Genomic DNA, 71,112 nt, shown 5'->3' with positions numbered 1-71,112 from the left:
GCATTTGACATTTTGAATGTTCCAGTTGCTTGTCGACGCCCCTGTCGACGTCCCCAGACTTGTGCACATGTGCTCAGATACTCGTGCACGAATGCGTGCACAAATCAGGGAGATGCTCGTCACGACTGTCGTCACGACTGTCGTCACGACTGTCGTCACGACTGTCGTCACGACTGTCGTCACGACTGTCGTCACGACTGTCGCCTATCATGGGTCATCGCGACCGTCACGACTGCTGCTGTCAGGTCCGTTCGAGTGTCGTAGCTGAAACGTTTTGGCTGCTGAGCCCGCCTGTGTGTGGCCTGCAATCCTGTCACGGGGCCGTCTAATTCTAATAGCGTCCAGTCTCGACCTTTCAGCTTCTCCTGTAGTTAATCATAAAAGCTGGGCTCAAATCCCAGGAGTGTCTTATTTCAGGGTCACTTCCTAACGATCGACTTGAGAGGTCATGTCGCTGGTGGCTCAGTTAGATGCGTCAATAGATCAGCGTAACGGTTGTCCATGCTGTGGGGCGGGGTCCAACGTGCTTCCAGCGTACTCAGCAGGTGAACGAGGGGTGCCCATATCAGCAGGTGACCGTAGGGCGGGATCCAACGTGCTTCCAGCGTACTCAGCAGGTGAACGAGAGGTGCCATACCACGCCAGGAGATCGGTGTCGCTGGACCGGCTTCAGGAAACAGCTCTGTGGGGCCTCCACTTTGTAATGCAATGCGCCTTATTTTCAGGTTTTGATCCTGTTTAAGCCCCAACCTTGCATCCCGCAGATCTCTAATACGGACGCCCGTAATCATGATGGAAATGGAGGATTGTGTTTGATCACGCATCTCATGTGGTGGGACTAATGGTGTTCAGCTATCTATCAGCGGAAGTCCCCATTCTTAACTTAAAATTGTTCTCTGATTGCGCAGGCAGGGGCGAAGGGCTATACTGCCACTATTCGACACAATTAAGAGGAAAATTTCACATAATAAGATAACGAAGGAAGCATCAGATATGATGAAACAAGCTCACGGAAAGGGAACATTTTCAGTCTATTTGTGCTTTTGAACTGAAACAGCCATCTTGAAGATCATTGGATGCCGTTCAAATCCCGCCCTGAGGTACGCGCCCGCAAAAATGGGGAGAGTATTTCGGGGGGACTATTTCAAAGTTACCTCGGTATTCATGTAGTCACAAAAACGTCACTCAGTTCCTGCCATTCCATAAGCCAAGCCGTGCGTCGATCAAGACCAAGCAAAATGTAGTCATCGAGGCGTTCATATCAGGCGTTCGTCAGCACCATTTCCAGATACAGCGGCCGTCAATTGGCTCTCACATCAATGTCGTGCAAGGGAAGATGACATCAAACCACGACACGTTGAAGAGCATATTTAGTAAACAGAGATGGTGCTGTCCAGACAAGTCTTTTTCACCTAAAAAGTAAGCATTCCATTTAAAAGGAATGCCTCACTTTTGAAGATATTGAAGCAAGCACCATGTAAAATGAAACAAGCTGGCTTATAACTATTGGTATAGTTTGTATGTGACGCTTTTATGGAATAATGAACGCGAAGTTTGCCTTGAAATGTTCTCCTCGAAATACTCTCCTCACTTTCGTGGGTGTGCAACTCAGAAACTAGAGGGGCTTAGGTCTCAGAAATGGCGGGGCTGTGAACAGCACCGAAAGGTCTTCGGGATGGTTGTCAGCTCAAAGTCCCATATAAATGTGGGACCTTCCCTTTTACACGCGTTTGGGTGGGGAGAGGGATACATTGATCCCACTCAAAGGCTCTTCCAGAACTGTTTCCGAACGGCGTGGTTCATCCTGGTAAAATTTTGCATAGCTGTAGAAAATTGAGAAGCGGATTGTTTGATATAGAAAATTGAGATGTGCCTTATAAGGTCGCTGACTTATGACAGGTCAAATTTAGGCCATGGTTTCAGCGCAGGCAATTTCTAGGGAATCATTCAATCTGATCCAATAACGGGGTGTTAGACGAAACCATACATCTCTGAGATGCTTTCTTAGGAAGCATGACAATTGAATGAGCAAATTAAGTTGACCTTATGTCAGGTATGAAGGTCAGACCAATGTCAAAACCAGCCCGTTTTATTACTTCAGGGCTTGCTGTATGGAATAGTTTCCGGTGCTCATTTCGAATTTATTATTAGCAGGAACCGCATTATTCATCTTCCAATGACGTCTTAGAGGTCAGAATAGGTCATTGACCTAAGATGACCCAGGTCGGCATTTTGTTTTTAGAAACATGCTGTCTAGCGTAGTCTTTGTGACTTAGTCAAATGCAAAATTCAGAGCAGTCTTGTATGATTTTGGTGACCATAAGCTTCAAGAGGTCAAACAAGATCACTGACCTTAAATGACCTTGTGAAATTTTGCTTAGAAACAGTTATGTAGGTTCTAGGGGCACTTTAGATACCGACCTGGGCTTTGACTTTGTTGGACCCTATTTGACCTGAAGGTCATGACCTAGGAACCTCAAACGCCACAATAATTTAGTCCACATACGGGTCAACACACCCTGCAAATTTGGTTCCTCTAGCTTCCTCAGTCCCCGAGATCGCAGGGGGTCAAATTGACCCTCCCCATCTGAGCGAAGGCTATCTAGCCGGCCACCCGGGCGCGTGTTAAGCTATTGCTTTGCTTTTAAAAACAACAGACTGCCGTAGACAAAAGAACCTACTTCGTAAATATGCTCCTCGATGCGTCATTATTAAGCTGCACAATCTTACCTGGCACAACATTGATTGAGAGTCAACTGACAGACGTTACATCTGGGAATGGTGCCCACGAACGCCAGATACGAGAGACTCGACCGTTGTACTGATTTTAGTCTCGATCGCAGCATGGCTTATGGAATGGCAGGATTGGAATGACGCGATCAATGCCACGGTGACCCTTAAATATTCTTCCCGAAAAAGTCTCCCCATCTTCACGGCATGTAGCTCAGAAACCAGAGGGGTTTAGGTCTTACGAAGGGCAGTGCTGTGAACTGTACCGAATGATCTTCAAGATTGCTGTTGCAGTTTAAAACTCCCATAGAAATGTGCGACACTTCTTTTAAGTGCCGCCGTGCATCCGTGACCTTAGCCATTTTCGTAAGGTTTTTCACGTGCTGGACATCAACATTAGAAATCGTGATTTCAAGAAGCGTGACACAGCATGATTCACCCAACTACAACACATGAATCGCATAAGTACATAGATGTAAAGGCGAATTATGGACAGCATCCGGAGTTCTGACGGTAACATTCTTTGCGAAAAGCTGAGAAGAAAAAAACTAACGTAAAGCAGCCTGTTGTTGAGAACAGTTGAGCCCGCTGCAATGGAATCTGAATAGCAAGCTGTCCTCATACTTATGTTGTCACATGGCTTGTACTCCGGTTAGATGGATGCATCGTTTGGCATCACCAGAACACGATTATATTTGAGGTAAGACCAGATTAGGCCCAAGACGAGATCATCCAATCCTCATCTGATAGGGAGCGGTCGACCTCCCCTGAGCCATCGCATCGGCCGGGCCCACCAGGGCCAGCAATGATCCGGTCCCTCGAACGGATCCGGGCCCACCAGAGCCAGCAATGATCCGGTCCCTCGAACGCCGCCACATGACGGCTAGTCCTAGCAGTCAGAGCGTGACAGCAGACCCCGGCAGGACCAGTGCGGCTGCCCGTCTCAACAGAGCCAGCGCAGCGGCGAGTCCCGCCACAGGCAGTGCACCAGCCGGCCCGACTTACTATGCTGCTACAACGCCCGGTGCGAGCAGCATCAGTGCGATCCTGACGTCACCCCAGCCGGCTCCCGACGTCACCCCATCTGGCTCCCTACGTCATCTCATCCGGCTCCCGACGTCACCCCAGCCGGCTCCCGACGTCATCTCATCCGGCTCCCGACGTCACTCCAGCCGGCTCTCGACGTCACCCCAGCCGGCTCCCGACGTCACCCCATCTGGCTCCCTACGTCATCTCATCCGGCTCCCGACGTCACCCCAGCCGGCTCCCGACGTCATCTCATCCGGCTCCCGACGTCACCCTGGCCGGCGCAACAGCAGGCACCACCTAAGTGGGTGGTAGTCGGCCTCGCTAGAGTCCGTGCAGGGGCTGACCCCTCTAAAGACCGCCAAGTGTACAACTTCCTCTTGGCGAGCGTGACGACCGATCAGGACAAAAGGTCCTTGTGTGGCCGGCGTTATATTTTTCAGTAACACAACACTTAACACCTTTTGTCTGTCATGGGAGTTCAAGGGCTTTTCGGTGTGACTCTCCTTAACGCTCAGCAGGGGTAACTGAAGTCTCCGGGTATTGCCGTGTCCTCTATGACTCCATTGTGACCCTTGGGGGGAGGGGGGGGGGGGTTACAGGACTCTCACATGATAGTCTTGGGGTGTCGTGGGGAAATCCGGTAGGTATTTTTGGAAGACCAAGATTGGCTCCAGAAGCTTCAGAGTCAAATTTACTGATCCCTTTGCATAGTTAACATCGATAAGGGTGTAAAAGAGACGAAAGACTCCTCATGCATATTGTTTCTGCGATTGATGCGGCACGTAGCAGAGGGACTCATTCGGGGACGACCGGGCGAGTGTTTTTCCTCAGCTCACAGCAGGAGGTTATCAGCTTTGAGCTGCACATACAAAATAGATTAAAGTTCCGAGACGGATATCCTCAACACACATTTCATTATGCGGACGACTCCAGTCGCGACGCAGGCAAGCACTTAAGAGCTGGCAGGTCTCCATCACCCCGCCTGGCCGACTGCCGAACGATTTCCCCCGCCGAGCTCCCAGCGTTGAGTGGTGTCCCCCGAACACACGTGTCAAGAAGCATCAACAATCTGTCACACGCACAGACTCCCCTCACCCCCCCCCCCCCCCCAGGCGTTCTCCGTCGATGATAGCGTTTCCCGGCCAACAGTCGCTGAGAATCGTGAAGTGCTTTTCATGTTTCTCCAGCCGCCGAGACTGCTTTGCTTTAGATGCCTGGACATATGGCAATTTTTTGGAGATGATTGTGCAGACTCGATGGCGAAGGAGGTATCAACTTTCCTCCCGGAACTCATATTGTCTGCTCATTTACACACGCATTTGTTTAAGTTTTCTTCTCCTTCAGACTTTCTACAACGGGGAATCGTGTCTGACTCTGCACCCACGCGGCCCCTTCCTAAAAATCTAAACAGCCACGGGTGATCAAGATCATCAAGACGCTGGGTCATTGAAGAATAAAGACATGGTCCACTTCCACTCTGAAAACAGTACTGAAACGCATCCACACATGAGATAAACGCCAGTAACGTCTAGTCATTGGTGCAACAGAGGCTACATCATGCCAACACCCTTCTCGCCACCCCAAATACCATCATCATAATCGTCGTCAAGTACTGATCCTTTGCACAAACACCCATCGTCGTCCAGCTTTCTCGGCAAACGGACCGGTGACACACACATACATCGCTTTTTTTGCTTTGGTACACGACACCAGATACATTTTCATCCAATCAGAATTTCCCTTCATGCGGAGAACTATTCCTTTCCTGGCTGAAAGTAGCACCCGCGTTACCACTATGCATGGTCTCACAGGAGTCACATACCACGATCTCGTACCGAGGCCGCCCAGCCTCGGGGGGGGCGGGGGGCACTCCATCTGCTGCAGAGCTCAGCCTTGGGTGACCACTCCATCTGCGACAGAGTGGGCTCGACTCAACGCTTCTCATTTACAAACAAGGCCGGCCAGGGCTGTTGAGCTGGATGGAGGGCCTGTCGCTCCGCCGCCACAATGATACAGGTCTCACTGCAAGCACCCTTTTCTTTTTGCTGCCATTTTTGGCAGCCCCCGCTAAGCCGGGAGCTTTCTGTTGCCGCGACGACACTGAGCACGGCTCGTGACAGAGCCAGGGGATTCTCTGGCAGCGGGGAGGCCTAGAAGCTCGTTGATGGGGAACGCTAATGGTATTATAGGCATCGGACGTGCTTGCAAACGAATGCCTAAATGACGTCATGCCCATTCCCGCGTCCTTGCGCCCGCAAGAACTGGCCCACTTAACGCGCGCCCGGGCGGCCGGCTGAACACCGTTCGCTCGGGTCGGGTGGGGCATCACTTTGACCCACTGGGATTTCGCAAATTAAGAGAGCCAGAAACACCTAAAGCGAAGTGTGTTGAACTGAACGTAAACTCGCTTGTGTCAAAATTTGAGATTTATAGGTCAGGATCTTAGGTTCAAATAAGGTCATACAAGGTTTTCCCCCAATCCATGTCCAGAGTGCCACAAAAAGTTTCTCATATAATCACCGTGAACTTAGATAACTGTTCTAAGCAAAAAGTAATGTGTGCTCATTGTGTGTGGTCACAAGTTCATGATGACCGAAATCACACAAGACTACTTTGATCTTTGCAGTTGAATAACAGTCAAGGATTGCGCTACGCGATGTGCGGTAGGAATGCAGGCGTTAGGCGGCTAGGCGGTACGCTAAAAGCAACATGTTGACCTGGCTTATTTTGGTCAGTGATCTAACCCGACCTAAAAGAAATACCTTAAAGATGTATAATGTGGTTCATGCCACAAGGGAATTTAAAATGAGCGCCAAAAACTACCCTTTACCGCAAGCTTTCGAGTTAAAAACAGGCTGCTTTTGACCTTGGTCTAGCCATCATACTCGACCCTAGATCGGCGGAATTTGTTAATGAAACTGTTGTGTTGTCTACGAAACTATCCCAGAGATCATGCCGTCGTCTAAAACTCCGTTGTTGCAACAGATTAAACGATTCTCCAGAAATTGCTTTTGCTGAATCCATGGCCTGATTTTGACCTGGCATAGGTCAGTGACCTTACAAGGTGCACTCAAATTTTTAATGCTACAAGATTCGCTACCTCATTTGTGCAGCAATGTTTAGAAGCCTTTTTCTAAAAACTTTCAGTGGTCTAATTAACCCTCTCCCGACCGCGTATTAAGTAATAAAAACGGTCGAAAGCTAGCGTTGTTGACTCCCTCCTTCTGGCTGCATGTTTAACACTGGTACCAGTGAATTAGAGTGAGGATGCAAAAACACGTCTGTCATCTGTTCTTTACAGCGAATGTCACGCAGGACAGCCAACCGGACTGCGGGTATGGAAGCAGACTTGAATTCAACTTGAATTCATTAAAGCAATAGCCATCTGCTGAACTTAACATATATTTTATCCATCCTTCTTTTAAACACGACATCGCCTTCCATTTTTGTATCGTGCTAGTCGCAAGTCTTTTCTGATAAAACACCTAGATTTCTGTTTAAACCAGTGACCGTCCGTTTTACGTGTATGTATAGGTCCCACCAAATGTCTGCATTTTCCCACGAGCAGACGTCGTTGCAATGTGCTTATCGCAACTTTGTCTTATAGACATTTCGCATGCGTGTTTATGGATCTGACAACATTAAATACCGAGACTTGAAATAGCTGTCGTGACATATCCTCATCTTACAACACGAGGGCCGGTCATCGCGAACGCTCGAGCTCGCGCGCCGTGGCAGGTAGGGCGTTACTGCACATTGGGACTGACGTGCTCTCACCGGCGCCTATGATGATTCTGGGTGTGCAAACCCCAGGCCAGTGAGCACAACGATTCCGTACAAACAGCAGAGGACCAAAGTTTGCAGGCTGGTACTGTTAAGGGGCTACGCACTCGCCATATTGCACTCCGACGGATTATTTGTTTACTTGCTGGTCTGCGAGCGGCAGAGGCAGAAGGGCGATTTGAAATACTATATTGCGGTTGTGGAAGCTGGCTCTAAGGGACAGCTAGCGCTGGAGTGATACTGACGATAATGCTGTTGATGACAATTATGTGGACATCATTACCCCCAATGCTTCGAGGACAAATACCTATAGTATATGCTGTTGATCATGGTATGGATCATGATCATGTCATGGACTTGAAGCTTAAACCCAAACCCGACTGCAGAAATACAATCTCGGTTTTATTTCTTCGTCGGCGCACATCACCTTGACGCTATCACCGAAAATAACACAGGAAGGTTCGTGTCTCGTAGTAGTGCCAGCGTTTTAAAGGTCTATGTTAAAGTCCATAGTTTGCAGAAACATTTCTGTGTAGCGAGCGATGTGCTGGCACGAGGGCAATGCTACATGAAACTTGGAATGTTGTAACTTTCCAACCAAGTCGATTTGCGCAACCTCCCAAGTAATGCTTACGCTGTAATATCAAATCTTCTAGGCAACGTCATGCGAACAGAAAGAAACGTTTTGGGTCCCGCCCTTTCGAAAAGCTTGCTAGTTTGAACAAAGTATCTCGGAAAGATTGATGCCGTTACAATGCCAATGTGAGATTAGTCGGAACTTGCCAATTCTTATCCTTACCAAATGACGTGCGCTTAAGCCAGAGGAGTACTTTTATGAGGGGTACTGGGATCCTGGGAGGCTTTGTTGGCCTAACTTCTAGGAATATGACCAAGGAGAGGAGCCCTTCGGCATTGTGAAGCTGCCCGTCTTAAATTAGCGCTGGCGGTTGGCTCGATATGAGCTTTGTGACGCCCCTGACCAGTCCTGAGCCGTGCTTCGTGACGCCCCTGAACAGTCCTGAACCGTACTTTGTGACGCCCCTGACCAGTCCTGAGCCGTGCTTCGTGACGCCCCTGACCAGTCCTGAGCCGTGCTTCGTGGCGGCCCTGATAAGTTCTGAGCCGTTCTTCGTGGCGCCCTAGCAAGCCCTCAACCGTACTTCGTGACGCCTCTAATCAGTCCTGAGCAGTACTTCGTGACGCCCCTGTCAAGTCCTGAGCCGTACTTCGTGACGCCCCTGTCATGTCCTGCGACGTACTTCGTGTCGCCCGTAACAAGTCCTGATACGTACCAAAAACATCAGGCTCTCTCCAATTACGCGTTGAGCCTGAAGCCGATTCCGATAACTTTTCATCCACATAGATACAGTGAGCTAATAGCTCTAACGCCTATTGCCCTCATAAACGTCGTGCTTCACGAGAGCGTAGCTCCATTAATTGAGGTTCCGGGGTTAAATTCCGGGAATGAGAAATAGAAATGAGAAACCCCAACGTGCTACGCGTTTTCAACGACGCGATTATTTCTGGGAACGTCTTTGACATCGCATCGACTCCACCAACGCGTGAAGTGTGGCTCCATCATATGGAAACCGCTAGCAGTGGGATGGGTGTTAGACCCGAGCACTGCCAGGAGCGATGGTCAGAGCACGCCCGGGCTCAGCACTCCCACGACCTCAGCCACTTAGATTTCGTGCGGGACTACGTGACGAACGGCGTCTGTGTCCATCGGCCTAAAGTAGGTAAGCAGGCTCTCTTGGAGACATTCTTAGCTTCACGGTGCAAGCGAGTGACGGACAGTGGTTGCGTCGCGCGTCGCGGACCTGGCAACTCACGTCGCAGACCTGGCAACTCACGTCGCGGACCTGGCAACTCACGTCGCGGACCTGGCAACTCACGTCGCAGACCTGGCAACTCACATCGAGCAGATCCTCCGTTCTGATCCGAAGTCTTGAATTATCAACACCACAGATATGTTCGTCTTGCGTGAGGGCTCAACCAAATTTCCAAGTGACTTGTTTAGAGTGAGGGATTTTGTGCGGTCTTAACCCACGAACTTGTCCTGAAAATGTGGAGGCACTACGTCGGCAATTTTGGCACATGATATAAGCAAGAAATACCTTTAGCTCCCGGTTTTTCGGAATTACCCTGACTTTCCGGCATGTGATACTTGAAAATGGTGATTGGAGTCATGTGCCGAACAACCATGCATGCATTTTTTTCTCAACCATTCCTGACCTTTTCGGTGGTCCGGTACGCTGGTAATTTGCTATCTTGCCATCTATAATCTGCACTGTGCGCCGCACGCGAGCCTAAAGCATTACGTTGCGTCAGGGTTTACTGACGTTTTCCTTGAAAAATACGCCTGGCCAAGGGTCCATTCACATTTTTAAATACTGCGAACGCGACCTTAAGTTCTTTGTCAGGCCCTGGGCAGGACTGCATGTTGCAATGACATAAGGTCCCACGATATAAGATTGAACGTGATAATGCATTCATAGCTATGCCATACATTAATGTTGTACACAGTATCACTGGCACCTGGAGGTTAAAGAACCAAGTCTAGATAAGAATGGAAATTTGAAGCTATAATGACATCCCTATATGAACATATTTTGACAGCCTGCTTTCACGTGTCGTAAATTGAGCCTACTCTATGCTCGCGTGAGCAACAAGAGATTGGAAGCAAGTCCCGAATGGCGCCCACCAGCGGTGAGGCTGCGCCCATGTGAATCTGACGCGGCCCGCCTTCGTTAATGGGCTGCCGGTGATATCAGCAGCCGACCGGCACTGACCGACGACTGCTCTATCGCCGCGACACGAGAACTCCCCCGAGACGGAGCGCCGCCGGAACCATTGAGCACGCTATCAAGCATTCAGCTGGCGGGCGCGGCCGGCGTGGAATCCTGAGACTTCAGTTAGAGAGAGATCCTTCGATTACCTAATGCCACGTTGCAAGCCTTCTCCACTGAATCTTCTGTGAAAAGTTTTACAGTTCTTTGCAATAACAAAGATTGTCTACCTGCTTCGTCGTGTAAATCAGGGCCAGGTGCTGGCGGGAGCATAAGCCGAGTCCTATACACAAGCAGGAGGCTTTCTTGACGGCAGAGTGAGAGGCTCGTCGAGGTAGACATTTGCTTCGCGTGTGTGTCAATCAAATGCCGCCGTAATTCCTGGCGGAAAATTAGCACGCTGCATATAGCCGCCAACATAGCTGTTGTGATGACCTGCTTTAATAATCTAATACCGAGAAATTATCGCGTGTGGTGGAATGGTGCCGCTGTGATGCTGCAGTTCTCCCAAGAGTTACCAGATTCCAAAATGGCTGCCGACGACGCACGCAAAGATGTCATGTCTGATGGCCTCGTTCGCAACTGCACGCAACGCTGTGTGTTCACTCAGGGAGGTGAATAGACGCATATTGACCAAGCCCCGCGACCAAAAGAAAAACATCACAGCACCAAGATTTCCTGCATTCAACGTTGCCGGCCATGAGCCCTCATAGACACTGGCAGTACGGCCCACGTCTAAACGCACGGCTCCTGACCAGGCTGTCGTTTTCGAGGTAACTTGAAGGTACTGAACGAGCAGTGCACGAGCAAACATGCCTTGAATCTGACGAAAACGGAATTTTCCCCCGTGTTTTTAGCTAGTTTCCACTCTTCAAAACTAAGGAGAGTGAATGCGAAGCCACGGGCGCTGAGCCCGCAGCCTTAGCTGAACACATTTTGACATTAGCACACGCCCGAGTGGCAGCTCACTTTGCCCCTCCCCCGGAGGTTTTTACAAAATAGTTCAAGTGGCGCGGTGAATCGCACCAAACTTTGCATGGCTGTAAGCAACTAAATAGGCATAGCTTGCACGGTTGCCGACATGCGGAAGGCCAAAGCAGGCCGTAACTCCCAACGAAGGTAATGTATCAGGAACCTTCCAATCTGACTCGACAACGGAGTGCTCAACGAAACTATATATATCGGAGATGGCTTCTGAGGCAATAAATCAATCCAAATTAGAATAAAGCAAATAACATGGACCTAGGGTGAGATATGAAGGTCGGACCAATTTGCCTACTTCTTACTGAAGCGCTTATTTTAGGGGTTAGTTTCTGACGCATACTTCCGGTTTATTGATAGCAGGTACTGCAACAGACATCTCTCATGGAATTATTAAAGGTGAGAGTAGATCAATGACCTTGAATGAGCCAGATCAATCTTTAGCTTGGGAGCGTACCGCCCAGCGCGATCCGTAACGCTTATTCAAATAAACACCAAAACAACCTCGTAGGTTTTGGTCAACAGGACCTTCTGAGGCTCATACAAGGTCACTGACCTGAAATAAAAACAGCGACGCTCTGCTTAGAGCAGATATATAGGCTTCAGGTGGTTGCATGATGCGGTCTTGGGTATGTGGACACCAGTCTTGAGTTTGACCTTGTTTGACCTTGTTTGACCCAAAGATCATGATATACGAAACTCGAGTCCGACAAATGAGTTAACAGACAGATCACTGCGTGAGCGTCAGCCCACAGCGTCAATTGAGTGCATCCAGCTTTTGCTACTTTTTGAGATATTAGCTGTGTCAAACTGACTCCCGCCCTGGTGAATGGTGGCGCGAAATGACCCTAGAAGTCGCCGCGCCCTAAAACCCCAATCATCATCCTCATCACCTAGTCAATGGTATTCGATCGGCCGCCCGGGAGGGTGTTAAGGCTGTTGCTTTCTCAACTGCGCATGGTACTACTTTACTGCCACAGGACAGCGTAACTAGTGTTTTCTTCCGCGACCGGTGCTGGCACCATCTCCACGCAATCAATATTGGTTGCCTTTACGTATCGCGTGTGTACACAACACAGCACCCCATCCGTCCGTCATCTCCGCGGGCGACGTCGGCTCACGATCCGTCCTTGTCATATGCGTCTGCTCCGGGTCACGTTCCCCACACCCGTCCGTGATCTTCGCGGGCGACGTCGGTTCACGATCCGTCCTTGTCATATGTGTCTGCTCCGGGTCACACCCCCACACCCCTCCGTGATCTTCGCGGGCGACGTCGGCTCACGATCCGTCCTTGTCATATGTGTCTGCTCCGTGTCACACTCCCACACCCGTCCGCAGTCCACGCGTGGCGCGCCGCCTCGTCATCCATGCAGCTGCCATCTTGGCGTGAGGAATGCATGAGGCCATAGGTTGTAAATTTTCAGAGATTTATTACAGCAATTTAACGCATATATACACATGTATATATATGCAAATATTTGGATATGTGTGCCTGTGTTTTATATATATATATATATATTCAAAAGAAATTACTATTTCAATAATTTTATGCATCATGTAGAACAATTTTACAGCCTGCAACAACAAAAAATCGTTTCCACGAATTTTGCTGTTTGCATCAGAACAAGCATTATTTTTTCCCTAGCATACGCCATGCGTTTCGTGAAGCTGTTGAGCACATTTGCATGTCAGCTTTATGAATATAACCGGCACGGACACATTTTCCCTCTCGCGTTTAATACTGGATTTTGCTGAATCGGTATCAAGATTCATTGTCAATCGAGTTTTTAACAAAATTATGAGCACCGTATATGGTTAAAATGTGACTATAGAGCATACGTTAGTCACCGTGCTTGACGTTAGGTTTGTTGCTTATAGAATATGTTGCAGTCGGGCAAGTATCGACGCGCTGCGTAGTTGGCTGAAAACGAGCCATGCTCGGAGAACATTCCAGCCTGTTGTGACCAGCTCGGAATGGTCGAGAGACAGCTAGCGATGGCAACTTTAAGGTCTAAACATGTTTTTGCAAAGAACTTAACTGACTTTCATTTTATGTACCTAAAGCTCATCTACTACGCCTTTTTTAAGTCACAGCGCAACATAAACCTAACATCGTACAGAGGTAATCTACGTTGCGATTCCAGTTGCGTGTAAAGTTGCAATACCATTGCAATACTCAAGTCTTACAAGCCTTGAATGCATCCTTCAAACAGGATGGTAATTGTAATGTCCACTCGCCCATGTCTGCGGCAAAGATGCGCGCTTGAACTGGGTTTGCGCCAGGAGACCCCTACAGAAGGCTTGTTTGGCGGATGTCCGGAAGGTCCTCCGGGAATTTCGAGAACGATTTATGTATCGACATTGTACCATCTAGACTCTAGCACCAAGCGTTATGGAATAACCGAACAATACATTTACGCAGGATATTTCAATCCCAGCGAAACCCTGAACATTAGGCTGGTAACAAGGCTTAGGTCGTTCGATCACGTGGATTAAAAAAGCTTCAAGAGTGCCACGTGGAAGAGGAGCTCTCAGTACCTGGAATTGTTGCCACTGTTTCTTCCGCTTAAGGTGCCCTGTGACATAAAACCGAAAGCACTTGGAAGAGTGCATCCAACAACATCGAGGTAGGCGCAAGACGCCGAAGAAGAGTGCGCATCGAAGCAAGACATCTCGATGGGTGGACAGTTACTGCTTCAAAGGGTACAATACAGCAACATATCATGACAATGCTGCTAATGGCTGCGTCCCTGCCGGTCAAAAATGACCTCATGGGGTCAAGAATTCAAAGCATCAAGAAAGTTTCCGGCTCCAGCAAATTGGAGCGGGTTGAAAAATGTCTAGAAGGTCATTCTAACAAAAAATTGTGCACAAACATGCTTCATTCTTAGTGTAGGCTAAAATGGGAACTGCGATAATTTAAGATGGATCGTAAAGAAAGAACCTGTTTTTTTCTTAATCGGATCAAACAAGATTGAGGACGAATAAAGCATGGAGCAGAATGTAGGCGGTTGGATTAGAGACGCCTGCAAACTAGTTGGACTGGTCCCAGGAAATATAGTGCATTGAAAACTGCTAGTGGGTCGCCCAATGATTGCGAATAACCCATGCTCAACACAAACATTTGTTTTTAGAAGCAGGTATACATCTATGCTCTGGGTCATAATACAAACATTAAGCTTTAAAAGTAGTTATGAACGCTCTGATTCATGTGGAGGCGTATTTCTTACAACTAATGGCGAAGGTCAAGAGCCATCACGCGACCATTAGCGGCAACCCTTGTCACGCGCTTGGGTGAGGGTCAAGTTGACCCCCCAAATTTTCCAGAATGGTTTCCGAACGGCACGGCGTAGCCGCGCCAAAGTTTGCAAAACCGTACAAAATTGGATAGCGGATCGTTTGACATAAAAATTTAGATGTACCTTGTAAGGTCACCGACCTAAGGCAGGTAAAATTCAGGCCATGGTCTCAGCGAAGTCCATTTCTAGGGAATCGTTCAATCTGATGCAACAACGGAGCGTTAGACGAATTCATACACCTCTGCGATGTTTTCTTAGGCAACGCAAATATTGAATGAGCAAATTACGTTGACCTAAGGTCAGGTATGAAGATCATACCAAGGTCAAACCAACCTGTCTTATTACGGTAGGACTTGCTGTATGGGATAGTGTCTGGCGCTCATTTCGAATTTATTGATAGCAGGAACCGCACTATACATCTTCAATGGACTCTCAGAGGTCAGAATAGGTCAACCTAAAATGACCCACATCAGTATTTTGTTTTTGAAAACATGCTGCCTAGCGTGATCTCTGTCGCTTATTCCAATGCAAAACTCAGAGCAGTCTTGTATAATTTTGATAATCATGACCTTCAAAAGGTCAAACTAGGGTACTGACCTTAAATGAGTGTGTGACCTTTTGCTTAGAAACATTTATGTAGGCTCTGGGGGCACTCAGGGGACCAACCTGGGATTTGGCCTTTTTTGACCTTATTTAACCCGAAGGTCATGACCTAAGAACCTCAAACTTTAACCGAAGTGAGTTCACGTACAGGTCAACACACCCTGTAAATTTTTGGTCTCTAGCTTTCTCAGTTTCCAAGCCCTCAAGGAGGGGAGGGGAGGGGGTTCAAATTGACCCCCACACTCAAGCGAAGGGTATCCAGCCGACCACCCGGGCGCGTGTTAATTTCAACCTACTTGGCGCCTTCTCAGCGATGATGTCATGAGCTTACCGAGCACCTGAATCGCCATACAAAGTCTTGCGTTTACATGCGTTATTAGGCTTTCGGTGAAACTATGGTCCAAAATCGCATCTTTGTGTCGTCAGCTGATGTTGAACAGCTGATGTTGCACGTTGTCGCACCAAGCTTCTACTATCTATGATAATTTATTTTCTCTGCCAGAATAATAACGTTACGAAGAAAGCTCGACCAGCCAGCGACGCCGGCAAATAATATCATTAATATTTTGGCGGGAGAAATTTCCCCGCATGGTGTATTGTGCGCCCTTACCCTGGATAAATGAAATCAGACGGAAAACTATGAATGACGATCCTTCAAAGATAGTCTCTCGCCCTTAACAAAAGTCCTAGGTACGTGTTTGAGCCTCACACCACTTCCTCTCAAAGAGAACAGAGTGGCCTCAGCCGCCTCGGCCCGGCCAACTGCCACCAGGCCTTTATCCCTGGGTGGATGTGCATTTGATGTTGCTGCATTAAATAATGATCATTTAGCCTCTTTGGGAGTTCTTTGCATGCTAACAAGCAGCCGATAAAAAGTTCCTTTCAAATACCCCAAACTCTCCTACCCCCAGATATTTAGAGATGGACGTCTTTCCAAACTCTGTCGAACAGGCTTGTTGCTGGACTACTTTTTCTGTCCCATTCGGTTCACCAGAAGCGATGATCATAAATCGTAGAAATCGTTGTAAGCCCACAAACCGCCCTCTTGTTCGCATCCTCTGCCTCCAGCACCCGACACAGGTGGACAGCCGTGCTGTGCTGCCGTGCTGCCGTGCCGTGACCCCTCGCCGAGCCGCGGCTGCCGGAGGTCAGCTCCACACCAGCTCCGAGCCGCCTGAAGGAGCGGGCAGGGCCGCTCGCACCACCCCCCGGACAGCGCGCGCTGTTCCGCCCGGTCGGCTCCCATCGATCGCCGGCCATCGGCCGCCACAACAGCCCGTGAACAGCCTGTCAATCGCCGACTTCTGCTGCGCTTCAGTCGGTAGCCGACGCCCGTGCCCGCCGTGCTACCCTGTCACACATTAGAGGATGCGTGTGTCATCAACGCACACACAAAACACCCATTCGATGGGCCGAGCTTGTTCAACCAGCCCGTGTCACAAACAAAAACAACACAAAAACAACGTACAAATATGAGAAGTGGATTTTCCCGCATCCACGTGCCGGGTACCACGCCTGTCTCCCACACGCGCCGTGATGTCGAGTTGCAATGTCCTTTCCAGCATTGCATCCGTTCAGTAGCCACGCGTCGGGGCGGCGGGGGGGGGGGGGGGAGGGGAGGGGCGCCAAGTGCGAATTGTTCGGGGCTTACCCAGCCACTCCAGGTCGCGCCGGTTCGCGATAACGCTGCATCATCACGAGTTCACGGGCCGGTCGCGTCGCAGTGATGACGTCGCTGCTGCACGATGGCGGCCGTGGAGCGGTGAGCCGCCGCAGACCAGTGCAGACATGCTGCACCGGTGCTGCTGCTGGGAGAACGCGGTGGGCTGCGCACGTGCTCAGCCAGCGATAGGCGATAGGCGATAGTTTGGTATTTGTATGATCAGCCACAAAGTCGAGACCGGACTCGTGCGTTTTTGATCGCGGGTACAGCCATGTGGCTCGTGTGGTTGTGAATGGCAATGCGTAAAAGCCATAGACACATGTAAGATATACACACCAAACGCCAAATATAGCCAAACACGTATGCCAAACAGCCAGCTTGAGCAAGAACATGAATGTGCACACATTGCGTCCAATCACACCGTTATCGTGAAAGGCCACTGCTGTTTGATCCACGCTAAGGGCGCCTTTGAAAAACTAGTCGAGGATTGTACGTGACATGTTCTGAGCTTTCGCTCTGACTTACGCACATGCCTTACTATCTTCCACAGGACGTGATAGCCTACATGGTGCACGGCTATCTGACGCGTACGGTGCTTTATTTCTGCATGCTGTATTTCTGTACGATGTTGCATTTTTGTACAATGCAACTGCTCTAATAAAAACCACGAACACCATCAGAAGGTGTGTCTGGTCGTGTCTGGAAGACGATATTCCATCACATGTCGGACGTTTTGGGAGGACTGCGCTGGCTTACTTCTAGCTAAGGGGTGTAATTGTCTGTTCATTTGGGGAAGCTCCAGCGCCCATCCCGCAATTGAAAAAAATGACCCTAACCCTACCAAATCCCCAAACTTTAGGCTCCAGCTCTCCCAATTTCTAAAGAAAGTGGACCGTAACTCGGGCACAAACTCTTATGTTGTCCTTTTTGGGGTAGGTACTGCCATTTCCCACTGCTCAACCACCTTCTCTCCATCCAGCTCATTTTGTAAAACTTCGCTACCGCTGCATAAAGTAATAGATACCACTTGCAAAACTACGCCGCTGCTACAGGTATTGATAGGTACTACTGGCGAAACTACGCCACTGCTGCCACAAACATTTTTAGGAGAATGACAAAACATCCAATTCAGTCATAACAGGTCAAGAAATACTGTACATGCACACATTTGGTTTGACTAAAAACCTACTAAAAGAGCCGCTTAAAGCATATATATAAAATGATGGAATAAGCAAAATATGGAATAAGCAAAATCGCTGATTAATCATGTCATTAAAAACATCAACGATTTCTTTTCAGAAAATGCCTTGGGATTGATATCCAAAATGATCTTGCAAGCTAGAAGGATGCGTGTGCGTAGTACGTGGAGATTGTACTAAACCGCTTGCTTTGCTACTGATGCAAACCAGACGCGCCTTACTGCTGGTATCTCGACATTTTAGATGATCCGTCATCGTTTTGGCTCAAGACGTTATATTCAATGGTATAAAAACCTTTGCATGGCAGCAACAAACATTACGTATAGGTAAGGCACTGTCGCCCGTGCGACCGCATGTGAAGGGTGGGCCAACAGCCTACAAGTGATGCTCACATAGCTGTGTCATTTCACTAGACGGGTTGAAATATTTTTTCCCGTTGCTAAATCGCTACATGAGACAATTTGGAAACATCGAATCTATAGTAACATTATTGCAGCGTCCGCCCGCCGTCATGCACAAATGCAGTCACAGCTCTGTTCCCGCACAAGCCGGTCGCGTGACATTTGGCGTTGGGCTCCGTTATCACGGACGCATTACTGCATCAGATTTGCGAATTTCCACTCGCAACTTTGTACTGGCGGATTGCGTTAGGCATTCAGGTGTGTTACTGGCCATTCGGCGGCAGAAGGTCTAGCTAAAAGGGACGGCATTGATTCGGCTGGGCCAATAGCCAATAGCCGGCAACAGCGCTGACGCTCATGGCGCACCGGAATGCAGCTGGCCGCGCGCTTTCGAGTGCACTTGTCAGATTGACTCATTCGCTTACATATCATGTAAGCGTGCATAAATCCCCGCGACAGGTATTTAGAATATATGCCTGTGATAAGACGTCGGGCAGTCCGGAGCACGACGCCAAGGCAATTTCACTGTGGCAAGAGCGTGCTATCGTATTGGCACACGTATGCCGTCGACGACGCACCGAAGGACGAAATATGTAATTTTCCCTGCTGCAGCTACCTAATGAAGCCAGTCAGTCTTGATTTCGCGCAGACATCGCTTCTTACACAGCGTTGTCGCAGACGTATGCTTCATCATGTTCGTTGAAGACTTGTGTGACTTCCTGGAGCATCACTACTTACTGAATTCAAAGGATTCGGCTAACCAAAAGGTTTTAACATGGCTGTATGGTTCCTGGAATGTGTAGAACATGCTGATCCAGAAGCGAACTTATTCGTAACCATTGAAAAGCATCTGAAATATCATCACTGCCGAATTTTGTAACTTTGTTTTCGGCCATGATGGTAAGCTATGGCAAGCGCCATATATACATGTATTATGACAAGCTACACACCGCTATTTGCTTCGCATCTCTAGGTCAATTAACGGCCAACAAAAGTTACTTTTTTGGACGTTGCGCTTAACACCGTGTAACCGGGGAAAGGCGTCCAGCGCAACCAATGCGCAACCAGGAACAGTGATGGGTGAAAATGACCATGCATAAGTAACATAATTTTAGATGACCTCTGAGATACTCAATGTAAAAATTCGGAGCTCGATTGATTCTAGCACATGTAACAGCCCGTTTCTCTCGAGCCCGTTTCAGGTTGCCGCCAACTTCTTTGGAACCGCAGCTCGTTTACGGGATCAAGTATTCGTGGTAAGCCCGTGAACGTAACCCTGTCACATTATTCATGGCGTTCTGGAACAGATCACTGTGACTCTGAGATTCACCTCTAACACAACTTGAAGCATATTTCTTGAGCTCGTTTGTTATCCATGTATACCTTATTTAGACCTTGGCCTGCTCGTAATTGCGTTTGCGCTACGAGCCTACGGCTACTCAAATCTGGCTTAGGCTATCCTGCGTGACGTCAGTGGGACGTCACACATTGGGAAGCTGTCAGCGGTGTCCAGTTCTGAAGGCACGCGTATGCGCGGCCTGATTCGAGGTTGCGTGACGCGTGACGGTCGCTTCAAAGTGTCATAGGCTCAATCAAACTATGTTTTGGGCCCTGACCCAGCGTGACTTAAGAAGCCATACATTTGAGACTATTTGTAATTGAAGCAAACGGCTTATAAGTATTCCGCTTAGTATAAACATAGGTAGCTCACATTTCTGAGCATGGCATATTTCACAGCAGTGGATAGTTTATGAAGGTTTTCCAAGCTTTCAGAAATGAGAACGGCGAGGGCTTTTAATACGAAAATCATGCGAAGGCGTCATGAATGAGTTGCTGTTGGTGTGAGACACGTCGCAGGCACTGTGTTTTTCTTATTTAACCTCAGCTAAATGATATTGTCAAGTTTAGTGTGAACGTATGACTAATTGTCAGCTAAGTGATATTGTCAAGTTTAGTGTGAACTTATGACCAATTGATGAGACATCTTGCATGAATACGTTCATTGATGTGACCAACGATGTCATCAATGAGTTTCAGGTCATTATGGTTACTCGCATATAGGTGGTATGATCCAGGAGTAGCTTCTGACATTCCAATCACCAATATTTATTGCTTTCACAGAAAATATGAGCCTGCAAAACAGAAATAGAAATTGGTATTGACAGTTTTGAATATGTGGATGCCGGCTACATGTCAATATCAGAAGGTTCAGCTTACAAACGTCCGTCGTTAGTGGTGGGCTGAGAGTCTTGACCTCTAGAGTCTGGCATACCGCCATCCTCCAGGGACAGGGACTAATGTCAGAAAGTTCGGTTTACAAACGTCCGTCGTTAGTGGTGGGATGAGAGCCTTAACCCTGGAGTCTGGCATAGCTCAGCCTACAAACGTCTGTCGTCAGTGGTAGGCTGAGAGCCTTGACCATAGAGTCTGGCATACCGCCGTCCTCCAGGGATGGGGACTTCCCTGTTGCGGGAATGCCTTGATCTCCCCAAATTTCCTTTCGCCCCCCTAACAGAAGTTGGGGCTTCCTCAATATCACCCAATTTTTCAAGCACTTCAATCCTGGCGATGTGCTTGGGTGTAGCTGTCCACGGCTCAGCCAAAGCTACTCGGTGAAGTCAATTCTGCCGAAATAGACAATAGACAACTCATATAACCATAAACTCAAGTTAGGCAGAACGGAAAAATACGGGGTCATAACAAGTGGCCGTCATTGCACGACTCTTCTCCGGTGCACTATCTCAGACGCTAGGGCGGGCGCACCGAGTGATCGTGGATAACAGGCACGCTATCGCAGACGCTAGGGCGGGCGCGCCTGGTGACTGCGGATAACGGGCACGCTATTTCAGACGCTAGGGCGGGCGCGCCTGGTGACTGCGGATAACAGGCACGCTATTTCAGACGCTAGGGCGGGCGCGCCTGGTGACTGCGGATAACAGGCACGCTATTTCAGACGCTAGGGCGGGCGCGCCTGGTGACTGCGGATAACAGGCACGCTATTTCAGACGCTAGGGCGGGCGCGCCGAGTGATCGCGGATGACAGGCACGCTATTTCAGACGCTAGGGCGGGCGCGCCGAGTGATCGCGGATGACGAGAGAAAATCGGCTTTCAACCGGGGTCAGTTAATCCTTCCTTAAGAGGACGAGTTCTTCGCTCAAAGGCTGCTACGTACAGTGAGGGGATAATCAAAGTGTGAGCTGCGAGATGATGTGCCGGAACGACTTGCATGCCTCCAGAGACCCGGAGCTGGAGAGCCAGCAGATTAAGGCAGCGACCCTCACTGGCGGGAATCCTCACGAAAGATTGCATCTCGTAACTTCCTGGTAAGACTTCGAACAAAACTGAATCTAAGAAATAGCTACGGTTTATATTTGTTTCAAAAAGACAATACTTTGTATGGAATAAAACATCTGACCTATCTCACAGCCCATTTCTAAACCGTTTTCAACATCGCCGCACAAATGCTAAGCATAGCGCGTAGGTAGCCCACAACTACTGTGACATGAGTTATGCTACCACTTCAAAGCATGCTCAAGTTTAAACCATTAAAAACACCATATATGGCTCCAAATTTCACATCAGCTGTTGTCAATTTCAATATTGCTTATCAAAGAGCGTGCTTATTGAAGTCATGCAAATCGTAATCTAATATTTCAGGTGGCGTTTCTGACGAGCGGGACAAACAGCGGTCACGTGACCACTTCACTACCAGGCGACGGCAGGACTCACCACCACGTCTGACCGCAATATACAGCCTCTGGCCACTGCTGCAGTTTCTCTCTGAAAAAGCCGCACAGCCTAATTGTAGGTTGCTTATCGGTTGGCATGGGCTGCATGCCGTAACACGCATTCGGGGGGCTGTTTGAATGCCCTTCCTTCGGGTGGGGGTCGAGGTAACCTCCTCTAAGATCTCACAAATCAGGATAGCTAGAGACACCAAATTCACAGGGTGGATTAGTCTGTGCGTGAACTCACCTGGTCCAAGTGTGAGGTTTCTAGGTCATGGCCTTTAGGTCAAAAATGACAACTAAGATTAAACTCCAAATCGGTGGCTCAAGTGGCCCGGACCTCCCCATGCAACCGCCGTAAAATTGGGTACCAATTCTTAGCAAAGGTCAATGATGTCAGCGACCTTTTTGAACTTCACAAGGTCAAGGTGACCAAATATCTACAAGATTGCTCATATTTATCGACTAGGTCAACGATCCAAATAAGCGTCAGGGATTACGCTAATTGGCATGTTCCTAAAAACCAAAGTCAACGATCCAAATAAGCGTCAGGGATTACGCTAAGCGGCATGTTCCTAAAAACCAAATACTGACCAGGGTCATTTTTGTTCAGCCACCTACCCTGATCATCAAAGCATCCATGGAACATTCACGGTCCCTTGAATTAGTGAATTCGAAATGAGCACCAGAAACTATCCCATAAAACTAGGCTATAGAGTAAACAGGCAGGCTAGTTTTGACATCATTGTGGCCTTTATACCTGGCCATAAGTCAATGTAATTGGCTGTAATTGTAAATCCAAATGGCTTCATGGCTGAGAAACTATCTCAGATGGATATAGCTTCGTCTAACACTCCGCTCCTGCATCACCTTAAACGACTCCCTACTGATGCCCTTCGCTGACAGCCATAGCCTGACTTTGACCTGGCATAAGTTTGAGACTTAACAAGGTGCATGTAACGTTTTATATAAAAATATCCGCTATTCAATTATTCACTGTTGTGCAAAGTTTAGGCGGCTACGCAGCGCTGTTCAGAAGTAATTTTGAGAAAACCTTGGGAGGAGGGTAATTTGACTCCCACCGGAGCTTGTATTTAGATATTTTCGTTATGTTTCGTATCATTTACCTCGGCCTTGCTTCGTGTATCGTTCATTTCCTTTGTTGCATTCGTTTCCTTGTCACTTCCCATGTACGTTTCGTTTTGTTTTTTTTCTCGTTTCGTTTCATTTCATTCGCGAAACGAAACAAAAGGGGCTTCTGTGCGCTTCCTTCGCATTCTTGCGCATATGTCATGGTCTCTGTCTTCCTTGTCAGCAGAGACGCGCAGTCTGTGTTTTGGAGGTCTTCCCGCAACTGAAATGTTAACATTCCAATACGGTTTTAAACACAAAGGATGCTGAGCCGGGTGCAGATAGTACCCAGCTGCTGCAGATTTGCAGTCCGAGACGAACGCCAGTTTCTGAACGAACTTTTAGTGAGAGAAATTAGCCCATCCGACAGCCGTCCCATCTAAGTGGCTTTAGCCCGGTGGCTTAAAATGACTGCCAGCAACAGCCTGGCCTGTGCCTGATGAACGGCCGGGGCCGACTCAGCCGCCGGCCCGATGACAGACCCGGGGTCATGACCTCGATCAGGTCATAGGTTATCTGACCGTCAGAGGTCGGCACACACACACACACACACACACACACACACACACACACACACACACACACACACACACACACACACACACACACACACACACACACACACACACACACACCTGCCAGCTGCGAACGTCAAGCCGACCACGACAGTGACAGGACGCCGCACCACTGAGCCCCGTCCGTATGTTTGCTAGCACTGTGCAGTTAACCGTACGCCCCTGTTTGCTCTCTGGCGCCATCCGGGCTCAAGCTTTAGAATATCCCAAAACGCGTGCGTTTATAATTTGCACTCGTCCACCCAGCCGCATGCCCGCTGATACGATAATCCTTTCCTCCGTGCAGCTGTGTTGACTTCAACGTAACGTAACGGTGCTACGAAGTCGCATGATTGAGATCTAGACCTGATTAGTGGATGGTATCCCTCAGCTGGAAATTTGTTTTTGCATGTCAACAGAATGGAAAATGTAACGTGCAGTAACATCGTAGCCGTAAAATCGCAAAGCGGCAGCTCATAGATCGTGTCGCAAAGAAATGCCTCGGCAACATCACGACAGACCTTCAGAAATGTGTGCTATTTGTGAAAACTTCATCACGTTATGAACACAGTCTGCGTGTCCCGTGTATGAACACATTCCCATGATGGTGTAAAACACTAGCTGATGAGGAGCGTGACTGGCAGGGCTAGACCAACGGGGCTGCAAGATTTCCGGGTCACTGACCTTAAGATCAGACGAGTCCACGGCCTCGCTCGCAAATACCACATATCCGGCAGTCAGTCCGGCGCTTCAAGTCGGGCATTAGAACGATGTGAGGTCCGGCAGTTTTACTTGCAATGTTCCCTGCGTCTGTTAATGAAATGATGCTGTCTTTTCAGCAATGCCCGATGCCATTTCTTATGTGCCGTCTAATGCGCGGATTCCTTACTTGAATCACTTAAATGTCACGCAACGAAACTTGTATTTAAGAATGATGATATTTATGTTGGTCCATATAAATAGAAAATGCTTAATTCTCACTTTTAGTGTCTGCAGCGCATACCAATCTACATGTTGTAAGACGGCAGTTAAGGCGCACGTTAAGATCGACATTTTTCGATCGGTGATGAATACTCCTTGATGGTTTTTTATGGATGTGCGTAGTGGCACGGTTCGTAAAATCAATTAATAATTGTATCATAGGACAAAAGAAAATCTGGCAGGGGCAGCATACGGATGGCGTAGTACTTCTGCGGATAGCATCTCTGATGACGATAATAGTCACTGAGACCCACGTGCCCAACGTCTCAAAGATATGGCTCGTCGCAAGTCTGCACTTTCCGCTCGCTGCGTATTTCCATGAGCGAGATTCGAGAATTGAAGCGCTTATCGTATGAAACATCAGCGCCGTGATTTATGACATGGCCGAGCATCACGTGGACGCGCGCCCGGAATTCAGATCCCATGGCCACGCCTGACAGGTAAATCCATCACCATCTCCGTCTGCAACCGCAAGCCGAGTGGCCGACTTGCAACATGTTCAACGTGTGGAAGGCTGTTGAGATGATGGAATGGCCCGGTGTGACGCGCTGACCCGAGGTCAGCTCTCCCACCAGACGGCTCCCATCCGAGCAGTGAGGACGGGTTCTACTGAGCGCGGCCGGGGGCGGCGTTACGACGCGAGCCGACAGTGCCCCGCTCGAGGGCCACGGCCTCAATGGCCCGTGACATTGGTCGCTGCCGAGTTAGCCTGTCTCAGAGCGCCGAATTCTCATCATCAAAACTGGGTCTGCATTGTCTGAGTAGAAAACCGAGCCCGCTCCGCCGTCCTCACGTAACATGACTCTCCAGCGGAAGGCTCTAACGCGTGTGGTTTGGACGGTTGCGGCCCAAGATCTCCAAGCATTTAACGCTTCTTATAGCAACCTGTTTCTATGGTGGGAATTCAGTGTATTTGTCTTAGGTAGATACACTTTAGGCAGTCAAGACCATAAGATGCGTTGCCACCTTATGATGGCATGTGCCTCTCTGGACGCTGCGAGTTGCGGCCACTCGGCTGGTTGAACCAGCCTACCGCACTTAGATAGCGTTGCATTAGGTGAAACAAGTGCTCACTCCACACATTATGTGATCTTTCTTAACCCGTAATTAGCGCTGAAAAGCAACAAAACCCTTGGGTAAACCATTAAGACACGGGTCGCCGTCCCGTTCCATGGAATTTCACAAGAACGTTTTGCAAGATGGTAGCTCACTAGCGGAGCTTTGGCGATCGTCGACTGATGTGACAACATCAGCGTAGCGGGACGGATGGTGATGGTGATGGTGATGATGGTGATGGTGGATGGTGATGGTGCTGCCACGCGGAGACCATTCAAATGCGACGCGAAGAACAGCAGCAGCGCCGGAAGAAGAACACCGCGTCCGCACACCGTCAGCGTCTCTGCTCGGGCGTGCGATGCTCGGACTGTGCGTGCGCCGCGGCGAACGTAACAACTGTGACGCCCGTGGTGCGCCGTCACACAACTGTGACTTCTTTGGCTACTTTGGCTTCACTACTGTGGCTACTTTCACGGACAACTTTGGGGGGGGGGGGGGCAGGACGTGGCCGTGCGCGACCCGACGGAAATAAAATCTCCGAGACACACTATAACTCTCGCCTGTGTGGATTGGGGTGGGTAGAGGTCATTTATCGTTGATATATTTGTGACCCTTCCGATTATGCGCTAGATGTAGCGTATGTAGCAGGGTGCAGCTTAGCAGCAGCGGGAGTGTAGCCTAGCGGTAGCAGGAGTGTGTAGCATTGGTGTAGGTTTGCTAAATAAGTTGAGGGGGACTGGGTAGCGAAAATCTACCAGAAAATGATCAATCTACCCTAAATATAAGACAAAAACAAGGTGGCTGGGTTTGGTTCGCTTTCTGCCCGTAGTAAGCGCGGTTGGAGCGTTCCTCCCCCCCCCCTCACACACACACACTCGACAATTCAATGCAAATTATATCCCAGGTGTGTAGTACACGTGGACAGCTCTTCACGCGAAGATGAACTTTGCGTTCTCGCACTGAGTACAAACACGCACCAACCTATCGGCGCCGACCGGAGGCGGTTTGCCTAACAGGCAGCTCATTGCTGTTGTGGCCATCATACTTCGGTCGAATTCCACGTCGTCACGCGAGAACTTGCGTAGGCTGGATTGCAACTGTCGGCATACATTTCCATGCTTTGTATTTGCTTGCCGCCCGTTCAGGACCGATGGGGCTTCTCGACGGAGCGTAAGGCAACAAGCAAACTGGCCATGGTCTGGAATTCCCTCCGCCGAATTTCTCGCGCACCAAACACCATTAGACACCACACCATTAGGCGGAGAGATGGATGCGGATGGGCCCGACGTTCCAGCCGATCGGCGCACATCTACGAAGTTGCGCCAGTTGTTGACTGATTCCGAGCGGGGAAACAGTGTGTGTCGCCCGACCAGGTAGGATAAGCCGGCGTTATCCCCGCCCAAGATCAGTGTGCTTTCCGGCGGGGCGTAAGACAGGAAGCCAGCAGGTCATGGTCTGAAATTCCCCCCGCCCCCCGCAGCACGAAACACAACCATTAGGCTGAGAGATGAACGTGGATTGGTCCGACGCTTCAGCCGATCGACCTGCATCTACGAGGCTGCGCGAGTTGTTGACCGATTCCGCGAATTGAAGATCGAATCATGTGGGGACCGTAACCGGGGAATGATTGACGCGGAACACGCCCCACCAGCACGGCTTACTTCTTCGGCTTAACTTCGGCAGGATTGTCGAACCAGACAACCGCAGTCCTGCTCTTACGTAGATGTATGTTTGTGGGTAGCACGACTCGGAGATGCGGTTTCGCTCTTTTTCGGACTAAGAGACGGTCGACTTGTTTCGTTGTCTCTCACTTAACCTCAGGGGTGACGGCATGAAGAGCCATAGGTCATGGCATGACCAGGGACCAGTGGGGACCACTCGGAATAACGAATTGTGCACAGCGGGACTGGGTCTATCCATTGGTGTGCAATGCCTTGGGAGAGAACAGGACACAGCCTGTTCCCCACCGACGTCGTGTACGCCAGGCCTTGCAAGCTCTTGATGGCGGGATGTTCGGGACGAATAGAGGTCCCGCCATCGACGCTCATAGGGAGGGCGACAAGGGATCGGGTCGCCGGACAGGCCGGTCAGCCCGAGCCTCCAGAGCGCGCCGGCCGAGGAGACCGTAAGGCGTGAACGCAGGTCACGCCGGGCGCCCGTCCTCTGCCAGGGGACTCCACCGTCCCATCGGTCGCGCTGTCTACCTCCAGGCCTCTGAGGGACGCGCCGTGGGGCGGTGCCTTGCAAAGCTCGTCCCGGCAGGCGGGAGGTGAGGGCGCAGAAGTGCCGGAGGCCACGTCTCCGTGCTGGGCGAGGCGCTACCTAAGGCGCGTGCGGCAGCGGAAAGGTGTGAGTGGTGGGCGTGGCCGAAGGAATGGTGGGCCGCCCCACCGTGGACGAGACGCGGAGGAGCGTCGACCGAATAGGGAGCCGTCACCCTGGAGGTCAGGCGAAGAAGCGAGTTGTCGTCCAGCTCCGAACACCTGACGCCGGCCCAGTACCTGCGTTGGTGTCAGGTTGATATATTAACCTAATATGTTTTAAATAGGGCATGCACATGCATTTATTAGTCCCCGCCCCGCCCCGCCCGGCCCAGCCCTGCCCAGCCCAGCCTAACCTGCAGGGCTGGGCCAGCTTCGGACACCTGGTACCGGCCGAGTAGCTGCGACCCTGTCAAGCTGATGCAATTAACCTGATATATCTTAAAAAGGGCTGAGGCGTGTCTTTATTGGATGTGTAGCATGTGATAAAGCTCAACAACGTTCCGACGGGCCAATCGTAATGTCAAGGTGCTGGAAGGCGGGGGGGGGGGGAGGGGTCCCGTCCATGCACAAGTCAAGAATGAGTGGGATGACGTGGGCGCCAGCGTATGTGTGTGCTTGGAGTGAGTGTGGTGGGGCGTCAAATGCATGAAGTCCGTGTGTATTAGTTAAGGCCGAAGGGGCTCCTAGGCTTGTTATCCAGTGGGACCTTGCCAGTGTAATTTGCCCGTTGCGTTGGGTCCTTGCCGGTTGGGCGTGTCATCAGTGCACTTTGTTCCGTTTTTGTCCCGCTTAAATATTGTCACAAGCAAACAAGATGGAGTTGGGGTAATGTGGTTGAGGGCTCACAACCATACTGGCACGAGGAGCCAGCCGTTCATGGTGCCTGACCGGACCTAACATCCCGTCAATGAACCAGTCACCCGCTTCATTCTAGCTCGGTGGCTCACATTAATGTGTGTTTATGTCGGGTGTACCGGAGTCACAACGTGCCGAGTCGTGCGCTAACATCATCTGGCTCGTATGCTGACCAATGGGCTACTCAGTATAAATTCGCTCTTGTTGACAGGCGTGACAGCGGCAGCCGGCGGCGCGCAAACATCCAGCGGCGGCCCGGCAGCAGCGCAGCGCACGCCCCTCCCCCCCCCCCCCCCTCCCTCCCAGCACTGCCGACGGAACGTTTGACAAGTCAATGCATCGTTTCCATGGTGGGCCCGTCCGAAGACCGATGTTTGCTCCAGTGGTGGCGTAACATTCTATAGGAGAGTGAATCGTCCCGATTCCCAAAAGCGGGAGGTTTTTACCATTTTGGGCGTCATCTCTCTCCTTGCACATACTCAGTGTTTAATTTTTGTGGAAAGTAAGTGAGCCAGGACCTTTGTCCGTTCGTACAGCTACCATCTTACTGTGCCTTTTGCCAGCACTGGTGTGGAGTAGTGGGGCCAATGGCCATAGCTATGGTTTTTGCCACGCGTCGAACTATGGAGGATACGGCTCAACCCTTGTGTTTTAGCTGTTTCTTCCCATCAACACCTCGAGATATAATGTAAAATTCTACAAACTCTGAGTTTAGAGGTTTGTCACCCGTCCAAAACTGCATGGTACAGCCTATGCTCATGCAACCGCCGTCGAGAAACAATCTGTTAATGAGGTCAACAGCTGTGCGGGTGGACTGCTGAGACCCGTCGGGGTTAGCCGGTCGATGACTTGGATACCAAGGTCCGCCAGGCCGAGCTACCACCCCGCCCCAGCGGCAGCCCCGCGTCCGAACACGGCCGGCAGCAGGCCCCAGCGGCCGCAGATGGGCTCAACTTCAGCAGAGACGCACGGCCGGCAGCAGGCCCTCAGCGGCCGCGGATGGGCTCAACTTCAGCAGAGACGCACGGCCGGCACCAGGCCCTCAGCGGCCGAGGATGGGATTAAGTTCAGCAGAGACGCACGGCCGGCAGCAGGCCCTCAGCGGCCGCGGATGGGCTCAACTTCAGCAGAGACGCACGGCCGGCACCAGGCCCTCAGCGGCCGAGGATGAGCTCAACTTCACCAGAGACGCACGGCCGGCAGCAGCCCCTCAGCGACCGCAGATGGGCTCAACTTCAGCAGAGAAGCACGTCGAAACTTCTCGGCCGTGCGCGCTCTATCGTCTGTTACCCGCTCGTTTGAAGGCGGCAATGCTGAACGCAATTTGCATTTGTCGGCCATTTGGATCTCTAAGGTCTGTGCTCCAATGCTTTGTGATGGGCGTGATGGTAATGGCTCCAGCTCTTGTATTTTCGTTCACCAATTCCATTTGGCAACCGTCTAACAACTTCTCTTTGTGAACTTCTGACGTGAAGGCCCTACGACTCACTGTATCTTCGACACCGAAATGAAATATTCGATAAGTTTTGAAAGCAAACATTCTCTCTCTCTCTCTCTCTCTCTCTCTCTCTCTCTCTCTCTCTCTCTCTCTCTCTCTCTCTCTCTCTCTCTCTCTCTCTCTCTCTCTCTCTCTCTCTCTCTCTCTCTCTCTCTCTCTCTCTCTCTCTCTCTCTCTCTCTCTCTCTCTTTCTCTCTCTCTCTTTCTCTCTTTCTCTCTCTCTCTCCCTCTCTCTCTCTCTCTCTTCCCCCTCTCTCCTCTCTCTCTCTTTCTCTCCTCATCTTTGCATTCTGGCTTTTCTCTCCTTTTTGCTCTTGCTCTAGCTTTCACGGTGACGCAGACACACATCTCCCAATCCATCTCCCAATCTCCCAATCTCCCCTGCACTGGGATATGGCCCAACCCACAATTTATCGAGTTTTCCAACTATCCAGTTTTGTCTTTTCGTCGATACTTTAAAGGTCACATGAGCTCTTTTTCTGGTGTTGTAACAGTGAGTCCGACAGAAATCAATAATATTCTTGCTCTCCAAGAAGCCTATTCAGCGGTTACAAGATGAATTTGTTGATCGCTGTGTTGTCTGCATGTGGTTGGCATATTGTGAAACGAATGAGAAGACATGAGAGGGCGTACAATCATTAAATAGGTTGTTTTTGTGGGTGGGTGTGTAGGGGGGGGGGGGTGGGCTAGACATGATATAAATTGCCTAAATGCGCTCCCAAAATTTATAGAACAGGTAAGTCACCTGATTTGGGCCACTTCTTTCCCGAATTTTGGGAGCACTCCCCCGAACTCAAACAGAAAACTAATCACTTGATACTAAACCTGACCCAGAGTTAGCAGTGGAACCGAAGGGGCAGCATTATGGCACGGGATCCCCACACTATCATACTGCATTAAGTGACCGGCGGCTATCCAACCGGCAAACCACAGCGGGGATCATCAAGAGCCAATTGTAGTCTGAAAGGCGCGTCTCTATTTGAAGGGCGATTCATATTGGGATAGCCTGGATGCATGTCCTCCCAGAAGTTTTTGCTTCCTGACGACCTATATTCGAGCTTATGTGTCGGTGATCGGTAACGGAGGAAAGCATAGAAAATGACGTAACCCGGTATCAGACCATTTACCTGTTGTTCGCTTACATAGCTGCAGAGAATGCAACCAGAGCCATGAAACACAATACCGCGAAAACGGCATTCGTGGTTTATTTACCTACATCACAAAGTAACGCGCCATCCATCAGGGCCGGCCACCGACAGCGGCATTCTTAACGTCAAAGTGGAGTCTTAACAGCACGCGCTACGCCCGGCTCACTGGACCTTGAAATAGGGTAACAAAAGGAGGCCATCAACACGAGGGCACGCGGCCGGCGTTCCCCTCCCCCCTCCCCCCTTCAGAACAAACCACGCGGCTGCGCACGGGAGACGGGACGCCGCTATGCGTTCTAGGTCCGCTGCGATCTCACTAACCGCTCTTCTGCGACGATCTGAGTGCGGCGCCGCTGCGAGGCGCGCTTGCGTTCTAAACACGACGCAGCACGGCGATCCTCAACAAACAGGTGAGCACGCCTTCGCATCACTGCGCGCTGTAGCGTCAATCAATGCCATTCAAGACCGCCGACGCCAGATACCTGCATTACTGTGAACAAGGCTTTTTAACAGGCCAGACAGTTCCGTCCTCCTTATTGACGTCACTGGAGGGTGAAGAGAGCTCGAGGCTCCAGGAGCGCGATGAAATATTGTGTGGCTCATGTGACGGCGGCCTTAGGGTGGGCGTTTCCGTATTTGCTGCGCCAACGCCACGAACTCCGGTGACGTCACAGGACAAAACCAAAATCTCGCCGTAGGATAGCACACGGATGACTTGTCACTGGCCGCGGGGGTGAAGCCAACACATGGTATGAAGCATACACTCATCCCGTCTTCCGTCCTTCTAGCTCCGACCAGTATGTTTGGTTCTCCAATATTCAGGCCAGCTCCATTCGATCTTGCGCCAAATGAGCCTCAAAACAGGCAGGCGGAGGAGGCCAATTTTAGACAAGTTGTGCGTGGTGCGTTATAGAAAACCGAAATTTGCCATGCAGCAGGTAAGCGATTGAAACATCAGACATTCTACTCTGATAGCATTGTTTCGCCATGCATAAAATCGGTCACGTAACCCCGATTTTGTTGGGGTGGGTGGGCCTAATACCAAGCGTTCTCCGAAATCCTGCAAATTTGCGTCATATTCCCGGGAAATCACCCATTGCATATCGCAAATACTTTAAAGCTCAGCCTGTTGTTTCAAAAGAGCGAATGGCATGACCCCACGGCACTGCCCTTCGCAACGTCCCTTTATCAAAAGATCAAATGTCCCTGCATCAAAGTGGACCACCGTACGAATTTCTGGTTTACCTAATATTTCCCAGGTGGCAGCACAATCCATGATCGGGATGTGTAGACGGCGCTGGGATGCTCAGCTTGGCCAGGAGATGGTCGAAGGTTTCTCCTCGGCCATCTCCCGGCAATGAAGAGAGGTCCATGGAAAAAGCGACGTAATGCAGGGTGACATTAGCCTAGCCGTGCGCGTTACGATGGACGCAATTAGCCAACAGTGCAGCCAGCTGGCCCTAGCTTCGGGGCAGAAAACAAAATAGAGAAACCTTGTTTGCCCAAGCTCATTTGCCTGTGCGCGAAACAAACGCTAAGGACAGCAGGTCGCTAAGCGCTAACAGAGATCTGCTGGACAATAGAGATCGAGTTCACATCAGCCGTTGCAGGCGTGCTGCGGCCGGCGGTCGGGAGCAGCGGCGCTGGTCTGTCGCGGCCACCGTGCCCAGCCCGCGCTGGTCCCTCTTTGTGCCCTTTTGAGAAACGTCTCACTGCCTGAGCCTGCCGTTCAGGCCCACACCTGCAAACGACAGCGCGCCAGGTCACCATACATAGCTCTCTGCACCTCTCTTACATGACAGGTGATATGGGAAGCACATTAAATCGCGCCCATTGTGACACTCCACCTAGCGCACACGCATGTATGGGCATCAGCACAAGTGTGGGTGCAGGTTCAAATGGAAAACATGCTAGCAAATGAAAAAAGCTCTTCATTCTAAAATCCAGGAACCTATAGACGCAAAAACGCGCCGAAGCCTCAACCTCCATAAACTAGAGCACCCCATCCAGTCCCGTCCAACACAGCTAGCCACTTCTCTGCCAGTCTCGTCCACACAACGCTCATCCCATTATCGGCCTTACCAGTCCCAGCGCTACCCACACAGCACTTCCCTCCGCCCGAGTCTGAAGGGCAAGCAGAGACCCACCTTCAGCGTGAAGTCCCAGCTGCCGGTGCAGAAGGCGGTGCCGTCTGGGCTCATTTGCAGACACGAGACTCGGTTGTCGTGGCCGTAGAGCACCGAGATGCGCGTGGCTTTGAGTGAGTCCCATATGTTGATGGTGTAGTCGTTGTAGCCGGCGAACAGGAGGCGTCCGCTCACGGAGAAGTCCAGCGCGTTCACGCCGAAGATGATGCTGTCCTTGGTGTAGCAGGCCACCTCGCGGTCAGCGCGCAGGTCGAACAGGCGACACTGGCGGCACGGGACGGTCAGGTCATGTCACCAGGTCACACAGGTGGCGAGAGAGGGCGACACAGGCGACACTGGCGGCCCGGGACGGTCAGGTCACGTCACCAGGTCACACAGGTGGCGAGAGAGGGTGACACAGGCGACACTGGCGGCCTGGGACGGTCAGGTCATATCACCAGGTCACACGGATAGCGGGAGAGGGTGGCACGGGTGACACTGGGGGCACGAGACGGTCAAGCCACGACTGGAGCATGAGCGAGCAAAGCGAATGATATCAACCAGTCATGCGTCGGCGAGATAAGATCAGAAGCGTAATAATACCAGGTTTTACAGGCGAATTTGCGACGGTTATGTGATATCAATAAGACGCCTCTTGCGGCTCTTTTAAACGTCCGAAAACGAGAGGATTGGTTTGAGGTTCGTGAAAGGTAGCGGATGACCGTTTGCACGCGTCGATCCCCTTTTCTGCCAGCACCGACCTGTTTCCTGACCGGGCCCTTCAGGCTCTTCAACACGAAAACTGAACATCTCCTTTTCCAATCAAATGGGGTGGGTGAAGTTGTGATGCTACGTCTTTGCTGAAATATTACAGTTCATCATGCAGCTGCGTTTAAAAGCCTTCAAATTGCAGTGTTGCAACCATTTATTTTTTGGATGCTTGTTACACTAAGTGCCATGGCGGCACAAAAGCGTATCAATATATAGGTTTGCCAAGACATGTCTGGTCTGTCCGCGCCGCTGAAGTTACAACATTTTTCAGTACTTGACGTTTAAGACCCGCTAGGTTTGTAACACCACAAAAAATCGCGGAAGCTGCAAATCTAAACAACCATATCACATGCCGCATTGATACACGGCTTTTTACACAGCGATCCCGTGTGGGTTGGGTAAGATTATTTAGAACGAGCGAGCAAATGCAACGAAAGGAGCCTGGGCCGAGCAAGCGGTCCTGTTACCAAACTACAGATGGTCAAACCAAACAAACAAATACCTGACATATCGATAATCAAACGCCTTGGTTTGGCGGTAAAGGAACAGAGAAAACTGTTGCCGTCAGAAAGTAGCGCCAGGTATTATGGCCCTCCAAATTGATTCGCTTTAAGGCCAATACCTTGTGTTAGCGTCGCCAACGGGAGCTCCTAAGGCCGCGTCCCCCTTCCTCCCTCCCTGGAGTTAACTTGGGATCTCCTGAGATGGAATGTCCCGGTAGTCTTTGACAGTTTAGGATACCAACATGGCATGTAAAACAATAATGCGGGCCCCAGAGAGAATAAAATAGCATTTCGAGGTCGAATAAGTCCCTAATTAAAACAAAAAGACCGATCTGTGCAGAAGAAGGGGTCCCTCAGCTGGAGGGATCCTCTGTGCCTCCGTACCTGGGCGAAATACTGACTAAGTCGCTGGCACTTTGCGTTATGATATTACATCGTGAAGAAGCAAAATCTTGACAACAAAAACATGCTTTATAAGTTAGGGCGTTGTGCTACAATTTCCTACGTCTTGAACTGAAGAACAGCTTTGGGGAAACAGCCAAGCAAGGCAAAATGAACAACACTGATCCAAACTTGCCACTAATTAACTTATTTGATGACTACGTCGACCAGCTAGACATTTCACGTAAACGTTTAGTTTGTGTCAATTTCTATCACTCTCTTCGAACAACTGAACCAGCAGGTCTGTTAGTACAGGCAACTTTATAACCAGGCATTCAGCTTCATAAATCCTGTCCGGTCCTGTCCTGTGAAAAAATGAAACAAAGGATGCAATCTGATTTAAACACAGCCACCCAGGAGCTCTACGCGCGCCGCGCACCGCGGGAGGGATGCTGGTGCTGCCACCTCACCGTGGCGTCGTCCGAACCGGTGGCGATGGCGTCGCCGCTGGGGTAGAACTTGACGGTATTGATGTCGGCAGCCGGCCCCTCGAAGGTCTGCACGCAGTTGCCGGTTCGCATGTCCCAGAGCATGGCTGTCTTGTCGCAGCCCTGCGGACCGAAGGGCGTCGGGGCGCTCAGTCGGGGTCAGACCGCTTACTTCAAAGACGGAATTTTGACATTCGCACTGCTTTTACGTTGGGCAGTGGAGACATAGTTGGGTAACCCAACTCTATCTCCATTCTCCTGGTTTTTCTGCGAGGAATAAGGCTATTACTACTGTCTTATCGCGTTGTCTTTAATCAAACCGCTTAGCCCATGGGCCGTAAAACGGTTAGTTTCTTTGATCAGCTGTAGCCAATGACTGAAGTGCGAAACGTCGCAGGAAAACTGATCCGTTTCCGGCTCATCTACTTACGGGGTGCTATGTACAAACGGCGCAGGCTTTTGTTCCACTATATGAAAACGTCTATAGGAGAGGTTGGCAGCGCACCTGAGAAGGGTTCCATAAAGTACACTCGCCAAAAAAGCGATGACTCAGCCCCGTCTGACTCACACGACTACCATTCTGTTGGTTCGAAGACCAACAGTATCGGAGCAGAGCTAAGGCCCTGAAAAACACGCTATGACGCAAGTAGAACGCTACTGGTGGTCAACAGAGCCCGCTGCCAGGTCCTCTTATCCAGTATTCAACTGCTACACCTACACGCCATGGCGTGTTCAACGACATAGCATGGTTCTGTCCCTCTGACCACGGACATGGCAGCCTTCTCACCACGGACACAGTGTCCCCTCTCACCACGGACACATTGGCCCCCTCATCACGGACACAGCAGCCCTCTAAACACGGACACAACAGCTTTCTCACCAAGGACATGTCAGCCCTCTCACCACGGACATATCAGCCTTCTCACCACAGATACACAAACCCTCTCACCACACCTCTCACAGCGCCCCCCCCCCCCCCCCCCCCCACCCTCACCAGGGCCACTGCAGCCCCCTCGCCAAGACCACATCTGCCCTCTCGCCACGCACACAGAAGCCTTCTCACCGCTTTTAGCAGCTCTCTTGCTTAGGACACAACAGCCTTCTCCCACAGCAACAGTAGGTCTCATACCACGGACACAGCATCCCCCTCCCCATGGACACAGAAGCCTGCTCACCGCGGACACGAATGTGTTGCCCGTCTCAGAGGGAGCCAGGTCGAGTGTCATGACGTCGGCCTGGTGGCCCAGGAAGTTCTGCAGGAGGCTGCCCGACTCGACGTCCCAGAGAGCGCACGCCGCGTCGCCGCTGCCCGTCAGGATCTGCTGATCCGAGTTGGGGAAGCAGCAGCACGAGATGTAGCTGGTGTGCGTGCCGACAGTGCGCTTCTTGGAGGAGATGTCCTCGTCCATGCTCAGCGGGTAGATGGTGACTTTGTTGTCGAGCCCGCTGTCGGGCGGGCAGATGATTAGGTCCGCGAAATATGGGCGGGCATCTACGCCGACATCTTTCATATTCATTCGTGATGCCCGAATCGCGTGTCGGGGGTATCGCACGCGGGTATCTTATCTAAACACGCACGCACGCGAGAGCAAGCGCTTTGAATGTTTTTCTTTAGGCATCTGACAGATGATGCATGCTTTTTAATGAACCATTTTCAAGGTTTATTTGCGCGAAACGCTCAAAAACATTATGAAAAATGGAAGTTGTGTTTAAATGTTCATCAAGCGGCCTCTATCACCATATTTCCTTTCATGAACCTGCGCCGATGCGGTGTAGTTTTTGTTGCAAACAGCTGGCACGACGTTGAGAAACATTTTGGCGCGAAACGCCTGGTTGGAGTTGTTTGAATTATTGTTTCGTAACCAGCTTCAATATTTTTCAACGCTCCAAATACTTCTCGGAACAATCCTTCATCCAAAACTGCTTAACCATAACTGAAAGGGCAATCTCGACACATTCACCGACAATTATATAATCGGACCACGACAAAGGGCTCACAAAGGCCGCCGGACGAGCCGACCGGCTGATGTACCTGGTGCAATCCCCCAGGGCCGCTTCACCTACCCGCAGCAGACAGCGTTGCCACTGGGGGCGTACGCGCACGCCATCACCCACGTGGTCGGCATGGTGATCGCGTGCTCCTTGTTGGTCGTGAACGCGTCCCACAGGATCATCTTACCGTCCTGTCGAACCAAGAGACATGGTGAGAGGATGCAGCGGGAGTCAACATCATGGGACATGGTGAGAGGATGCAGGGTGAGTCAACATCATGGGACATGGTGAGAGGATGCAGCGGGAGTCAACATCATGGGACATGGTGAGAGGATGCAGGGTCATGGGTCAACATCATGTTTGCGCGTCTCTCAGACGCCTCATGCAGAGTGAGGCTGAAGGATAGCGGTGACAATCATTCAGCCAGTAATTATACTGTACTCGTTTACATTTTGCTGAATGACCTATTCCCGTGCTTGTCAAATAAACAGGATGTCTATGACAAAGGAATAAATGATACGTAGAAGTAATTTTTGATACGATACGCCTAGGTACATTTAAATGCAACACACACACATACACTTATTACAAGTTCAGTTGTCTGAATCAGTGGCTGTTAATGCGTCGATTCAGGGCGCATTTCAGCTAACAAACAGTGAGTGACACATCAGTTGGTTGTGTTGAAGATGGTATACGCAGATTGGCGTTTTCATGATATATTCTGGGAATTAGGGGTGTTCAGCATACATCACTTCGCGCAGAAACTGTCCGATGTTCGCGCTAAATCTGGGCATGCCCTTTGTTCACGTGTGGATGACAGCTAGCTCAGAACAAAGCTGCAACGGGTCTCGAACAGAGTGGCTGCCTTCGCCCCGCTGTGCCGAGCACGGATTCACAAATATTCCGGCTCTCGGCACGCATATACGGCTCTAGGGTTGGATGCATCAGCGTTTTACTGATACATGCTCACGTGAGCTAAAAACTTCATAGTATCCGTGCCGAACCTAAGCATTAGCTATCGCCGCTAACACGTAAAACAGCTGGAATCAGTGTTATACGTGGTAAGGATCAGCCCGCCCCATGCGGGCCTCATGTCAGATCTGGCTGTTCACGGACCGTTCGGCACTCGTGACTGACGGCGGTTACAGCGCGCCCAATCCTGCACTGTTATTTGGCTGGGCATGCACCGCATGCGAGCGTGGTTTGCAGCAGTGCTCGCGCCGCTCCAGCGCCGTGTTTGCTTGCTGCCGTCACGGCACTGGGGGTGAGTCAACGCTCCCCTGCTCGCCAGTCACCCCACCGTCCCGGCCTCCGGCTACAAGGTCGTGCAAAAGAGAACCAGTGACGTCGGCCGTGACGTCGCACATTCCCCCATCCCCCCCCCCCCTGAGGACACGAGGAACACTCGTCAGGGCGCGGGCTTCCCAGCCAGTCTCCCTCACGCTGTCCATCGAAATGGCGTAACAAAACATTACGCGGTGTCGCAACACTTGAGGTCGGGCTTTTGGCAGTCCCGTGTTCTCCGAACAGCGCGTTTGCGCAGCGGACTCCCACCAGGCGCGCTGCATCCGTTCTGACTACCGGCCACGAAGCGTTACGTCACGGACTGTCTGGCCTGGCGTACCTGGGAGGAGGAGACCACGTGACGCTTGTCCTGAGACCAGTCGAGACCCAGCACCTTGCCCTGGTGGCCCTTGAGCACGCGACGGGACTTGATGTTGAGTGGACCGATCGGCTCCAGGCGGCCGGCCACTGTGGATACTGAAACCAGGGGTCACGAGGTCACGGCGGTCATCGCGGAAACCTGCGACGTTACGAAGTCGCGGGCTACGAGGTCACGGAGGTCACCGTGAACGCTGTAGTCGGTGGTCATGAGGTCAAAGAGATTTCTGTGAACGCCGTAACTAGGAGCCACGAACTCGCGGAGGTCACCGTGCGCGATGCAACTTGGGGCTACGAGGTCATGCAGATCACTGAGGACAAGGGTCAGAAGGCCTTTGGGGGCGCTGTGGATGGTCCACCAGAGGTCACGTGGTGACGTATGTAGCGCTTGCTACTGGGTGACATCAATGAGCGTCACAGTAGTATGCATTGATAAGCGGTCTTCAACTTGTTATGAAGTTCATGAGTTCGAAAAACTAGTTCCGGGCACTATGTGTTGGCGCATTATGCGAAGTGTGGCGCACAGGCCGTATCCATGATCGCTTGACAAACACCAGTCTTCAGAGTATCTTTATCGGACGGTCTTGACAACGTCCAGGCCCCACGACATTTAACACGCGCCCGGATGGCCGGTTGGACACCCTTCGCTCAGGTGGGGGTCAATTTAATCCCCCTGAGATCTCAGGAACCAAGATGGATAGAGACACCACATTCACAGGGTGTGTTTGCCTGTACGTGAATTCACTTAGATCAAAGTTTGAGCCTCCTAGTGCATGACCTTCGGGTTAAATATGGACAAACAAGGCCAAACTCCAAGTTAGTCTCCAAAACGTCCCCAGAACCCAGATGCCTGTTGTAAGCAAGATGTCACTTGCTCATTCAAGGTCGGTGACCCTTTTTAACCTTGAGAAGGTCATGATGACCAAAATTACAGAGGAACTGCTTTGAGTTTTGCACTTAAATAAGCGACGAACATTACGCTAGGCGGTATGACCCCTAAAAACAAAATGTTGACCTGGGGCACTTCAGGTCAGTGACCTATTCTGACTTTTAAGAAGTCCATGGGACGTGTATTATGCGGTTCCTGTTATCAAAAAATATAAATGAGCACCAGAAACTGGCCCATACGGCAAGCCCTAAAGTAATAAAACTCGTTGGTTTTGACACTGGTCTGACCTTCATACCTGACCCTAGGTCAATTTAATTTGTCCAGTCAATTGTTATGTTGCCTAAGACAGTATTTAAATGTGTGGCTTCGTTTAACACCCGGTTGCTGGATCAGATTAGGCCATTCCCTAGAAATTGTCTTCGCTGAAACCATGACTTGACTTTGACCTGCCATAGGTCAACGACCTTACAAGGTACATCTAAACTGTTGATGCCAGGCGATTCGCTTTTTAATTGTCTACGGCTATGTGAAATTTGGCGCGGCGTAGCCGCGCCATTCAGATATAGTTCCGAAAAGCTTTCGGGTGTCAATTTGACTCTCGCCCGAGCGCGTGTTAAAACCATGAATTCAAGGACCCGAAAAACCAAGGGGCCCTGAGGCATTAAACGCTTAAGAAAATATAATTAAAACTCGTGGTTACCAGGTAGCTTGTCTCAGCAGTCTGTTTCGTGATCAAGATGAGTTCAGCGCCGCCCGCGCCCTCCCACCCCCGGGCAAATGCGAGACTTTCCACTGCCCCCCCCCCCCCTTTCTACTGCAGCATGGCGTAACAACGCGCAGCGCCGAAGTTATTGGCGAGACGCTTACGTGCGTTAACAATTTAACGAGCCTCAAAGACAAATTGGGGCGGCCTGGGACTGGTTCCAAGAAAGTCCTCTAGCCTAGCGCAAGGATGTACAACGAAAGGGCTAATGGGAGCGTCGGATGCCGGATTTCAAGGGAGGATAGCGCAGTGCTGAGAACCGAGTGCCGGAGTGGCCGGTAGGGATGATGTCTGAAATCAGAGCTCAAAAGTGACCGGCGGATGCGCCAGTAGCCTCGTTTTCCCAGGAACGATCCGTTCCGCTATGGCCTGCCGGCCGTCAACAGCCCTGTTAGAAAGAAGCCAGTGGTAGCTTCGAACGACCTGAATGGTGGGGACGCAAATTTCAGTGCGATTGCGTGTTTTCATCCTCCGGATCCTTTCGGCTATCGTGGCAGGCTTCTCAATCGAGGCTGGAAAGCATTAGTTTTTGTTTTCGCCGGCACTCTCAACTGTGCCTTTTCAGTGGTATGTGGGATAGCATTGCCGCTGACCTCAGCGGTTGCAAATACATCAATTAAATGGAGTCAGGAAAACGCTTTATGCGACGCCGGATGACTGAGGCGATAACAGGGATGGAAGGCGTCAGGTGGTGCCATGCGAGTTATGCCAAGACTAATCTAATGAAGCCAAACACATTTGGCATGTTTAGGGAGGGGCGGACCAAACAAGCGAAGCTTCTATCCGAACCGAGGCCGGGAAGTCGACGTGATCGGCGAATTCGCAATTCGGCCAGTTCGGTCCGATAAGAGTTCGCATTTCGCAGGTATTCCCATTCGCAGTTTTGAGAATTTGTTACCAAGGTAGCTATCAATGTGATCGGCCTGTTGGCCGGTTCGGAAATTGACGAAAATCTTGTTCCTCATGCCGAACGTGCACCTGTTACAGCTTGTGTGCCACTGACACATTGCCAACACACCATCACTGACTTGATTTGGCCCTGACAGTCGTCGCCAGTTGAAGGTCAGTGTGGCGCATCATGCCAACTGCGATGTCTGTATGACCATTACCACACCTGGCATATCGCTTTCTCCGCGCATGATCGCTGATGAACAAATTAGAGTTCGAAATCGGCCACCGACTTGCGGGACCGACAGCTCGGGTATGCGCGATGGAAGAAGGAAAGTCCGTAGCGACACGGGGAGAGGGGGAGAGGTGGCTCTGCTCATAGCTCTGCCAGTCGCCACCTACCGGTCACGTCGTTCATCTTCTGACGCTCCTCATCCAGCTTGACCTTGAGGGACTCGATCTCCTTGCGCAGGGCCTCGACGCTGCTCTGCTGGCTCTCGCCGGCGGTGTCGTCGGCAGCCATGTTGGCTGGTGAGGCGCAGCGCTGCAGCGATGGCTGGACGCGGGCCGCCGCTCACACAGACACGCTGGCAGCCGTCGGCGTCGGTGGCGGCGGGCAACGCTATCGCGGCCGCTTCCGGCGCGAGACGAAAGCTGCGCAGCTGCGCGTCGGTATCGACCGGCGCCCGCTCTTGGCCGCCGCAGGACCCGATCGATGTCGACAGCCCCGCCCCATCCTCCCTCCCCTCCCCCCGCCCCGTCCTCTCTCCCCTCCCCCGCCCCCTGCTCCTCCCGGCCGGCGATTGACCTGACTCGATTCACCCCGCCCCCTCACCGCCGGCACGCGGCCAGCCCGGGGAGGGGGAAGTGGGAGGTGCTGGACGAGTGGCCGCGTAGTAGAAAGGCCGAGCCATCCAGAATGGTGTTCGGCGTGTAACTTCTGGCTCAGCCTTGGAGGATGTTGCGAGTGCGATACAGCTGTTCGCCTTTTTGTGGATACATGTGGCGACAGTTGCTTCTTAGCACGGGCGAAAGTTGGATCAGGCAACACGTGGGAGAAGTAATGACAGAAGCGGGCAAAGAAGCAGCATTCTGTAGCAAAGCTGACGATTGGCGCGGCCTGAAGGAAAACACAAAAGAATAAATCAAGCGTAACGAAGAGAATAAATTATACATAAACGTATTTTTTGGATGCAATACGTGCAGGTACATCTACATGTAACACACACACTGATCACAAGCTCATTTGTTTGGATAAGTGCACGGGTGTCGATTGGTATGCTTTTGTGAGGGCCCTGGCCCCTCCCCAGTGCTGAGTTACCCCCCCCCCCCCCAAATGTTGGCTTGCCCCTCCCCCAGTGCTTTCGGCTGGAATACTACAAAACACGTGGGTAAAACATGATCATAATAAGGAGACAATCTTCTTTGGTCTTTCTACATAATGGTGTTTTTTACCACTCTCATAACAAAAACTCATGGCTGCCCTCACCACAAGAGGTAAATCGGAACAGCTGAGCGGATAAACGATGCAATAAACTTCACATACCCAGCGCCATAAGGCACACAATGGTTTGTGAGGCTGAAGTGAAAAGCTCTGGAATATGTGGACGACCTAAGTCCTTCATGACTAACCCTGTCCCCCTCCCCCTCAAACAAAATGCGTGCCGCCTCTCATGACCATCATAGAAGAGCGCCATCGACCAAATCAGGTGGCCTCTAAAGATGGCCTTCACGTGCCGATTAGGAGAGACGCGTGCGTCCAGGGCCTGCTGTCTGGATCCAACCCTGCATGACTTCTATGCTGCTTAAATTAAATACTTTATAATTTATACAAAGATTAAAAACATATATTGCGTTTAATCAAAATAAAGTGGGCTAAGTTCGGTGAGAAGCAATGGGAGGGGGGGGGGGGGGTAGGTTGTCGGACCTTCACCTCGGCAACAACTTACAAAAATCGACATCCCTGGATAAGTGGCTGTTAATACGTCGATTCAGGGCGCATTTCAGCTAACAAACAATGAGCGACATCAGCTGGTTGTGCTGAGGATGGTATACGCACATTGGCGTTTTCATGACATGTGCTGGGAATTAGGGGTGTTCAGCAATGCATCACTTCGCGCAGAAACTGTCTGATGTTCGCGCTAAATCTGGGCATGCCCTTTGTTCACGTGTGGATGACAGCTAGCTCTGAACAAAGCTGCAACGGGTCTCGAACAGAGTGACTGCCTTCGCCCCGCTGTGCCGAGCACGGATTCACAAATGTTCGGCCTCTCGGCACGCATATGCTGCTGTAGGGTTGGATGCATCAGCGTTTTAAAGATACATGCTCACGTGAGCTAAAAACTTCATAGCATCCGTGCCGCACCTAAGCATCAGCTATCACCGCCGTGTTTTTGTGGATACGTGTGGCGACAGTCGCTTCTTATCACAGGGCGAGAGCTGGGTCAGGCAACACGTGAGTGATGTTATGACAAAGAGCCGGGCAAGAAAGCAGAGTTCTATAGCGAAGCTGATGCTTGGCGATGCCTGAAGCAAAACGCAAGAGCATGCAGTGGCCTGTGTCAGGCAGGCAACAATTCAAGCCAAATAATGTTGGGAGCGAACGAAAGGTGATCACAAGTCCCACCAGAACACGATAGCAACTTCTCATCTTGAATCGTACCAATTCCTCGCAGGATGGTTACGTGCATAGAGAGGCTTCAATTGACAGTCAAACTTGTGGACTGGGGACCGCTCAAGACACGCAATCTCGGGCAGAAATTCTGCAAAGCGCTACAACTACACCCAAGCTCAAGCTCACTGAAGCATGCGCAGGAACACACGATGCAGAGCATTTGTGCCGCATTCACATGTCAAGAGACAATTATTTGTGAGAGTTACACTAAAATATTGAGGCTTTGACCGCAACAATTTCGCCGGGTATGCGATTGTATTCAGCACAAGGGTAGTAGTCAGTCACACCATGCATGTATGTCCTTTATAAGTGTTTGTTTTAAAGGCGCCGTTCCGTCCATCTTGCGACGATTAAATGCACCAACCGATGCGTGACTTTCACGTCAAACATTTTGTGATGGACTGCACACATCAGACGCAGCTTGGTGCATGCGCTGAAGCACACAAGCACAGAAATATCTAACGGAAGCTCCTACCAGTTGCTAGTCGCAAGCATTCTCGTACCAGGCATCAATGATTGCTTGATATCTTCGTTTAAGCAGTACGTCCTGTTATATTTATCGCCGGCTGTTTGAAGCGTAAGAATTCACGGGCCCGCAAAGGTAAGGACGATGCTTATTTCTCACGTTTACCAGCTATGTTTCGGAGAGGCTATTGTGGGGCCTTCGATGCCACTCAGGCAGCGGCACAGGACTGCACAGGACACGCGACAGGGCTTCTGACTTGCGTAGGCGCGCTTCGCTGAAGGAGCACGAGGTGAGGGGGAAGGGGGACTATAACCGTACAAGTGCTGCGTTTCTGGTTACTAACACACCTTTCGTGATTCTGTTTCCTAGAAAAAATCTCACTAGCAAATTCAGTGCTAATGAAAGCACAGCTGGGTAGTATAACACCACGCCCTACTGAAAGCCCAGCTGGGTAGCATAACATCACACCCTACTGAAAGCACAGCCGGGTAGCCTAACATCACACCCTAAACGCATCCACGCGGCTAGTTTTGTGCCATGGATGGTTACCCTGCTTGCAAGAGCTCTGGCCATTTCTGCCATATTCGTTGAAAAGATACCTTTCGAATAATCCCTGATGGCCGGGCCAGTAACGATAATACGATGTAGGTCATGACTGGAGCTGGCGCACCATGCTGGAAAACACGAGATGGGTAGGATGCGAAATAATGCGGACCAGACCAGCTGTTTTTTTCCGACATGTGTCCCGCGCATGGCGTCCCATTTGGTGAGCCAGCAATTGGAGAATAGCGCGAGGCTGCGTCAATAGATGTTGCTGAGATATTGTCTTTTGTCTTATGATAGAAGCTGAATCTTGGCTTACTTTAGCCGAACTCCATCATTTATTCAAACTGTTGACTTTACTGTCAAGGATCTGTTTACCAAGTCAATAATGCAGAAGTCCGGACTCAAGTCGTTCGTTTATGGTAAAAAACTTTTGCTTTATATTGTAACTTATTCTAGGCTACACAAGGACTAAAACACCTAAAATGGATATCATGCCAGGTTGAGCGCACCTTGGCTTTCCTCAATAATGACACAGGACTGACATTTGCAATGCTTACCATAAACGCTACTTACTTCCGGATTAAAGATACCGATGCGGAGGCAGGAAAGTAATAGGCGTCTATGGGAAACTGACTGAAAATTTTTAGTTCTTGATGTCAAAATGTCCAAGGCACATGCTGTTGCAGAGTTCTATCCTGATAACGTTCGAACGTTCGAAGTGAGCACTGCATTTTACTGGTACTTGGTCGTCTCGATTTCACCAGTCTAGACACCAGCAATCTTCATGAACTCTAGACGTAAGACATTCCGGGAAACATCGGCTCTTAAAAACGAGATAACATTAAAAGTGGAAGCAAAGGTATGCTGGATGAGTGTGCTACGCACTTCCAACGTCTGTACAAATCAATTCAAGGTGAAAATCAGGCTTAAAAAAGTTTCCCACTTGATGACGATGCTCCACAATTATTGGAGGAAGATAAGATGCTGTATGAGGGACCTAATAACCAGAGAGCAGTGTAAGAACGTACAAAACCGAATGGCACATAGCAAATCACCTGGAGCATTTGGATTTATCACCGAATTTTACAGTTTTTTTCTGGGAACACATTGAAGATGTGATAACGAGCTATATAAACGACGCAAGATGTAGACAATAGCTATTTATTTCACCCGGGCGGGAGATCTTAACGCTCACTCCAAAAAAGGAAATCAGATGTCGCTGACAGTCAAAAGACCGATCCGTTTGCTGAATGTTATGCATGAGATAATAGCCACAGTTAGCCAACATGCTCGTGGTCGCGTAATTGATAAAATCATGCATACTAGCCAAGCCAGCGATTTGCCCCGAGCAGCGTAAAGGGACCCCGAGCGCCCGTGTTGTCAAGGGGCTCCGAGTCGGCCAGAGCCAGTGCTCGTGAAGACCCAAAGACCCTAGCGGGCCCACCCGGTCTCACGATCAAGGGCCCAATTGGGGGGTCTAATAGCATGAAGTGCTGATCGGAGTCTTGTTCAGGGGCCAAGACATGCAAAGATGGATCCTCACATAACGGTCAGAGGGTCTTTTATGCCCATTGTGGACCCTCTGAGTCGATATGGGCCTATATGTCGGTCAGGTACCACCGCGCCACATAGTCGGCTCTGTGTCGGTATTGGCCTGACGACCCGCTCTCCAATCAGCTATAAACCCCGGGCCAGTAATTTACACTGGTCGGGGGCCTTGTATCTTTCAGGGGCCCACACCGCCTAACGGAGGGCCCTGCGCTTATAAATGCCCCGAGCCGACCAAGAGAAGTGTTTGATGAGGTCCTGAAGAGGGACCCGGGCGGCCCACTGGAACCGACTATCAAAGGCCCGGTTGGAGGGCGTAAGGATCCGAAGAACTGACTGTAGGTTACATTAAGAACCCCTGCAAACAATAACTTATGATGAGTGCTCACACTGAGGTAATAGAAAGGTCCTGTGGCGATTGGAGCCCCCAGAACGATGGGCCCCCAACCTTTTTCCAGCATGGGCCCGTTTAGCCCAACTGGAGTCTATGTGCCAATAATTCGACAATCTGCGGTGAGCCAGAGCTAGAGCTAATGCCAGTTCATGCGTCGATCCACGATCAACTGTGCGGGCCAGAAGGCCTCCCGCGCCAGGGAGTGGACCAATGTGATATGATGTATCCCTTTAAGGGTCTCTGGATTGACCAGGGGATGCCGCCCCGTGTCGTCAGAATGACGGCCGGAAAACACACCGCGGTGGGACAGAATGGCCCTTCAGCTCTTGACCGGGAATAACAATGTGCCCCGTACTGTTGTACTCAAAGGGGCCCCTTTACCGGAAAGAAATAAGGGGTCTCATTAGCGCTAGATGGAGTGGGTCGAAATGGGTCAAAAACGCACGAGACTATCCCATATCTCGCTGTGAGCGTTCATTATTGTGCAGAATCGACTAGTGGAAGAAATACAGTCAAAATGTTTGAGCCTGCACGCTGGGTGATGATAGTGTAGTGGCCCACGCGCCTGCGTTAGCCATTGCTCGTTTGGGAAAGTGAAGGTATGGGGTTCGATTCTCTGCGGTGCCCACCCTTCCTACCATGGTGAGGGGCTGACGGCACCATATAGCCCCAGCAGCTGAGTGCGTCATAAAGCCTCAATGACACGGCCGGAATCTCGGAGAGCAGGGATAGAGATGGCTTGGGTCGTAGTTTTCGTAAAACTGAACGCCCTTGGCCACTACAAAGTAGCGTCAGGGGCGGGCCCCGAGCGCGCAACAATGACCAAAATAATGTCGCTGAATGTCTTTCAAAATAAATTCGTACAGTTCAATGATTTCCCCGGGGGAAACTCTTTTTTAACTTCCAGGATGTCCTCTTGACAGACTAACGGTCAAATCAACACAACACATATAAAATTTACCTCTACTCTTCCAGTTCCACAACCAGATTCCAGCACCACTTCGCGGTGCTGTAAAGACCAGGACGTTATTGGCAGCACTATAAACACCGCCCAGGTGAGATATGCGCTCGGAATGTCTCTAAATATACGATTTGGTGTACAAAAGCGCTGAAAAGTCCTTCTTTTGGATGCATCACTATATTCGTCCACCTGTTGGCCCCGGCCTAGTGTAAGCCGCAGGGCCGAACCTGCGCGCCCCTGTTGGCCCCGGCCTAGTGTAAGCCGCAGGGCCGAACCTGCGCGCCGTAAGGAAACTGCAACGCCTGGCGCCGAGGTTTTTGTTTGTAAGACATACGAGCGCGTTTGCTCAAAACTACGTTATATAATTTGTACCGCTAATTAGTTCTGACAGAATGCTGAATATATCCAAGCAAACATGCGGTGAAGATATCCATGCAAACATGCAGTGTTCCAATATTCGGCCAATTGGGTGGCAGGGACGTCGACATTTGGGGCTCACTGCCTGTTGCCAGTCCCCTGGCTCAAAATCAGCCAATCAGCATCGAACCGGGCAGCTGTCAATCCAGTATCTAAGCGCCCCAGGCTTTACTATCGTGCTGGCAGGTCAGATGTCGGAGTTCGGGGTACAAAGAGCAACGGATTAGTGGCGATGAATTGCGGGCGTGGGCCACCGGAGAGCGAGCATTCTTGCATCATCAATTCATCTTTACATTCTGCACACCCTACGGAATGAATTTTGGAACGCTGCAAACATGGCCTGGCCATGCTTAATGCAAATTGTTGACCCAATTTTCATCTTGAATCTACATTCGCGGAATGCTTGCTATTTGTGTACGACTCCAAACCAAAATTCCTGACAAAAGCGTAAACTTAAGGCAGAATTGATCCCGCGGTGGGGTCTGGCCATATTCTAGTTACAAAAGGTAAAAAGGTGTGATATATACATATACATATATATATATATATATATATATATATATATAGGAAAAAGCATGTCCTCAATAATAAATAGGTCATAGCCGGGGGAGGGCTTTTTTCTATCAGGGGGCCCTCTGTCAACCCTGTGTCCCCCCCTCCTCGTCCAGGCTCTGGCTGTGCCCCTGGTCTCGCCTTGGTAGGGTTCTGTGCTATTTCAAAAATTAATAAAATGTCACGTGAGAATAAAACATCATCAAATAGAATGGGAACGGTAAGGCTCAGCACAACTTTTCTGCAATTAAAATATGTGGAAACATGTTTTTCGCAGGTTTACTTCAGTCGTTTTCAGGTGGAATCCACATCTAGCTTCCAATTCCTAAGCGTTACATTTTGGAGAATAAGTTACCTGCTCTTCAAAACATAGCGTTAAATTAGGACCTTTGACGAGCATGAGGCTTAAAATCTGCGCGTTCAGTGCAATTTGGCCGCAGCAAGGGTTCGCTTATTCAAAATATGTGGATTCACTTGTTTGAAATAGAGGCTTGCCACGTCCATCCAGCGGCAAAAGGGACAGGCATCTTGTGCTACCATTACATCTCTGATACATTTGGCTAGTTTGCTTTCAACTGCTCAACATTTTCAGGAAAACACGTTACTTTGTTCAGTGAGAAAGTTCCCGTGCGTCCACCAGGGCCGTCGCTAGTGCGCCAAATGCTGTACTATGGATTCTCCATAGCTGACAAATGTTCGTGGTTAACAATATTTTAGCCGTAAAACCAGATGCATCACTTCCTGAAAACGAACGGGAGAGGGGAGCTGAGCCAATATAATTAACCTAACCTACCCAAAATCCTGATTATCTCCGAGTTTCGACCACTTTGATTTGCATTTTTGATGTCGAACTCAAAGTTCATAAGGAAGCAAGATTTGGCGGGTTCCAGAACTGATTTGAGGCTGAAGAACGATTTCCCATTTAAATCAGTATGATTAACCAGCATTGGCAATGATGATAAATGATGGTGATATTGATAGTTGTGCATTTAAACACCTAGTGCGACAGGAGTTTCGACAGTTGCTGTATGTCATTGGCTTCAGAAAAGCATTGAGGCTGCTCAAGTTATCATTGGGGGAGGATAAGCCCCCGCCCCTCCCCCGAAAGTGTACTAAGTAAGGCCATACGTAAAACCCTCGAGCAGGAAGGACCGTCACAAACGAAACTGATACGAGGCAGGCGATCATAGGCTCTGTTCGTCTCAACCGCTGACAATAGTTTGTCTGTCGTAGCTCTTGGATGACGCTGTTGAACACATGCAAGTAACCAACCTCAAAGACACTGAGTGAGAAAAGATTGTGAAGGACTGCTTATGAACTAGGGAGTGAACAAAAGAACCCACGAGACAACAAATGTCGACTCCGGCGAATTCCTATCGTGAAAACCCCTGCCAATGACAACGCACGTTCAACTGATACGGAGCCAGTATTCAAGACTGCACTGGCGGAGGTCACCGACGATGCTTTGGATTTGGATCTCACTATCCAGCAGCATATGGCAGACCTTGCGCAAAACAAGGGGAAACTTGAGAAAAACCGCCATTCGACCAAAAACACTGTCAGATTTGAGCTGGGGAGCACTGATCTATCGGAAGCGGATGTGCAGAACTTTTCATGAATGGCTGGTGGGCGAGTAGTGCCAGAAAGTTTCCGGAGGAGGGGTGCCATATGCGCCATTACACAGGGAAAATAGCGGCCGAAAAAAACCATTTTGAGAAAAGGAAACAATACTCGTGCCACAATAGCGAGCATGGCTGAATACAGTTGTGCGGACAGTGCTCTGTTTCTAGCAAATCAGGTCTTGTAAATAAGCTTAAAATGATCAGAAACAACTAAAATGGCTATTCCTTCCGACAGACAAAAAGCCGCGGCAGTCGGTATTAAATGACTGTTTCCTCCAACAGACAAAAAGCCGAAGCAGCCCGCACTGAAGTGTTATTTCCTCAGACAGACGAAAAGCCAAGGCCGTTGGCAACAAAGAGGGGGCACCCGGATTTGAACCGGGGACCTCTCGATCTGCAGTCGAATGCTCTACCACTGAGCTATACCCCCGCGCCGCTGGTGGCTGCCAGCTTGGGATTAGGCTCTGACGCGAGGCCGCTAGCCGCCGACTGTGACGTATTTGATTCCGGCAACAGCGCGTCGCGGAGGAGAGCGGACGCACCGCCAAAAGGACTCGTCGGGCGGAAGGCTACTGCGCATTCAGGATTCCTCCCAGATCTCCCCATATTCATCCCTGAACGAGGCCCCGTCGGAGCGCCAACCAAAGCGCCGCCGAGGAGTCCCGTGCGGACCAAGTCTCGGGGACGGCCTCAGGTACATGTAGTTCTGCCTCACCGATGGCCTCAGGTACATGTAGTTCTGCCTCACCGATGGCCTCAGGTACATGTAGTTCTGCCTCACCGTTATCCATTCTCTGTCATCCTAATTCCTAACACCAGAAATGGGCCCGCCTGGGCGAAAGGTTTTTAATCCAAATAATCAGATAGCCAAACAAAGATTTGCGGCACTTGTCGCAGGGTGGCCTCGAGTCGCTTCAGGCGTTCACTAGCTCATGGTCGCCCCAACCATACTGTATTACGATTCCGCACACCCTTGGGCACTAAGTACCCTGTCCTGATACACAAGTAGAGGGAGTGGTGCACGTATTCTGTGATTCCCTGTCGCCTAAACTTAGAACAACGCGTAGACGTGCTACAGAAGCCCTTCTTTCCCGTGAGAGCGGAAACACAGACCACCGAGTGGGGTCTCTGATTGTGCCGCAGGTTGTCGGCTGAAAGTTCATCAGGCTCACCCAGATGTGGTAATAAGTTGAAGTAAAAAGGTTAAGGTCCATGTAAAGCTACCTTTATCCAAAGTGGCTCAGATAAAAGTTGGCCCACGTTTTACTCAACTGTGACAGTCTGCTTCTCATATAGCCAAGACTACAATAGCATTGGACTGACCACTGAATGGCCGGATGTGATGAAAACGAATAGAGTCATCAGTGATCTCACATTTGTGAAACCATCAGCGTACAGAAGATGCGTATTTGAGGACGAGAACGAGTATCTTGCCAGCACCAGGCCAGCGCGCTACATCACCGCACTGTTCTGCTGCCTTTCTGAGCGGCCCTGGGGCGACCTCGCGGGACCGATCGGCACAAGAGTGGCTTCAGCAGGACGGGGCGGCTCCGCACACGAGAGTGACTACAGCAGGGCGGGGCGGCATCGGCACGAGAGCGACTTCAGCAGGACGGGGCGGCACCACACACAAGAGCGACTTCAGCAGGACGGGGCGGCACCGCACACGAGGGGGACTTCAGCAGGACGGGGCGGCACCGCAACCGAGAGTGACCTCAGCAGAACGGGCGGCACCGCAACGAGAGTGACCTCAGCAGAACGGGGCGGCACACCCCACGAGAGTGACCTCAGCAGAAACGGGCGGCTCCGGCACGAGGGTGACCTCAGCAGAACGGGGCGGCTCCTGCACGAGGGTGACCTCAGCAGAACGGGGCGGCTCCGGCACGAGGGTGACCTCAGCAGGACGGGGCGGCTCCGGCACGAGGGTGACCTCAGCAGGACGGGGCGGCTCCGGCACGAGGGTGACCTCAGCAGGACGGGGCGGCTCCGGCACGAGAGTGACCTCAGCAGGACGGGGCGGCGCCGCACAAGAGAATGACTATAGCAAGACGGGGCAGCACCGCACACGAGAGTGACTTCAGCAGGACGGGGCGGCATCGCACAAGAGAGTGACTACAGCAAGACGGGGCGGTACCGTACTGCCGTATTCTGCAGTCGAATCCTCTATATGCTGATCCAGCTATTATCATGTGAACTGTTCTTAAAGGTTTGCAGACTGGCCTAACATGTGAAGGAGTTTCGAAGACAAAAAAAAAAAAAACTACACACCTTCCGAACACTACAGGATACCGAATACCGGATGAAATGAGCATGACGCTGACAGCGACGTGTGTAGGCCCCTAGTGAACTAGAAGTCACATTAACTTGGCTGCATTTTTTTTCACCCAGCACTCTCTTTTTACTCACATGCAGTTGGGGAGGCTCAGAGGAGCAATGGGGACTCAAGTCAGCATTGGTAGGTTGGGGCTGAGTCTCCCTCCTCCGAAAGCATATGAGGGGACGCACGCTGCGACTGCGACTGCGGCTGACACAGGCATACCATTAAAGAGTACGGCATTTATTTAAAACGGGTGGCCTCCCGTTCGCCCGTTCTCATGCCCACTTTGCCATGACACCACCTCGAATTGTTTAACACAAAAAATAAAACAAAAATGGAGGCTTTGGTGTCGGGTCCCCCTGGATAGAAAAACCTTTCTTTCCTAACCACTCATGGGTGGCCAGAGCTCACGCACGCGAGCAGGAGAAATCCCGTGACTGCGAGCAGTGGCGGCACTCACGTGCACCACCGAGCGCTTGATGGAGCAATATCTCCAGCAGCTGCAACAACTGACAACCTGGGGATTCCTATGCTAATAATTGTGAGCTGGCGGGAGATTGCTCCTTGTCTCATGAACATTGACGGCATTTTTAATCAGGCCGACTAACACATACGACCACGCCAACAGCATAGACTCGTGGAGGAAATGGGAAAACCCACGACCAGTGTTCCCAGCCAAGGGGTGCTCCCCGAAAAGAAGAATATGAGCGTTACAGGGTAAACTGTGACGTAGCCAAATTGTGTCTGAGCCAAGAATGACAACCTCCCAGGTAGCGCCCGCAGGCAGACGCTGGCTTCACGCCTGTTGCCACTAACGCGAACTGTTGAGGTTGAGCGAGATACTGGGAGTTAAGTTTGGCGTCGGGTTTGTGTTGCCTGAACACAACTGCTGAACACTCTTCTAGATATCAGCCGCCCACGGGATCCTATTCATAAGCCGAGGTAAGAAAACGCATGGTTTATGGCGCATATCAACTAAATTGTATTGTTTGGGTTGAGGGAAGAAATCATAATTTGATCAATGCTCGGGAGCAAGTACACCTAAAAGTGTTGGCCAACTGTGACCAAACGAATGTGGACGGCCGCTGAATATCAGCACGGGTCCGTATTATAATGTCCACAGCTAGTAATGTCCACAAGATAGTTTGACCCGTGTCCGTTAGCGCACGGTGTCTATGGACATTACGAACTGTGGCCATTGTGAGCGCCCTCCGTCAGCAGATAGGGCCCCCGTCAACAGCGCTGGGTCTTCCATACCAACCAGTAGAACACAGCACCAATGTGGTGTGCCCCGGAACAACCGGAAGAGTCTGTGCAAGGTTAACATAAATAGCCCTGGCGCCATATAAGAATACATGGCTTATCAGTAGCATACGGCATTTATGCATAAGAATTTGCATAGCAACTACACATGTGCATAGCTACAGCAAGAACAAAGAGCTTTCCTAGCAGATCGAGAGTCAAGACGAATATGGAAGGACGCTGAGTGGTAGAGATTTCCTTGCAGTTTCACATATATGGGCCGCGTCAACAGTGCGGGGCTCTCCAAGCAAATAGAAGGCACCCAAGACCAATGTGTGGCTGGCCCCCGGCGATTGTGAGTGTCCGAGCAAATTCACAGATGGTGCCTCCGACTGGAATGTCGAGCCGTCTATAAATGTGAACAGGTGGGGAAAGGCCCAGACGGATGCAGAGGGTCCCTGAGCACCCAGCCTAGGTAAGTTACCTTATAGGGCTCCGGTGACGGCATGGAGCCCCGCGAGCAAACAGAGAGAAGCCAAGGTATTGTGAAGAGCCGCTGAGCGATCGAGAGCGCCCCGACAGGTTCGCACAGGCCCTCGACAGCGGTATTGTGAAGAGCCGCTGAACGATCGAGAGCGCTCCGACAGGTTCGCACAGGCCCTCGACAGCGGAATTGTGAAGAGCCGCTGAGCGATCGAGAGCGCCCCGACGGGTTCACACAGGCCCTTGACAGCGGCATGCAGCCCTCCGAACCAGGGTGAAGAACCCGTGAAGGGCCTCTGAATGATCGGGAATACCCCGGCAGGCTAACATACGGCGCCTCGGACCACGGTGCAGGGTGCTCTAAGCAAATAAGAACCAAAGATAAAACGGAAGGCCCCTGAGCAATAAAAAGAGGATAATCCTGGCCCATCCGCGATCACGGATCGTGGCCGCGATCCTCGGGGCCAGGCGCTCAGGATGTGATGACACGCGGCGGTGCGGGTCGAGCCGGCGCGCCGTCGATGGGACGACGGCTCGGCACGCGCCGGTGCTGACCCTGACCTGGGGAGCGACCGGCTGATGTCCTGATTCATGTGTCCGGAGTGCGGCGTTCGGCCTCGCGCGCGTCCAGCCGCAGCACTCGGCCATTGCCGGCGGGTGCAGAGCAGCCGTGTCAGTGTTGATGCAATGCTCAGGTTATTCAAAAGCATCCACCTCGACTGGTGTAGCCAAAATACACAGAAGCTTGCCCCCGCAATGCTGCATAATTGTTCATTATTTGCTGCATTGTTTACTGTTTACTGCAAGCTTATGATCTATGTGTGTCCTAAATCCGAGTGTTTAGTACAGCACTGAATAGTCGCCAGCGCCGCTTTCCGCTCTCAGCAGCAGTCAACGATTGCCAGATTGTTTACAACGAATGCAGTCTCAAAGTTTGTTAGTGTTTGTCGTTCATGCTACTGCCAGATGTGCTGTGTCGGTTATATCTGACTGCGATCAGTGCCATCACGGCGATATATGTTTGATCTCGAATCTTCCCATGCACAGCTCAAGTTAAGGCCTCTAAAGCGCCTGCTTTCCGTTCCAGCAGCCATGTGAGTATTTACTTTAATTGACATTAATTGTAACGGTAATTAATAGTAATTGACACCCAAACCAAACTTGGAGATCTGCATCCCCATCAATCGCAAATGTGCTACAATCTGCCACATCTTTGAGGCGAGGGCGGACTGGCAGCTGCTAGCGATCCTGGGAACAGCCCGTCGCCGAGCGCCCTGCTGACCCCGAAGGGCCTTCTCGTGTCTTTCGGCGCCAGCACGTGGCCCGTCCGCTCACGCACACCGCCCTGCGATCAGATGACCCCCCCCCCCCCCCCCTCCCTCAGCCGGCGCGGGCTAGGGTCGGCCGCGGCAGTGGCGGCCGGCCGGCAGCACGGCAGCCGCCCTGGAAAACCCGGCCGTCTGCAGACGGCGTGGGGCGGCCCGACTCGGCAGGTCAGGGAGGCGCGCTGGGCCTGCCCGTCCCTTCGGCGAACCGCAGACCCGGCCGGCCGCCAGCACACAGCTGCTGACGGTGTTGCTCCGGTGTGGTACAGGGGTGTGTGCTGGTGTGCGGCTGGCGGGCACGGTCCGTTTTGAATAAGTCTTTGGGGCTTTCGGGCGCGTCGATGAGTATGGTCACGCGGCGCCAATTGGGTCTGCTTGACTGCTGCTCCTCTGAGAATACACAACGGTCTGGTGCACATCATTTGCTGGAGAAAAGAAGACTGCATTCTCACAAGAGGTGCAAATGGCGTTTTTCTAAGGACGTGAACTGCTTATTACCGAGCGTACCGGTTTACGGCTTATGGTGCATTTAGCCGTCGCAGGTACAGGTTCTTCCATCTCGGGCCATTTTCAAGGCGCCGTCTGCACACTGTCAAGAACAGGAGTTCACTCATGCTCTGCACTGGAGCCCACCCACTGGAGTCGCCGGAGTCAGCATCGCGGCGTACTGCCGCACAGAACCCGCGAAGAGCTGACCGTGATAGACAGCTCGTCGTAAACTTTGCAACCAGCAGTGTTTATTACTTGCGCTTTGATGATGACGTGCATGGGAAAGCACGGTTACATCTGAACCATTTTTTTGTACGAGAAACTGAAGTTAGCACACCAAAATTCCACTGCAATCATGGCTTAGTCGGTCATCCCAAGGCGATTTCCAAGACCTGGGTCTCCTGGAGCGGATCTGGAGGACCCCAGTGCTCCTGGCATTAATTGGTCAGCTGTTTAGATAGCCGGCATGCTTATCACGCGCTATCGAGACCCCGACGAGAGGAGCTCCCTCGCCTGCGGTGGCAAGGACGCTGGAGCTGCGACCGGCGTAGAGGGTGGAGCAAACATTGTCACCACTCATCCCGGCCGGGCCAGCGGAGTCGGCTCAGCTAGCAACATTGCTTGGATGTTGGCGTAACTGCCATCGTTCATTTGCCTCTCTATCGAAATATTGGCGCGTCCCGTAACCTTTGTCACAATGAGAGCTTGTACAAACCCTACTCGTTTGGTTTTAAAACGTGTCACGCGAACACTTCAGTGCAACGGAATGGTGTTTGGATTATCTGAGTGTGAAACCTTTCCACGCCTGACCTGTGATGGCAAGTTTCTGTCCTCTCCCCCCCCCCTTACCCCACCCCAGGTCACCGATTTACGACCCCGCTCCCAAAGTCTTGCGCGGTGAAAATGAGGAAATTATGTTTCCGCAACGCCTTCCTGGCTCCCTGTAGGCCAGACATTCTCGTCGTCTGGTTCTGCAAAGGTGTGCAGTGGCTATATAGCTCGAGCCTCTCCAATGTATGCAGCTTTGCAGAAGTCATTCAAGGTCAATGTGGCATCAGAGGAATGGTCCACGAAGTCATTACAGACATCCTGAGCCAAATTTGCTGACATGCATCATGAGACGTTCAAGGGTAATTCAAGGCCAAAATGGAGTCATGCCGAATTTTGGAAATCACCTAAAGTACTGTCAGACCCTACATGACAAATATCATCGTTAATGAATGATTTGGGCACCAGTGCATGCAAGTCGTGGTCATGGAGTGGTCTCAAGTGGCGTTACTTTTTACCTCTGGTAGTTGAATGGTGGCATGCTTTGTTTTCCGTCCGCTGTACTCGGTAGTCATTCGAAAAGCCACGATGAGACGGCGAGAGCAGTTACCTTTGGCCTCATCTGACCCCACCTGACTGATCAGCTATAATCGACAAGGGTGTGTTTCCTGTTACGTCGGGCGAGGTAAGCCCTCTCACGGCTTTGAAAAGATAATGGTCCGACTTGGGAGAAACACCTGCTGGGCGTGTTTTGACCAGGGTTCATCATTTTCTCCCGCTCAGCTACCAGCCTGTTTTATCAAACTACACGCCCGACAAGGGATGACTAAAACCACCTCAACAAACTTGTCGACCACGTTTGGAGCCACCACCTTGTTTTGTTGCTGTTTGGTTATTTCTGCACCTGACTCCGGTGATGTGAGCTGGCTGCCCCCACACCCCGGGGCTGTATCGTGGCGCCCTGCTCGTCGTGCGGTATCATTGCATGAGACGCGAGCGTTGTCCACATCAGACGGTGGCTGGCCTGGCCTGTGATGCGGCCGGTACAGCGCATCGGGTGAGCGGCGGCAGCGGCCTGCACGGTGCCGGTCCAGCCGGTCGGACGGGCCTGCTGGGCCTTCCCAGAGCCGCCGGCCGCCGCCCGGACTCGCCTTTATGAGCGGGCGCCGGCCGGCCGGCGGCACTTGACGGCCAGGAGTGAGCGGTGCCAGGCGAGCTCGTGACGTGTCGTCCTCGCGTGGATCGGTGGAGCTTGAAACACTAAAGTGAGTACATGCCCAAACAAGGGACAGGTGGGGCCTGTGAGTGTATCGCAGTCATGTGTGGGGTTAGCTGTACATCACGTGAATGACCATACGCTTGCTAGTGCAGGTGAGCGAAAACAAAGATTCGAGAGATCGGGCGTTGCCGTGCGCGAGGGTCCAACACACTTTAAGCGTCGTAAGCCGCATAACGGATGAGTCAGGGTAAGGCTTGGAATGGCCGGCGATAAGCGCGACGGCCGAAAATCAAATAAAACGTTTTGTTTCATGCAAGGTACTAGTAGTTAGAGATTGACATTTCTCTCCATGGGTTCTGCTTCATTTCCCCCGTGTCCGGTTCGGATCAGTTGTTGATCAGGCCTAACCAACAGAGATAATGAAAACACAAAGAACGGAAATATCACGCTCGGAAATTTACAGTTCGGTCTCTCATCGAATTATATGAAGATCCGCTCAACTGTTGAGCTACTCGTGTCATTGCTTTTTAGTGATTGATGGCCTGATATTTGGATGTAAAAACAATAGTATGATAAGACATCCTATGACAGACATTTCCTGTTGACGCTGCGTGATCCTGCAGTTGGGAGGCACCACTGCGGAGACCTTTCATCTACATGCATCACCCGAAAAGTATCGCGTGAACGGTGGACTCACTTGCGCCCCAACGAAATGAACGTTTGACTGGTGTTGCGCCAAAGGGTTCGGCAACCATACCTGAAGAGATAACTAAACTGTAGTGCGGTGCACGCTAGAGCAAGTGCATTAATGGCATGAGCCGCCGATACGGTAAGCGGACTTAGCATGCAGCCTGTGACAAGGATACTTCAATGCATCCGAGCTGTTTGTCTGATTAGCGGCCCCGAAGCCAGTTGATGTGGTCCAGCCCAGGTGGGCCCATCTATTGCCGTCTAGCATGGATGGGATAGTACTCTGCGTTGCCACACAAGCGCAAGCGTAAGAAACAAGCGCTCTCCTGCTGCACGGTGGGCGCCGGTGTGTCGGCTTTTAAACAGCTGTCAGGACGGTATAGCCCGCGTCGTAATGGCGAGGCTGCCGTTGTTTCTGTGACATTAGCGGTCGTGCTTCGCTTTCAGCCCAGTCAGCTGTATGAAGGAGCTCTCCGGTAATGCAGAAGGCAAGGTCACGCACGTGACCTCTGTGATGTCCCAGGTTTTCCGAAGCGCTCATGTCACAACACCCCTTTTTACCTTTTCCGTGCCACTGCGTGGCGTTGCATGGGCCTGAACAGTCGACACAGTGTGCGAAAGTGCTGCATCGTATTCCAAAAGACTCAACGGCCTTGGATGATCTCCACGGCTGATGCCGGAGTTCGGCCCATCCGGGCCTCTCCACCACTACCGATCTGTTCCTTTAACACGTGGCCTACGGGCGCCAAACCGGTGCCACTGGGGTCAGGTCAAGGTCGGTCGGCGTGTCGCGCCCGGCCGCGCCGCACGCGCTTCCTTATCAATTAGCGGGCTCCGGGGCGCGCGCCCGGCCCGTTACGACACGGTAGCCGTCCCCCGCCCCACCTCTCTCTCTCTCTCTCTCTCTCTCTCATCGCCACTCTCTCCGTCTCCCTCCCATCTCTCTCTATCTCTCTCTCTCTCTCTCTCTTCTCTCTCTCTCTCTCTCGCTCTCTCTCTCTCTAGACTCTCTCTCTCTCTCTTGGTGCGGACTCTACAACAAGGCAGGTGGAACTCCCGGCCGTGACGAGCCAGCGTCAGTGATCGTATCTGGGCACCGCGGCGCCGCGCATCGCACCCCCCGCAATCCCCGCCGCACGGCTTCACAAAGACACGGGCACGCACGCGCGCAGGCGGCGCGTTGGGCGCGCGGCGAGCGGGTTCAGTGTTCGCATGGCGGTCGTCCCGAATTCCAGCAGCCGGTGGTAACCGCCGCTGATGCTGTAAGCCTCAGGCGAGCACAACAGACCCGGGATCTAGGTCAAGCCCGGGGAGGGGATTGAGCCAGCCCGTTGAACACAGCCCTCATGGAGGCCGGGACAAGTGCTACACCGAGGATCCCGGGCGCACTGTGCTCATGATTTGGGCTTTGCTCACCTCCTGGTGCTATGCCGCGGTCGTGGTCGCTGCCTTCTCACAAGTGAGCTTCCGAGAACTAATTCACTCTGATTACCCAACCACTTATGTTCTGAGGAAAGTCTTGCTATCTCTGCTATGATCTTGCTATCTCTGCTATCTCTGCTGCTATCTCTCTACGATAGCAGCTCGTGAAAACGGTTCACACGGCAGATCGCGTACGTACGTTTACGTATCCAACGTACCCGTGACCCATCTGACATTTTCATGCCTCGGAAAAAACGAACGTCAGATCTATTTAAGTGGCCGGAAAATCCCACTAACGGCGAAGAAAATTGGCGCGCCGCTTCTCAACAAGCACTCACATGTGCACTTCCCAGTAACCGTTACGGCATTTCCCATGCGTCACAACTCAGCCGCACTGGAAAGCTTACCAATGGGCTGTCTTCCATGAAGACTGTGGGTAATAGCGCAACTTGTGTTTGTGGCTTTTCGCGAAAACCTGTTGCATGGTTGGACCAGTCTCAAACACCATCACCACGGCCGGTATCCTTCGTCACCTTCTAAGTATCATCTCTACATGTAGACCAAGGACGTTCTGAGCGCTTGGGCTCACGTTTGTACTCGATGTTTTCAACTTTGTATGCGTATGTACACACACAACATGTATTCTTACTGTTCTACCAAGCCGCGTGCGCATGTAATCTACGTTTGTTGTCAAAACTCCGAATCTCACGTTTGTGTATGCATCAACAGATGTCGCTGACGCGGAGTCTGCTGGTCGCGGCGCTGGCTGTCGCTGCGGCGGCGGTGCCATTCCCCGGCCGTGGCCATAGCTCCTCGTCCATCACGTTCGTGGATACCAGGCAGCCGTCCAAATCGCCGGCCTGGGGCAACCGAGGCGGTAACATACAATTCGGTAGGTGCAGCCTTCCCATACAGCGGGCTTACTTCACCCAGGCGTCTGACCTCGGCGGCGTTCACTCATTCGCCGATCCCGCGCAGAACGCCGAGGACGGAGCGACCCGAGTGTGCCTAGTGCGTGCGGCACGAGGCATGCATTTCCCGCTCCCCGAGAGACATGTACTTCGTGTGGAGCATTTTGCGCACCTCTCGACTGGCGCCGCCGCCGGGAATCCATCCTACGTTCCCGACAGTCAGCCACGCAGGGTCTCAACACCACTCAGCGCTGGCGGAGCTCGCTCTCAGAGTGCTCTGGTTCCCAGTGCTGCCCTAGTCATCAATGCACTTAACGTTTCGCGTTGGTCATGCCAGTCATGTTGTGGCTCAGTGTTATACGCATAAAGGTGGTACAAATTCAGTGTCGATTTGGAATTGACTTTCACATCTTACACCGTCTAACTCATCACCTAATCTTCAATCGTCGCACCATATTTTGCCCAGTCGCATCGTCTTGCGTTGATTAAAGTGCGTGAGTAAATGCCCAACAGTGCTGATGCTATACAATGTTTTGGGCGTTACGCCGTTTAATTCGACGATGATCTGCCCCACTCCCTAAGGCTAAGAACGCTGCCCAGTCTGTCGGTCCCGATTGCGCAGTTCGTGGAGATGGTGTGCAAAATAAGCCGCGATCGGTTACATAGCGCAGCAACCTCATGCATCTTTGGGACCACTTCGTCAAAAAAACATTCCAAAAAATGAGACCGTCGTCGATTTTGATGCAAGCCTCACGTGCACTCGAATGTATTAGCCCTGATACAGCCTCGCGCGGCACTCAGCTGCGACCGGCCGGAGGGTGAGCACGTCACCTCGGTGCCACAGGCCAGACCAGCGCCACCAGCAACCAACAGTCAACGGGTGACACGCAGACGAACCAGGGCCAGGCCACTGGTGTCTCCGTGCAGCAGCAGACAGGCCTGGGCGGTGCCGTCCAGACCACCAACAACGCGGCGGCGATTGAGGCGCTGCAGCAGGCCGGCGGCGGCGGCGGCGGTGGTTCGCAGAGCTCCAACAACCAGGTCAGCATGGATGGGCGGACCCGCGCCGGCTCAGTCCAGTCCGGCCCGCCGAGGCCTTGGCGAGACGTCTGGCCACTCCGGTGCTCTGTTGAAAGCTTCACTTGATTTCTCTGTTTTGGCAAAGACCAGGAATAATAAAAAAGTTCATGATTAACTCTGAGTGCATGCGGAAGAGCACAAGCCAAAAAGGTGCACATTTGGGAACGCGACACGGCACGAGCTGCCTTAAGCCTTGCGCACGCATGAGGTAGACATATCAAGGGTATTGTACATGCCGTCCCAGACACATGTGTGCCTTGCCCTGTGTCTGACGGCCGCTTCTCTCCCCGCTCTGCTCAGGTGAACATCATGTCGACACAGCTGCAGCAGAACGTGGAGGGCACGCTGGTGAACGTGGAGGCCGGTCACACGGGCGTGGTGATCGTCAACACGAACGACCAAGACGGAGTCGTCAGTAAGTCCAAAAGGTTTTAGTTGTGAATTATTACGTTGATTAGGTATGGGCGATAACGCATTTAATGAATGATACGGTTGTGCTGTTTTTTACAGCATGGATAAATGATCTTACTCCATGGCGATCACTGCTAGCCTGCAGGATCACTAACAAACTTGATTACTTTTATTAACTCCAGACGCTGTATTAGAAGTTATGCGCTGCCCTTGAATATCAGCTGAGACTTTCCCTAGGTTAACACCACACAGCGTGCATCGCTGACCTGACCGCCTGTCCCTCTGACCTAACCTCCGCCTGGCAGCCGGCCAGCAGGTGGTGAACAATCGGCCGATCGCGCCCGCGACAGAGGGGAGCAGCCGGTGCCGGTACACCTGTCGTCGCAACACCGGCCAACTGTACTGCTGTGATGATGGCACCAACCGCGGAGGACCACGTGAGTGCTCTGCGCCGGCGAGGGCTGCACCGCGCCGTCAAAACGGTCGGGGCAGCATTCTTCTATATGGATGGGATATCGTCTTGCGCTGTTCATTAAAGTCGTGCGGTGAGAGTGCTAAAAGTAGAGCGACATAACTGTCCCCTCGTCAATTTCGTTTTCAATATCATGCATATAATACATTATTCGAAACTTCCCGTACTGCAGTGCATCACTGGCGTATGATCTGACATGTTTCACCCGTTTGTAGAGTCTGTCGCCACGCGTCAAACCGCCCAGCATCACGGGTCTGCCCTCTGGTGACGACCTGTGACGGCTTTGTTTCAGCGGCGATCCACGGCGGCAAGTGCCCTCCGGTCCGGCTGCTCTGCCCTCAGAATAACTTTATCCGCAAGTGCGCCCACGACGGCCAGTGCCTGGAGAGCGACAAGTGCTGCTACGACACCTGCGCTAATACCCACATCTGCACGTTGCCCGACAGCGTCTAGTGCGTCACACGGCTGGTCCGGCGCTTGTTGCCATGGTGACGCGCTTTCTGTGATCTGAAGCTTAGTAAAGTCGTTGGCGCCTTGTGAAGATCCGACGATGGCTATGGTCATGGCGCAGTGTGATATAGCTCCGTCCGAACAAATGCTTACTTAATTGGGGCACTTAAATGCGATCATGTTGTTAAACTACTTGGTAAAACATATAAAGACGAATCGAAGATCAGAACACTTTGTGATGTGTTGTGACGGAGGATCTCCAGGGAGCCGATGTCTGAGCATGATGGGTTCGTGACCGTGGCGCTGTTCAAGGCCCTGGCTCATTATCAGTGCCCTAAGAATGACATACTAAGAATGACGTAAAAGCTGAGATCTGAAATCACATAGCTTAACCTGTAATGTTGCGAGAGAGGGAATGTCAATTATACTGAAGACCTTTCTTCTTGTCTTTTTTTAGTCGTTTGTACCTGTTGATGTGTAGCGAGAGACGTGACCTTCCATATGTATGACCTTCACATATGCCCGAAGCCTTCTATATCAAACACAAGGCAAAAAACGGGGCCGCAATCACGCTGGGTCATGCCTCTCAGCACTTTACATGTGTTTCAGTCTGTCATCATACTTTTTATCGCCTATATCCAACCCGCAATCGGTCAAGCAGGGCCCAGATTCAACCCGCATCCGGTCAAGCAGGGCCCAGATCCAATCCGAATCCGGTCAAGCAGGGCCCAGATCCAATCCGAATCCAATCCCCGAAATAAGCCCAACCCGAGCGAGGCTAGAAAGACGGAAGCCGAAGACTCGCACTAAAAGCATAGACTAATGAAAATTAACTTACAAGGTTAATTTACATCCGCGTATTAAACACAATTCGATCCATATCCAGTCAAGTGGATTGGATCTGTGTGTAAGACCCACCGGATTAATCCAGTCCGTTTCGTACTCTACCCAACCAGAATTTACCAAAGTGGGTCGTACAAGCACGTTCTGGGACTCCAACGGACAGTAGCAACGCTAGCCACGTGCGTAGTGACTGCCGGGAGCTACTGTATTCGGGCATCAAGGGCGACTTACAGGCATCTATTAACCTGCGACTTACGTGCACTAAAAAGGAGTTTGTGTCAAATGTGATACTTCAACCAGTTTGTATTAAACGGGAGCTAAGTATATGCATGTCGGATAATATCAACACAAAAAAGGAAGTAGATGTAGAAATTGCGAGCGATCGATGCGTCGCGTTAGGCAAAAAAAGTTTATTTACAACAAGAGCACGCAGTTAGCGAAGGACGAGGAAACGTGTTGGAGTATAATGAAACAACAATAGCGTCGCAGCTAGGGGTCCAACGGTTCCCAGGACCACCAAATGTTTGAGCTGGGACCACCCAGCAATGAAAACCACCCGAAAGCTCAAATATTACCAAAATCACGCTCACTTATTACGATAACGATCATTACGCCTCCATACCATCATCCAATTCTCTCAATTTGCCGCTCAAGGGTCAGATGGTTGATTCTCTAAAACATCCTCCTAATCCTTGGTCGGAAGGTCAGAATGATTATGGTCGAGAAGGTCTGGTCGGAGCTTGGTCGGGATGGCTCCGTAACACCTTGGTCGGGATAGCTCCGTAACGCCTTGGTTGGGATGGCTCCGAAACATATTGACCCTTGACAGCCTAGGATCCTCACAGTCTTTATTTCCACCATTCGTAGGGCATTGTTTTTGCATTGAATGGTTTTTGCACGCATGCAGGCTAATGCATGACGTAAAATATGGTATATGCATGGGAAAGTATGCAGCAGAAAGCGCATAGCCGGCATTCGAAAGCATACCGCAAAACGTCAAGGTGGAAGAGCTTTGATTTTTGCTTTGAATTTGGCTGGAGCACGGTTTTAGATACATCCTCACTTATGCTACACGACGTGGTTAATGCAAAATGCTCTCACATCTGGCACACGTTTCACTTGTGTTAAAAACGTAGAACTCAATCTAAAAAATTCCGTTATGAAAAAACAAACCTACTAGCAAGCTTCTTATCACAGGTGCGCTGTGCAGCCATGAACTCTGGTTTCTCCGTCCACGCCGATCGACGGCTGGAGGCCCACAGCACATCCCTGCGTAAGAGCTGTAAATCGTGTGACTGGCGAGTCGCTAGAAACACTTTTACAGGACAGTCGACGAATTCCATCAACTGCACTCGACTAGATCTCCACGGAAGGCCCTTCACGCGCTGACGGACACCTCGTCTGCAACATGACGAGCGCGGAGGTGACAAACCCGGCAACCGCGGGCACGAGGAGACACTTAGTGGTGTTGAGGAAGTCGAGCATGCCGTCGCCTGCTCCGGGAGTTACACCAGCAGGAGCGTGTGCATAACATCGCGGGTCGGCCAGTGCTCGGCGGCCGGCAGAGGCGGCAGTAACAGCGCCACCTCCTCCAGCCCCTGGCCGTACAGGCAGAGCAGCGCAGCGTGCGCGCCGGCCAGGAGGACATGGAGGACGCTACCATCAGCGGCGAGGACAGCTGCTCTCCACTGCTCAGCCTCACCATCATCGCCATGGCGAGCATTAGGGACGAGAGCGTGTCCACTACCGTGGTGAGGCCCAGCGTCTCGCCGAAGGCGGCGGTGGCGTGGCGGGGGCGCGGCGTCTGAAGCTACCTCGCTGCGGCGCCGCCACCGGCGGGGGCGCGGCGTCTGAAGCTATCTCGCTGCGGCGCCGCCACCGGCGGGGACGCCAACGAAAGGCGAGGGAAACACGGACAGCGCGGGCGGCGCCAAACCATGACGAGGTCGTGGACGTGGCTTTATCGCAGGTCGTCTCGACGTTAAAAATACTATGAATGTCGGCGCAATGCGCTCATATGTCTCAATGCACTTACAATACTTCTATGTCGGCGCAATGCACTATTACGCCGCAGATGCAGTGAACTGATGCGTGGTTGATCTTTGAATGCGTGGTTGCGTGGTTGGTTGACGTCGCCATGGCGACGCGGTTGCATGGTGGACTGTTGCGTCGTTAATGTTTATTGCTATCCGCTATCAAAGCGCAATGTTCAGCGAAAACAGGCAGCAAAGACCACGAGTTCAATCTCTAGAAGCTTGTAAAAAGTCTTTTTCAAAATGCATGACCGATTTTCCAAATCATAAGCCAGACTTCACTCGATCAATATATTCATGTTGTTATACGACAGACGTTGCGATCACGGTAAGAGATTGCGAAAAACGGAATGCCACCGATTCGCCCCACTTGGATTCTCTGCGAGAAAGATGCTTATGACAAACACCGCGTTGACTTTAAAGAGATTGCTCGTAACGAAAGATTGCATCGTTACAGGGCGGAATGTTTGTTTACAGCGACAGTTGTATCAGGCCACGTAAATCACCTCATTTTGGGAATTCAATACCCACTTAAACAAGCGCGGCTGTACCCCAAGCCAGATAACGAACAGCACAGTCACTTCACCGACAGACCCGTGAGCTCAGACATGATCTCGCCCCGACCCAGCGCTAGTCCGACCCGCAGCGCCTTCCACAGCACGTCCCACCCGGACAGAGTCCAGCGGCGAGCATCAGCCGCAGGATGCCGAGCTTCAGCACGGGTGAGCTGGCCGCTGGCGTCCTGCAGATACCATCCATGCTCGAGACATTTCCGCCCCAGACAGATGCTCGCTGCTCGCTCTCGCCATGGAGGAGCTGTCCGGTTTGAGACAGTCCCACCCCAGACGGATGCTTGCTGCTCGTTCTCGCCATGGAGGAGCTGTCCGGTTTGAGACAGTCCCACCAGGGAAGAGCTGCCATACTTGTGACACTCACATCACAGGAAAGCTATCCCGCTCGAGGCTGTGCTAAGAAGAGCTACCCTGCTCAAGACACTCACGCCGCAGAAGGGCTGTCCCGCTCGAGACACTCATGCCGCAAAAACTGTCCCGCTCGAGACGCTCACGCCGCAGAAGAGCTGTCCCGCTCAAGACACCACGCCGCAGAAGAGCTGTCCCGCTCAAGACACCACGCCGCAGAAGAGCTGTCCCGCTCGAGACACTCACGCCGCAGAAGAGCTGTCCCGCTCGAGACACGCCGCAGCCGCTCAGACGAGCGCGAGCAAGGCGGCTGCCAGCAGAGCCAGTGACGTCAATGTGGGCAGGCCGCCACCGACGCCCGGTGACCCGCTGTCGTCATCATCACTGCCATCAGCGTCCTGTCCGGACAGCTTGCCCTCCACGCCATGGTCGTGGTCGTGATCATGGCCGTGGCCGTGATCGTGATCGTGATCGTGATCGTGGTCGTGATCGTGGTCGTGACCGTGGTCGTGATCGTGGTCGTCGTGAGCGTGATTCGGGCCCAGGTCGTGGCCCTGGTCATGGGGGTGGGGGTGATTGTGCTCGGCCTGGCCATCGCCGTGCGTGTGCGCGTGGTCGTGCGAGGAGCTCCCTCCCGCCGGCTCTGGCTCCGGCTCTGGCTCCGGTTCCGGCTCCGGCTCCGGCTCTGGCTCTGGTGTCGGCAAGGGTGCTGAAGGGTCACGCACACAAGCGGACTCCTCTGTAACAATACGATATAAGTTCAGTTTCGGAATATGAAAAGCATGCGGGGCAAGAAAGTATGAAACTTCGATTCATCATAATAAATAGTGAGCATCAGTAGACAAAGCAAAGCAACGGGCAGACTCGGTCACTTGTCTTGGTAGCTCAGCAGAGTTGGGCGTTGTCCGCACAACACACAACTTGCCTTGAGACCTTTAGTCCCTAATTATACGACCAGTGTCAGCAGGGTCATGGCCGTGCCAGGTGCACGGAGAGCGTGCCTTATCTGTCACACGCGCGACTGCGACCAGCCTCGGCTTTGAGCTCAATAGACAAACAGGCAGTAAGTGCGACACAATGGGTTCGGATATGCGAGGCGAGCCGTTGACGCGCGCTATGCAGGTAGCAAGTACAGGTTACTTCAAACCACGGCTGGCAAATGTGACCAAGAGGTCAGACACATGGCGCGGTGTGATCGAAAACAACAGTGCTGAGGTACTGCCAGAAATGCTCGTACTCATCTGAGCAGCAAATACAAGGATGTTCAGGTAAGGATGAGGACGCACAGGGCAGCAATACAGCCTGCCAGTCACAGTCAACAAGATCAGCTGGTCTCGGGAGGACAGCCGGTCTCGGGAGGACAGCCGGTCTCGGGAGGACAGCCGGTCTCGGGAGGACAGCCGGTCTCGGGAGGACAGCCGGTCTCGGGAGGACAGGGAGGACAGCCGGTCTCGGGAGGACAGCCGGTCTCGGGAGGACAGCTGGTCTCGGGAGGACGGCAGGCGCTGGAGAACGCTGAAGCTTGAGAGGCCATCGGGCTGGGGAGGACAACGGCGCGCGGGGCACAGAGGGACAGCGGAGCCCGGCTGCCCGTCGCCTCACCACTCTTCCAGCCGATGTGCTCGCGCGTCTCTTGGTTCTCACGCCGTAGCCAGTCTTCCAGCGGCTGGAAGTAGTCCCGCAGCGCTGTGGCGTCCATCTCGCGCTGACCCGTGATGACTTCGAGTGCGTCCGGCCACGGCTCCGAGCGCCCCAGACTCATCATCGCTCTGCAGGGACCGACACAGCGCGGCGGTCAGATGTCACCCTCCCTCTCCCCCCCGGTCGCGCCTGTGCTGTGGTGCCGCTGGGTGCTGGGTGTTGGGTGCTGGGTGCCTGTTGCTGGGTGTCCAGCTGGGTCGTCGTGCTCGGCCAGGATAAGTGGCCTACAAAATACGTAATTCTTACGGTGGGACTTGCATGTGACCGATATCAGATAACGGTGTCACCCAGTGTACACGCTTCGAGGTGTTTCCTGTTTGCTTGTTGATCCCGCCACCCCTCTGCCGTTTGGTACGGCGCTAACTGGCTGCGGACATTCAGCTAGGTAGTGCCGTGAAATCAAGCATTGAAGTGCCGCTGTCGAAAGAATGTTGATCTTGCCGGAAAGTCATGACCAAAACTACCAAAATGACACTCTGCCATGTCAGTCACATGACACCAATCGTGGAGCATTGCGAGACGGAGGCGAGCGTGACGTCGGCCCGACCGTGATCCCGTGCGTGACCAATCTTCTCCTCACTAGCGGAACAGCGCCGTCCCGGAGCGTCCGGCAGACTCGAGGCAGGGGAGAGCTACTCACGCCAGCTTGCCGCCGGCCTCCTTGCTGCCGGAGATGTCGCAGCGGTGCAGGGGCCGAGCCCGGTCGGACGCGTCGAACTGACCGGCAGCCTCGCACAGCGCCTGGTGCAGCTGGAACTGCAGCACCAGCGAGACAAAGTGCCTGAAACACGGCGGCACGGCGCATGCGGTGGGGCTTTGAGCGAAGCGGACGTAAATATGCAGCACCAACAACACTGGACCAAAGGGTACGTAGAAAGGTTCATGACAGTTAATTCGAACCCATGAACATCGTTATGTTAGCTCGGCACGCAATTACAAGTTGAGACAAGGAACCATCAGAACAGAGAAAGCTGAGGTGATAGTGCTAATCGCATGCACG

General features: G+C 51.6%; 3 protein-coding genes and 1 non-coding gene across 4 annotated transcripts in view; 1 reads left to right on the top strand and 3 right to left on the bottom strand.

Annotated features, from left to right (window-relative positions):
* Nucleotides 1–31,731: 31,731 nt before the first annotated feature.
* On the bottom strand, nt 31,732–42,757 carry Gbeta5 (guanine nucleotide-binding protein subunit beta-5). The gene is made up of 7 exons (XM_037227016.1): nt 42,559–42,757; nt 39,579–39,715; nt 38,027–38,145; nt 37,138–37,408; nt 35,945–36,085; nt 33,841–34,104; nt 31,732–33,434 (listed from the first exon to the last, which is right to left on the bottom strand). The coding sequence occupies exons 1-7, from the start codon at nt 42,677–42,679 to the stop codon at nt 33,423–33,425; spliced, it is 1,065 nt and encodes a 354-aa protein (XP_037082911.1). The 5' UTR covers nt 42,680–42,757; the 3' UTR covers nt 31,732–33,422.
* An 8,937-nt stretch (nt 42,758–51,694) lies between these two features.
* Nucleotides 51,695–51,766, bottom strand: TRNAC-GCA (transfer RNA cysteine (anticodon GCA)). Its single transcript has one exon. It is a non-coding gene; the product is annotated as a tRNA-Cys (tRNA).
* Nucleotides 51,767–59,143: 7,377 nt separating this feature from the next.
* LOC119102501 (uncharacterized) lies at nt 59,144–65,055 on the top strand. The gene is made up of 6 exons (XM_037225874.1): nt 59,144–59,225; nt 62,021–62,183; nt 63,047–63,243; nt 63,583–63,697; nt 63,999–64,130; nt 64,458–65,055. The coding sequence occupies exons 2-6, from the start codon at nt 62,021–62,023 to the stop codon at nt 64,616–64,618; spliced, it is 768 nt and encodes a 255-aa protein (XP_037081769.1). The 5' UTR covers nt 59,144–59,225; the 3' UTR covers nt 64,619–65,055.
* Nucleotides 65,056–67,768: 2,713 nt separating this feature from the next.
* LOC119102607 (angiotensin-converting enzyme-like) overlaps nt 67,769–71,112 on the bottom strand; it is a 10,132-nt gene continuing 6,788 nt past the window's right edge. Inside the window, exons 5-7 of the mRNA XM_037226048.1 lie at nt 70,753–70,893; nt 70,014–70,180; nt 67,769–69,150 (exon numbers count right to left, since the gene is read on the bottom strand). Coding sequence (XP_037081943.1) covers nt 68,699–69,150; nt 70,014–70,180; nt 70,753–70,893 — 760 coding nt within the window. The 3' untranslated portion in view covers nt 67,769–68,698. The remainder of the gene's footprint in view (nt 69,151–70,013; nt 70,181–70,752; nt 70,894–71,112) is intronic.

The sequence above is a fragment of the Pollicipes pollicipes genome, unplaced genomic scaffold, assembly GCF_011947565.3.
Source record: "Pollicipes pollicipes isolate AB1234 unplaced genomic scaffold, Ppol_2.1 Scaffold_5724;HRSCAF=6776_pilon_pilon_pilon, whole genome shotgun sequence".
Classification (NCBI taxonomy): Eukaryota; Metazoa; Arthropoda; class Thecostraca; order Pollicipedomorpha; family Pollicipedidae; genus Pollicipes; species Pollicipes pollicipes.
This window is presented reverse-complemented; position numbering and strand designations above follow the sequence as displayed.

What these genes read in the sequence shown, in the direction of transcription:
- Gbeta5 (XM_037227016.1), bottom strand. Translation starts at nt 42,679, where the DNA reads ATGGCTGCCGACGACACCGCCGGCGAGAGCCAGCAGAGCAGCGTCGAG. An exon ending in ACGTGGTCTCCTCCTCCCAG is followed by an intron (nt 38,146 to 39,578) that starts GTACGCCAGGCC and finishes TTGGTTCGACAG; the next exon opens with GACGGTAAGATGATCCTGTG. An exon ending in CCGGTTCGGACGACGCCACG is followed by an intron (nt 34,105 to 35,944) that starts GTGAGGTGGCAG and finishes CCGTGCCGCCAG; the next exon opens with TGTCGCCTGTTCGACCTGCG.
- LOC119102501 (XM_037225874.1), top strand. Translation starts at nt 62,021, where the DNA reads ATGTCGCTGACGCGGAGTCTGCTGGTCGCGGCGCTGGCTGTCGCTGCG. An exon ending in CGCAGAGCTCCAACAACCAG is followed by an intron (nt 63,244 to 63,582) that starts GTCAGCATGGAT and finishes CGCTCTGCTCAG; the next exon opens with GTGAACATCATGTCGACACA. An exon ending in CACCAACCGCGGAGGACCAC is followed by an intron (nt 64,131 to 64,457) that starts GTGAGTGCTCTG and finishes GCTTTGTTTCAG; the next exon opens with CGGCGATCCACGGCGGCAAG.